This window comes from Arachis hypogaea, chromosome 1 (genome assembly GCF_003086295.3).
Source record: "Arachis hypogaea cultivar Tifrunner chromosome 1, arahy.Tifrunner.gnm2.J5K5, whole genome shotgun sequence".
NCBI lineage: Eukaryota > Viridiplantae > Streptophyta > Magnoliopsida > Fabales > Fabaceae > Arachis > Arachis hypogaea.
Genome location: NC_092036.1, coordinates 2,841,833 through 2,893,771, shown reverse-complemented (window position 1 = coordinate 2,893,771; position 51,939 = coordinate 2,841,833). Strand labels below are relative to the sequence as shown.

Genomic DNA, 51,939 nt, shown 5'->3' with positions numbered 1-51,939 from the left:
AAATAAATTTGTACTCTATATAAAAGACGTTGAAAATTGTCGAAATTATCGGTAAAAATGTAAACAAAAAAAGTCCGACCATAATTTTATTATTGTTGAATTTATTTGTAGATAAACGTTAATTGTATAAATATTGCTGGTAATTATTTATCAGTGGATTTTTATTTCGAACATTATTTTTATCGGTGAATTGTTTGCAGAATACTAATCTAAAATGATGTTATTATTGAATTTTTTCTGACAGTAATGAACTGATGATGGCTCTCTTTTTTATTTTATTTTTTTCGTCTTAATTACTGGTAAAAATTTATCTCAGACAATAATATCATTGAATTACATAATATTTTAAATCTGTGAAATTAACACATAAATCTGTGACTTATCTAATGATTTATATAGATGATATAATTATAACAAGCAGTGATGAATAAGAGACTCAAAACTTTATCATCTAATGACCTATGTGAATAATATAATTGTAACAAGTAGTGATTAACAAGAGACTCAGTCTCATCATCAGTAAATCTAAAAAAAAATTATAATTATATGTCCCAATAGAAATTAAATGTCAAATATAACTGTCCTAAGTACTTATTAGAGTCCTTGGTTTTCTTTGGCATGAGTGATAATTAAGGGCATTCGCGATGCAGTTTAGATCAGTTTTGGGTAAAAAATTTATCTAATTCGAACATTAGTTTTATTTGCGATACATTTTGACTTGGATGATTTAAAAAAAAATTCGATCCGATCTTATCCAATTTTAAGCGGTTTGGATTGGATTGGATTTATGGTTTATAAATTAAAAAAATTAAATACATATAACAAGTATCAACATCAAATTTTAAATAATTAACAATGACACAACAAGTCTCAATAATTACTTAAAAAGCCAACGAAAACATAACGATAGAAATAAAATTATAGGTTAGTTAAAATAAATAAATAAATAACATTTTGAATATAAAATATTTATTAAATAATAATATTACACGAATAATATAAAAATCTATAAAAAATTGAACATGTTATAAATATAAATGTAAATATAAAGGGTAAGTATTATTTTGGTCCCTAACGTTGAGAGTGAAAATCGAAACCGTCCCTCATCTAATTTTCGATTTAGAATCGTCCTCAACTTTTTTTCGTATTAAAATCGTCCTTTTTAATAAATTTTTTTATATTATTCCTAAATTACTTCTATTTTAATAAAAAAGTTATAAAATAAAAAAAAACATGTTGTTGGGGGAGGGGGAGGAGAAAACGCGTCAGGGAGGGGGATGGAAAAGGGTATGCGAAGGGGGAGGGGAGGGAAAGGGGAAGGGAAGAGGGGGAGGGGGACGGCCGCAGGAAGAAGAAAGGAAGGGGAAAAGAGGGAGGCGGTGTGATAGGTGTCATTGCCGCTGTCGCCGCCCCTGTTGACAGGAGAAGAGACGGAGATTTGAGAGAGCTGAACGGAAAGAAAACGCAAGAAACCTCGCCGCCGCGCCCAGCCCGCTGCGTGTCCCGTCGCATCGCCACCGAGACCGCATCCAACTCTCACTGCCAGTTTCGCCTCACCGCTGTCCAACTTGCCCTCGCGCTATCCACCCACACCAGAGGAGAGAGATCGGACAGAGAGAGAGAGACGCGAAGAGGGAGAATGACTCGCGCTGCTGCTTCTTGCCGCCTCGCTGCTGAGGGAAGCCAGTGCCACCGTCGCCGCTGCTCTTCGCCGCCTCGCCACTACTCCTCGCTGCTTCTGCTTCTTGCTTCTATCTATGTTTCTGCTTCGTCTTCTGCTTCTTCTGGGTTTGCTTGAGTTTGAGTTTTGGGTTTATTTTTCTGAATTTTTGGTTCTTATTTTTTGAGTTTGAGTTTTGGATTTGTTTTTTTTAGTTTGAATTCTGGATTCTGAGTTATGGGTTTTGATGATGATGATGATGATTTTCTGAGTTGAGTTGTTTTTTTAGTTTGAGTTCTGGGATTATTTTTCTAAGTTTGAGTTCTAGATCTGAGTTCTGATGAGGATGACGATGATGATGTTGATTTTTTGAGTTTTGATTGGTGTGATGCAGATGGTGATGGAGTAGCAGTAGGTGGAGGTGGTGGTGGTGGGTTTTGGTTCTGAGTTCTTATGATTTCATTATCCATGGTGTTGGTGTTAGTGTTGGTGTTGGTGGGTGGAGGAGGTAATTGTGCTGATAGTGGTGAGGGTATTTTTGTTCGAAAAAAATTAAAAGGACTATTTTAATACAAAAGAAACGTTAAGGACGTTTCTAAATCGAAAATTAGATGAAGGACGGTTTCGATTTTCACTCTCAACGTTAGGGACCAAAACAATATTTATCTCTAAATATAATAATAAAATAATAATATTATAGCACATTATGCGGTTTGAATTGGATTGGTTATGAAAAGTAGATTCGAAATCCGATTCCATCTAACAGTTTGTAAAAAATAGAATCTAATCAAATCCGAATTAGTGCGATTTTAATTGATTTTCAATTTAAATTGGATTGAATGAACAGTTTAATTTGGATCGATTTAGATATGAACACCCTAGTAATAACCATAATAACCAACATTTCATTCGTTAGTTGTGCTACGTGCCTTCAAGGTGTTTATCCAAACCTGGTTCAATAACTTCACCTAACGACTTCCATCGCTGACACATTCAATTTGGCATGTAGTTTCTTCAAATGTCATTCAGCTTTTTTTTTGGTGACTAAATGTCATTCAGCTTCAATAATTGATTTAGCTTGCTTTTGAAAATAATAATATATTTTTATTTAAAAAAAATTGAATTGACAAAAATTAGTTTATATTTAAATAAATTTTTAAAAAGAAATTTAAATATTAAAATATTTTTATTTTTATTTTCTAATAAAAATATTTTTTTAAATATTCATTCGTATTTAAAGCTTAATAAAAATATTTTATTTTTGACAAAAAAAAAATTTAATCAAATAAACCCATCGAAATCAAGACTAAATATATTTACCTTTCTTTTGGAAAACACTTTTTGCCTAAAATTTATTTTCACCGTAAGAAGCATGCACTTCATTAATGTTTTTTCAACATCAACATCCTTTTTTATATTTTCTTTTCTTACTTATAGAAAAAAATTTATTTTCAATATAACAAAAGTTCCCAAAGTATTTATTTTTTTGGCAAAAAAGCATAAATACTTACTCTTATTGAATATTTTTCTATAAACTCATCTTCAACTATTTCTTCTTCTTTTATTTTTTAAATTTGTCAAACTCATTCACCAACTTGCCCGCCAATGGTGTGATGGATTCATGGATTTGTATGAAGCATTGCACTATTATTATTTGCCTCAATCACCGCGATACCACAAATTGTGTTGTGTAGAGAAAAACCACACCAGAACCAGCTGGCGACGGAACTGTTCACATGGGTCGGATAGATCAGAGGGGAACCACTTTTATACAAAAATATTACATCTAACTATGTAAGCAAAATTCTAGGTTATTATATATGATAACAATGATAACCAAAATCAATTTGAATTTATCTAGTGGATTAGATTAGTAATTTGTTAAAACAAGTTTTTTCAAGTGATTAAATTTAATCCTTTTGACACTATCAAAAATCAACCACATAAAATATAAAATTCAAAAAATATTAAACCAAAGAAAATATAAATATAAATGTTACATTAATTAAATAACTGTTCAAACATAATATGTTGTTTCTGAGTTTTTTTTTTCGTACTCTTCTTTCTTTACCACCTAGATTCTCTTAATTTATTTAAATAAATGTCAGTTTAAATTTTATTTTATACAAATAATAATTTATTATTTAATAGCAATTTTTTAAATAAAATTTTAATTCGCAACAAATTAATTTTTAACCTATTATTGGGTTAGAAAATACTATAAAAAATTAAACTAAAATAATAATAAGCAAATAAATTTTTATTTTACATTTTTTATTTGTTTTAGTATTATAATATATATATATATATATATATATATATATATATATATATATGGTTCGGGTGGGGCCTAGATTTGACAGGTAGGGTGTGGCCTGGGACCAGGTCGCGAGGGTGAAGTTGGAGTAGCCGACGTTCCGAGTTCTGGATGTGAAGGGCGGTGTCACCTGCAAAGACATTCTGACGCTCTTGTCAGTTTAATGTGCAAGCGAAAAAGAGATAAAGTGGTAGATATCATACCTTGGGGGAGGAGTAGGATCCTCCCCATATATACTGTGTCAGAAGTGGGTCCCACTAGAGAAGATTCACCTTCCTCAAAGCTTTCTCATACAGCTGTAGTGAGGAGCTGTCAAGAACGCGTGTTCGAGTCGGAAATTAAGCAGCTTGCACCCGACCATTCGGGTCAGGTGGTCTATGTGTTGAGTTGGCCCGAAATTTATTTAGGCTAGGCCGCAACAATATATTTCTGTTTTTTAGATTTTTTGGTAGCTAAAACCGAAACTTTTCAATTTTTAGAACCAAATAAGAATAATAATGACAACACATAAATCCCCTGGCTTTTGCAGATTGATTCCTTTCTCCTTGTTTGTTTATGGAAACCATGAAGTCACAAAGCAATAAATAAAATCCAGTGAACCGAAACTTGGCTTAACCTCATTTGCAAGATTTGCTTCTTTTGGAGCCATTCCTTCAATGATTATTATTTATTAATACAAATGATTAAGTAGCAATGGTGCCACGTAAGAATCGTTTTCCGGTTGTCAACACAGCTGGTTCCAAAGTGGTTGTGCTGACCAACCACAGATTATTATTGTCTGCTAGCAGGATTAATTACTACATCATAATATCATATCATATGCTTTAGATTCAATCCTGTCTTTAATTAACTTATAATTCTTAGTTAGGAAATAGGTACATGGAAGTTCAATTCATCTTGACAATAATCTACTACTCCAAACAAAGCTAATTATATAATAAATATTAGATAAACTTATTTTTAGAGTGATACTTTAAATTAGTTCTATCTTGACAGTTCTTAATCTTTTAAAATATTAGATAAATTAGTGTTTAATAAAATAAAGAGATAAATAAATTAGTATTTTATCTTTTAAATTTTCAAATAATTTAATCTAATTCCTTAATTATATTTTTTTTAGAAAAAATTAAATATCAAATTATTAATGATTAGTTTGTCATTTTTTATAAAATATTAGAGATTCATTTGTCATTTTATTTTATTAAAAGTTAATTTATTTAAAATTCTAAAAGATCAGACACTAATTTATTAATTTATTTTATTAGACTAATTTGTTCTGGGGCATCACTCATAATTTTGATACATTGTTTATCATCTAGCTAATGAAAGTATTTTTTTACCATGATTTAAAAAGGTAAATGTAAAAAATAAAAATATTGTGCTAATATGATAATATATAATTAAATATTTATATAAAATATTTTTATACTACTAATAATAATACTTTAAATTTTATGTTGGGATTTAATAACTCACCTCGAGTTACACCACATGTTACGGTAGCGTTTGTTTTGACTTTTGAGGTATTGAAGTAGAGATTGGGAGACTGAGACGCAGTATCATGTTTGTTGGTTCAAAGATTGGTACTAAAATTTTTGTTTCTGTCCTCAAAATTTTAGTATTTTAGTACCTTCAAAAAGTAAAGACACATAGGACTGAAATTTTTAGAGACGGAGACTAAAATTTTAATAATATTTTATATCTAAAATACTCTCATTTCAATTAATTAATTTCAATTTTATCTTTTGTGCAAATTAAATTAGAGTTTTATTCTTGTTTCAATTTCTGTCTCTCACTTTGCACCAAACAAAATACTAAAATTTATTTCAATCTCAGTCTTTCAATCTCTGTCTCTCTACCAAATACTACCGTATAGTTTTGTTTTTGCGTCATGTTGGTAGATTATGAAAGGAAGGATATAATGTTATGTAACTATATTTCATTTTTTTTTATCAATACAATTAGGTAGTAACGAATGAAACAAGTTTTTTTTCAGTATTATTTTTTTATTAAAACTCAGCTAAATAATTGAAACAAACACATCCTCAGATTTAATGTTTCTACATTTTTATACTGCATTTAAATTACAGATACAATAAACCTAAAAATTAAAAAATTTAAGTTAAAATCTGATCCGTACCTTAATAACTCGAATATACGTTATACCTTAAAATCAATTTAGGAAATATTTAAACCTAATTTCATGATGTAACCGTTTGGCACCTCAATAGTTTCTGTGCGAATTTCGGCCAAGGTATATACAGGTCGGATAACACTTGGCAATAATAAATAGGAGACGATTAGAGTTATCAAGGACAGACGAGAATTACACAGACTACCAAAACTAAATAGCTTTAATTAAGATATTATGAGAATTGATATTGATTTGAGTATTAGAGTTCTTTTTGCAGGTTCTACACACAGATTAGACTTCTAAGTAATTCACATCATCTCCCAGGTGGAAGAATACGGAAGCACTTTTCGGTGCCAACAAGTTATACTTCGAAGAGCACAATTTTTGACTGGAATATTTGACGCCAACTGTGGGACCAAATACTACGTATAACCCTACGATTACCACTTATCTTTCTTTTGTAGGAAGACAATCATGGCTAAAGAAGATGCCGTGCCACCACCTCCTCCAACTCCGACTCATGCTGGGTTGGTGGCCATGAACACCGTTAGGCGGAAGTGAAAAAGATGACCGACCTTTTAGCCAGCAATGCAAGTGGGAGTAAAGAAGATGGAGAGAAAAAGAATGCTGACAAGGAGAGTTCTAAATGCGAACACCATTCCAAGACAAACACGGCCCTGGAGATCATCCCACCAAAGTGTATAAAAAGAAGGACGAACCCTTTCTCGCCAGAGATAATGAGTTTTCAAATGCCAAAGAATTTCACATTGCCAACAACACTAAAATCATACGAGGGAATTGGCGACCCCAAGATACACTACAACAAATCTGGCATATAACTACGGTTGATTTTTCAGATAACGGTGACTTTCTGATCGCCGCCAAACATATAGCAACAGTTGATAAAACGCTTTAAGATAGGTCGCGGCTAAATCCTTATCGGCGGTTTTGTGCAACTGCTGGTATAACTGCCATTAAACGGTATTTTGCGGCAGAAATATTTTGCGGCGGTTAATGGCCGTTGCTAGCTTTAGAACCTGATTGATGCCCATGTCGCGGTGGTTAACTAACCGCCGCCGCTATATCGTTTGTAAAACTAATTATTTTTGCAGTAGTTAATAATAACCACCGCTAAATTTCTTATTTTTTATTTTTTATTTCTCTTTATTATATAAATTTTTATTTTAAGTTACTATCACCGTCTTTTTATCTTTTTATTCGAGAAGTTAAATATTAATTTAACTGATTTATTTCTTAATAAAAACATAATTCAAGTAAAAAATAATGTTAGAATCATCCAAATTATATATATAATTGCAAAAATATAAATGGTTAATAGCAATTTGTCTTCGAAGTGCACTACTTATAAAGAAAAAAAACATTAAATTGTTAAAAAATCTCTATCTATTTCGTTGCGTTCTCCAAAGATTTCATCTTTGTAGCAATGTTAAGTGGCAAAGTATTTTTCTACTGTTGGATTATGTATCTCAATGGATTCTTCATGGTCTATCTCTTTATCTTTTTTTCTACTATCTTTGTCTTTAATTTTGCTGTCTTCAATTTTGTAATCTGATGCTATTAGATTATGTATTTCAACAGATTTTTTATATATGGTCTGTTTTTTTATCTTTTCTTTTACTGCTTTTGCCTTTAGTTCTGTTGTCGTTATTTTAATTCTGTAATCTCATTCTGATATTCTTTAATTTGCATTCCAAAATTCAATTGTTATGTAGCATTACGAATAATTTGAATTGAATATAGTCCAAAACCTACCCCGAACTCTTCTTAAATACTCCTTTTTAAGGACACGTGCAAACAAATCAATTTTAGACATGAATGAGTGACATGGTAGTTAGTTAGGTTTCAGAGAATAAAACGTAATAGGAGAGGTGAGGGAAAGGTTAGAGAAGAGTGAGCTAAGGAAAATGTAGAGTCTATTTTCCAGGACTTTGAAGGAAGGGAAAAGTGGTTCCATGTACAATTCTAATTCATCTTTTTTTTTCATATCTTGCTTTATATTTCAGTTGACTAAACTCAGTTCGATTCTATCCGCCTTAAACTTATTGAATCATATTGGATTAAATATCTATATTTGTTATGCTTGCATCCGATTTGATTTACACATTGCGGATCGTATATATTTTTAAAATAAAAAATACATTAATAATAAAACTTATTGCTATAAAGAAAAAGTCAAGAAAATCTTATTTTTTAGTCTAACAAATTTTTTTTACTCTTTTAAATATATTTATTTTTAGAATATTATTAAAACTTACGTTAAATAATAAAATTAAAATAATACAACATATATAAATAATAATTATTATTAAAATAAAATTCAAATACAACATATATTATTTATTTGTTTATTATTTAATTGGATTTATGAATATAAATGTGATATTAATAATTCGATTTGACTATTATAATTGAATATCACCATCTTATAAATCAGATTATATCCACAAATTATAAATTAAATACAGATAAATAACACAAATGTATAAATATGATTTGATCTATGAACATTTTTATCCTGTTTCCTCTGCTCACGCTCCTCAACCCGTCTGCCAGGTAGATAGATAGAAAAATATTTTCATTATCATTTCTCTTTTTATCATTAACTCTATTTCTTTACCTAATAATAGGGTAGTTTGAGAATTCTTTTTCTCTTAGGGTCTAACTTAGAAGCTTCTATGGTTTTAAAATGTGTAATAATAAAAATATTATTTATACATTAAAATCAACTACTAAAATTAGTCATTATATATTTATCTATAAATATATATATTGTTTACCTGATTTTTAATTGGTATGAGTAGATTTTTAAGAATATCTTATCACCCACTTCAAATTCGATTTCTCAATCTGCTCATTGTCTTTAACTAACATCTAAATTCTAATTTCTCTTCTCATCAAAGAACTTGGATTGTTTATTGGTAGTTTGGTCTTATCAGGGATGGCTATGAAAAAGGGTTTCAATTGGGAGTTGAAGAAAGGGTGGTCTTGGATTCAGTGGCAGCCATGGATGCGAATACCCTTTATTTTAGATACCATGCGAAGAAGTTAACAAACCCAAAACAGAGTAGAGTAGGGAAAATAAAAGCTATTTTCACAATCAACACTATCTCACTTAGGAAACAAATATATATGAATATAGAGTAAACTATAAAATATGTATTCTAATTATTTTCGTCTTGATAAAAATGCTCCTAAATTTTGTTATCGATAAAAATATTTTTAAATAATTTAAAAACATGCAAAAAATATTTAGTTGTAATTAGAAATTTATTTCGTTAACAAAAAAATATGACATAACTCACTTGAATTTTACTAACCATATAAAAAGTTTCATCTGCTACATTACTTTTTTCTGTTAATATAAAATGTATCAAATATAAATGTGCATTTTTGTTATATTTTAAAATAATTTGATAATATTTTTATTAATAACAAATTTTAAAAATATTTTTGTTAACAATAAAATAATTCAAATGTATTTTTAGTAGTTTAGCCCAGAACATATATGTTTGGAGACCAATTCTTGTGTATCTAGTTCTCTATCACTAGCAGAATCAGTGATAGTATTACTAATCACTTTAACTAAATTTAGTAATTTACATATTTTGGCTTCTCACCATGGTTACTTCCCAAAATTTGAAATGAGCATTTCAACTATTACAGTAGAATCATACATGTTTTATTTGCTAATTGTACTTTTTAAAATCTATATATTTATTATATTTAATGTTGTATTATTTTATGAGATAATTATTTTTCTTGAAATTAAAAATAAGATTAAAAAATTATTTTATTTGTCCACTTGCTAGCTATTGATTTTCGCATCAAAATATATTAGAATTAATATTATTTTCATTCAAATTTTATTTGTTATTTATACTTTTTTTATTAATCTAACAAGTTATTATGTTTTTCCTTTGGGAGAGGCACACATATGATCTTCAAGCTAGAACAATAAACTAAAGGAAAAGTATAGGTGAACAATAAAAATATTAAACAATGTAAATAATAGATATATTGAATTTTTATTTTACTAATGTACAGATAGTTATTTTAATATTAAAATTTAAAAAGTTAATTTAGAGTTGTAGTATGTTTTTATTTGATTGATGACTGTTCATATTATTTAATAAAATCAATGTCTCCCTAGCATTCTCCTAAACTAAATAAATCAAAGTAAGCTAGAAGTTCATATGCATTTGATTTATTCAACAATCCATTACTGAAATTTACATTTTGCTTCACATTTGCTTACTCAATTATCTTACAGTTGCAAACAATCATATAATATATATCATGATTCATGAGCCATGATTAACCACTTCAATTTATATGTTACAGTTACACTTTAATTTGCCCATTAATATTTTTCAACCACTAGACATATAGCAACTAATGTTTTCATTATTTTTTCCCCAAACCTTGAAACTTTACCTATTTTGTTTTTTATTTCCCCTTTCATTTCTACCTATCATCATTGTTATAATAATAGCAATCATAAAAAATGCCTTGAGCAATTGGGGTTCCTTTCCTTTCTCCCTTACTTGCCCGTAGCTAAACTATAACATCATATCATTGATATAAGAAAAGTTCTTGCATTGCTTAGACACATGTTTAACAAACTTTTTTCGGACATACTCAAATAAAAGTTTATGGACTCCATAAATCAGTATATTTTGCATAAAACTTATGGAACCATTTAAGAAAATTATTTGCAGGTATTTCAAAAATATAATCGTTAATCTTAATTATAAGATCAATTGCTTGTATTTTTGAAATATCTGAAATTCTTATCGATTTTATTATGAGTATGCCCAAAAGTGATATGTTAAACTTGTGGTAAAAAATCAGATGAAGTCGACTTTAGGTGAAGTTGATATCTGAGAGTCGTTAGATGATTTGATTGATTTGACTAAATTTTCATCTAACGACTCTCAGATATCAACTTCACGCGAAGTCGACTGTACCTGAGTTTTCACCTAAACTTGTACTTATGCAAGAATCTCTCCTTATATGATGTAAAATCACTTGCATCCACCGGCTCCAAACCCTACCTTACCACCATTAACATCATACACTACTTGTAGTGTCTTTTGTTGCACATTTCCAAATATTGTAACATCACTATCATCCCCATTGGGTGCAAAACCCAAGCACACTTGTTTCACACTAGCAACATAAAATGTCCCGGCCGCCGCGAGATCCACTGTGGCACCCCCGGCGAATTCAAATACTATTTTTGGGAAAATTACCGTTTTGTATGCACTCAAGTCATAGCATGTGTCCAATATGGACAAACTGCTCGCCATGGGGTACCTTGCCATACCTTGTCGGAATGCTGATCTTAAGGCGGTATAGGCCGTTGGTGGAAGCCGGGTGATCACGGTTCCGGAGTCTATAATCGCGCCGCCGGTAGAGAATGTGGAGGAAGAAACAGGGAGCTTGGTGTCCCCAACAGTTATTCCGGTGATGTCTAGGCCGTAAAAGGAAGCGCCGGCCGAGTTGGTCGAAAAGGGAGTGTATTTGACATAACTAGAAGCTCTAGAAGCACCAAAGGCAAGGTAACCTACATTGCTTGCGGTGGAAGGAAGACAATAGGAGAATATTTTGTGATATTTTGCGGCGGTTTGTTGGACAAAGGAAATAGGGTGGCGGCCGAGGCCTAATAAGCCGGCCGAGCCGCCGAAGAGGCCTTGGTTGTTTTGGCCACAACCAAAAAGGAAGCCGTCCACATAGTCGGTGTCGGTCACCGTCAGCCGCTCATGGCTGAAAAAGCCAACAGAGAAGGATGAGTCACCGTACTGGATGCCATATACACAAGCCTTTGATGTTGAAGCACATCCTGGGTCATTTCCTAATTTATAGCAAACCAAAATTATGTTAAAAAAAATAAGATGGCCTAAAGTATGTATTATATTTTGTTGTGGGTTTTTACAAAATTTCAGTGATGTTTTGTCTTTTTATAAGGTTTAATTATTTTGCTGGTCTCTATAGTTTTTGCGAAATTTTTAATTAGGTCCTTATATTTTTTTTCTTTTTAATTAGGTCTCTGTATTATTTTTTTTTCAATTAGATCATTTTTAGCAGTAATTGTCTTAATTTTATAAGGACCTAACTAAAAAAAAAAATTGGTATAGAGACCCAAATAAAATAAAAAAAATGTAGGGACCTAATTAAAAAAAATTGATATAAAAACTCAATTAAAAGAAAAAAGTACAAAGACCTAATTATAAAATTCGTAAAATTTTAGAAATGAACAAAATAATTAAACTTTTTTATAATTAGGATAATATTTTTAATATAAAATATCATTAACGTTTTGTACTACTGTCATAATAATATAAAATACCAAAATATCAAATATTCTTGTGTTTCACGCTAAAATTACCTATATGTACAAATTTTAGCCACAACATGGATGATTGATGTTGAGATTAAGAAAAAGAAAATGTAAAAATATTTTTTACCTGTGGCTGTAGAAAGCTGAGTACAAAGTGAAGAAGTGCAAGTAATATTGGAATATGTTGAAGACTTTGATGGATCAAAAATGTCATCTTGTTGCTTGTAACATGATTTAGCACAAGGCTCACACTGAGTCCAAGTGAGATCACTTCCAGTGTCAAATAAAAGAGACAAGTCCTTTTTTGGTGTCCCAAGACCCACTACAACAAAGTAGTTTCCTGACCCAATAAGGCTTCCAGATTTGGCAGGTAAAGTGGCAGAATCTAACTGCTTCAATCCAAGTTCATCATCATGGCCCAACTTGTTCTTGGATATCTTGGAGTTAATGTATTTGACCCTTTCTTCGTCTACATTCAGAATCTCACTGTGTGATGTTGGGCCCTTCTTTGCTTTGTTTAGTTTGGAGCATGGCCCATGTTTGTGTACCACATCCAATGTTGTCTTCATTTTGTTAGAACCTGGATTATTTATTCAATTAATTTTGTCAAAATAAAACCTATAATAATAAATAATAAAAATTAATGGTGTCAAATAATTGAGATTGGCTTAAAATATTTTTTTATATTGTCATTCAATAAAAAATTGCTATATCATTTGTTATAACTTTATCATTCTAAAATTAGTTATCTCTGTTTAGTTATACATAGTTATTAAGAAAATTATTAATTTTTATTTGAAAATCTAAAAATTTGAAGAAAAATGGAGAACATAATTTATTAATTACAACATATTTTCTCTCTCAATAATGATGATCTCTGTTAATATTTTTCTTTCAATAAATACTTAAATATGCTATAATAAGTATAAATTAATTAATGAGTTATTGAAATATGAAAATGATAGTTAATTTGATAAAAATTAAATAAAACTAAAAAGAGACATTTATTTTGAAAGGAACGGATTATATACTTAAACAAGTAGTACTATTTAAATGGTTGTGCAAATATAAAAATCTGATTAGAGAATAGTATAGAATTTTTTATATTATTAATATATCATAATTAAATCCGATCATCTATGGTTAAATATTTATTTTAAGACGAATAATAAAACGAACTTCATTGTAATGTCGTATATATTTTCTTCCTCTTTAATTTGAGAATGACATACAAAAGGTTAACTCATAATTTAGATGGAATTATCTAATAATAATAATAATAATAATAATAATAATATAATATAATATAAAAAATATAATGATAATTTAAGATAGCAAAGTTTCACCTAATTTTCTTTGAATGATAAAAAAAAAAAATCATCCTTGTCAAGACATGTACAAAATACAATGAGATTGTGTGTTGTTTATTTTGTAGTGTACACGATATTTTTGTTGAACATATATATCCAACAACGTTTTAATCGACACGTTGCTCACAAAAAATACTAAAAAAAATAGTGACCAAACATTTTAGTTTTCTTCTTTCTTTGATGTTGGACAAACTTGTCTTGATAATATTCCACCTTTCATTTCAAGATCTTTTCCTCTAAAATTTGTCCTATATATATTTTTTTCTAATGAAAGTATGAACGAGTATGTCTATCTTCGACTTTATATATGTAGAAAAGTTTCATACAAGAAATGATTGGGTACGAAAGTGTCCTCTTCAAAATAAGCCACTTGTTTTTTAACATTTTTTTAATTGTTTTTTTAGCTTATTTTGGTTTGGTTAGGCGAAACGCCAAACGTGAATGAATAATGTTTTCTTCGAAGATTACTAATTTGTAAAAATACAAAATAAAACGCGTCAACTAGTTGAACATACAGTCATGATTTTCAAAGCTCTTTGATTATTGGTAAAAAATAAAATAAAAAATAAGAAAAGGTTAATAGAGTCTCACACAGTCATAAGTCCAAATACTAGCCGTCGTCGCTGACCCATGTTAATAAATTAAATTCAACAATATAATTATATCCCTAACATAAATTTATAAGGAATTAGTCACCAAAAAAATTTATAAGGAAAGAAAAATTATTTAATCCAATTTACGTGCAATAGATAATGATGAAGTCTAATTCTCATTAATAACGTTAGGAATTAGTTATATACATTAATTATAATGTTTAGAATTTGTGAGCCCAATTATACCGTCAAACATTTTATAAAGAAAAAGTATAAGATACTAATATATTATGTCAATTTATTATCAATAATAATTAATTATTATATTTTAAACTATAAAAAATACATCTAAAAAATATATTTATAAAGACATTTTTATTAGACATCGTCATAATAAAAATAGTTTTATTAGACATATCTATAAAAGACACTTCCATAAAATATTCTTATAAACAAGAGTTGGCAGAAGTAATGTTAGTAATGCAACGAAATTGTTTTATAAATTATATGATAAAACATAATTAAATAACATATATATATATAACATTTATAATTATATATTTATTACATTTAAAATTATATAATTATTTTAAAAATAATTAATAAATATTAAATAAAATATTTTTGAACTGTTTGGACTAATTTTTATTATTTTTTAAATATTATTGTTAAATAATAATACGTGAATCTTTTTAGTGTGTAAATTATCATTGAATCATAATTGGGGTCAATTATTAAGAAACAACTTTTTTTTCCCTCTTTTTCTAATGTTGTTTAATGTTTAGTTGCAGGATATATGCAAATATAGAGGCTACAGCCAGGTCCGTTTGTTTGAGCATTTTTGAAGAAAAATAAATTATGTAATTTAAAACATACAGTTAAAAAAATATTTAAAAAAGGCCTCCAAAAAATATTTATTTTATTTTTTTTATTGAAAAGAATAATTTTATAAAATAAAATAGCCCTTATATAAATTTTCCCCGATATATTGTTTGCACCCTACTGTAATATTTTTTTTGGATGATCTTCCTACTTTAATTTATTCGGTGAGAAAAAAAAAATACGATTCGGATACTTAATTGATCTTATATTTTAATATTTTATACCATTTTTTAAAATAATTATTAAATAAGTGATTAAATTAGGAAATATAAATGAGTGATTGTTTCCTTTTTCACATGTGATCGTGGGCTCCATATGAATATTCATTGGGATAATGATGATGGGAACCCACATAAAAAAAAGAGAGCACTACAATAACTTGATTGATTTATTTGCTCCTTCGTCTCTCTATCTTTTCCGAATTTCCGGATAATTATTTTCATAAAGGATTCAATTCAGGTTCTCTGTTGTGGCAAACGGTTTTTTTTTTAAATATCTAGACAATTAAAAAATTTCCAATAATTTTACATATTTGTATAAATTATTAGTTCAAAATAGTTGAATATAGACATGCAACGCAATATTTTGTGATATCTATAATTTAGAGTTTAAAATTTATTATTAATATTTTATTTTATTTATGAAAAAAGTGTGTCATATATATATATATATATATATATATATATATATAAACCCTGTTTCTCTAACCCCTATCCTTTTCTGGCCTTTTATCCAACAAAAAAGGTTCCCAAATACTAGAGCTAAAAACAACTATTAAGTGTATCTTTTTTTATAGTATAAAAGATATTTTTTTATTTTCTTCTACTTCTTATTAATTATTTAATACTTAAAATAATATATATAAAGTGACATATATAAAAAATACCTATTTAATTTAGGCTCATTGATTAATTTATTTCTGCACCATGCATCTCATCCTTATTAAGTGATGCTAAGTTTAGAGGGAGGCTAGCTTTTTTTTCTTTTTCTTTATTTAAAGAAAAAAAAATACGTCACAGAATTATTTTTATTTAGATAGATATATAAAGAATAAATGATCATTTGTATTTATAAAAAATAAAAACGCTGACATATATATAAACACTAAATTAAAATTAAATTTGTATTACGCAAGATGTACTTTGTATGACAAAAGTACACTGTCTTTAGAGTGTCACGCACACAAAAAATATCTTATGTAAATATAAATTTAATTTTGATTTAATATGAATTTTTCATCTTTTATAGATACAAATAGTTATTTATTCGATATATAAACATACATTAAATATGCAAGAATGCATATCAAGTATATTAAAGTTGAATACTCCAATAATAATGATATGATGATAATCAATATGCTTATAATAATTAAATATGGAAGAATATTAATTATTGGGGTTTTGACCTTTGACAGAAGAGGAGCTGCAAGTAGGTGATGGCAGAAGAGAGCTGAGACGAACATGGTGGTGACTATGATCATCATCAATGTCCTTGTTACTTCTTTGGAGAGCGAAACCCTTTTCCAAGGAGCACAAGAAAAATAAGAGAACACATAGAAGAGAAGAAGTAGCTAAGGATAAATAAGACATTTCCTTTTCCTTTTTTTTTTTTAAATAAGCCTGTGTGCCAATTTTGGTGTTCTAAGGAAGCAAGCTAAAATGCACACTTCGATAATGTGTCTGGTTCGTTGGCTTTTATAGGCTTTTCATTTCCATAGGTGGGGATCCAATTCATTTATCGATTCTTACACGTCATCATTATATATAACTAACGATAGTATAATACTATTGAAGCTTTTTTTTGGATTGTTATGTATAACTAACATTAAATTAATAATGAAGAAAGATATTCAATCAAAAAAAAGTTAATGAAGGAAGAGAGTACTTATTAGTTGAATATTTTTAACTGAATTTATTGATTATTAAGAATATAATTAATAAGTCAATAACAAATAGCATATAATATTGTATCATTTTTTACGGTCATCTATGGTTAGATACATGTTTGATTCTGTTAGAAGTGAGAAAGATAAAGTTCTTTCTTATGGCATGTTTCTAACTTGTATTTTTTAGTATTTTGGTGTTGACTTGTCTAATGAGAATTATAAAAATAGACATTCATATTTAAAGGGAGGTGGTTCAGTGAAACAGCAAAAATGACCAACTCGTTCTGAGAAAGTGGTTCTAGATGATGAGTTCATTCCTGAGGAATCTCCTCTACCTTTTACCGAAGGCACTTCCATCTCTACTGGATAAAAATCTGCTCTGTTTAATGTTGTTAGGGATGTGGTCTAAGAGTTTGTCTCCCAATCCAATCACATTATTGCCATGAGTAAGGAACAAAGGAAGCTAGCAAGCAAGCATGAGAATTTCCTCCGAAAATCAAGGAATAGAGTGGCTGTATTTATGAAGTTCATTGATAATCTTCAACAAGATGAAGATCATGCCACTGATGCTGAAGAGGAAGCTGATTCGGAGGGAACTGGTTCAGATGTCTAGATTTGTCTCACGAACCTGCTGTTGTCTGCTCACTTTTGTCTCATGAAAACTGTTTTTCTTGTTGCTTTTGAACTACTTTTATTATTTTGGATGTCTGTAACACTTTAACTACTGCTGCATTTACTTAAAATTAATTTGGTAATTTAAACTGTACATTAACTCTTTCTTGCAAATTTCAAGGTGCTGTTTTTACTTGAATTTGCCTATTTTTCACCTTTGATGACAAAAGGGGAAGTAATAGCACATGAATAACAGGATTGTGAATTCTTTTATTATTTTTTTTGGAATATTGATTGCTGCTACTGCAATGGACAATCTTTGCTATGGGCAATTTTTTATTTTTTATTTTTGGCATGAAAATTGGATTTTGCTTTATATGATATGTTGCTGGTTTGTCCTTATTAGACTTAATACTCTGCTTTGATGCTGACATAATATGTTATACTGGGCGGGATGTGTGTTGCTGGTTATACAATATCCCTTAGTCAAATTGAATTGTGTGTAGCTCTTTTTGTATTCTCTGTAAGAATAATAAACAGGAAGGAAGAAAAGAACATAAATCTAGAGGGAGCTACTCTTAAAAAAGAAAAGGGAAGCAATATAAAAGCAAATGACAAAAATTAAAAGGAATTCCTAAACCTTACTCAAATTCATTTCTTTTTGATCATTGTTTCAATTGTGTTTGTCATCAAGGGGGAGATTGTTGAGTTAAGAAATTAACTAAATTAATTAATGATAACAAATATTATTTTATTAGACAAATTAAATAATTAGTGTTGATTATTTATGATTAAATGTTGCAGGCTAAAACTCATTGTTGCAACAGCCCAATTGGATGGAAAATAAAAACAAGGTTGGCAGGCTACAAATCAACAACAGTCAACAGTCCAACACAAAGCAAGTTAAATCTACTTTAGTGGGCCACAAATCAATAGAAGCCTAAAGTTGATGAATAGGATGCAAAGGGGTTGAACTTGAAAAGAACCAACCCAAGCCCGATTTGATATCACTCAAGCAAATTCCTCCGATTTGCTTTCACCAAAAACAACTTTCACTTTTTTTCTCTTGGTCAGAAATTAGAAAAGTGAGAGAGAGCTTCTTCCCTAAACTATTCACCAAAAAAGCAAGAAAGAGAAAGTTAAGCAAAAGGTAGAAGTCTTATCACCCACATCAAACTGTATCAAGAAGTCAGAAGTCAAAAGGTAATTTCATTTCCTTATACATGCATCATATCTTATTCTCTTCATCTTCAACATTCTGCCAATTCATTCTGGGTTACATAGGAAAGATGATCTCTGCTCTTTACTGCTGTACATCTACGGCCACATGTGTGTCTTGGGGACCAAGTTGTTTTTCAATGGCCAAGATATGGGTTTACCATTGAAATTACTTGTTTCTGTTGTCTTGTGGCTTTCGGTCAACAAGAGAAAGTCAGAACTAAAGTTCCTATTTGAAGATTAATGAAAAAAAAGTGAGATGGTGGGTTGGTGAAGCACAAAGTTCGAGGGTTGATCTAGGAGAAAGCAACTCAACAACATGCAAGGAGATACAAAAGAAGTTGGTTCACCATTCTGAAGTCAAGGAGAGATAACTAGTGTTTTGAGGTTTATGTTCTGAGAAGAGCTCTATGAAGAAGTTCATCTACTTGGACAGTACTTCCTAGTCAAAGGAGCATTCTGCCAGAATGAAGAACTGAATCAGAAGCTAGCAAATCTGGTTTATCACATAGCAAAGAGGCTGTTGAAGCATCAATCTCCTTTATGTTTTACAGATTGTAATTTACTTTTCAATGTTTATCTTTCTGCAATTTTTTGAGGTAAAAGGATGAATGAGAGAGTCATTGAAAAAGCCTAAGAGTGGAAAGAGGCAGAGAGATACACATGAGTGAAAAGTTTAGAGTTATTTCATATTTCTTTAGGTATTAGCATAACCAAGTCAAGTTAGGTTAGAACTTGAGAGTGAAAGGATTGTGTCGATCCTGTGGAATTGGTGTATGTAATACCTTAACTATAGTGAAAATTCCACCACCGTTGTGGTGGAGACTGGATGTAGGTTGCATTGCACAAGGCAATTGAACCATGATACATGATGGTGTCAGCTTCTCTCTTCCCTACTCTGTTCTGTTTTCTGATATTTATGAGACAAAAATAAATTGTCTCATAAATTTTTTATTGCTGAATTTAAACAGAATCAGAATTAAAAGTTTGTTTTAAAAAGTTATTTCAGTAACATAAAAGAAGTTCATAGATTCAACCCCTCCTTCTCTAAGCCTTCTACAACCTTCAACCTCTTTCATCCAAAATTCGCTTTTTGAGAGTTTAGCATATAACTTCTGTTTTGTCAAAATGATTAGCACAACTCTCAAATGTTCCTCGTGATCTTTGTCACTTGCGAAATATACTAAAATATCATCTATAAAAACTACCACAAAATTATTTAGGTAAAGTCTAAAGATATGGTTTATATAATCCATAACTACTGCGCGATCATTAGTCAAACCAAAAATATTACGGTGTACTTATAATATCCATAACACGTTCTAATGACAATTTTAGATATATATTCATCCTTTATCCTGATCTGATAGTACTCTAATGTAAGATCAATTTTAAAAAACATCTTAATCTCTCTTAATTATTCTATAAAATAATTAATCCCTGGAAGAGGGTACTTATTCTTAATTATTATCTTATTTAACTTATGATAGTCTACACACAGTTACATACTTTAATTTTTTTTCTTAACTAATAATATTGTATTTTCTAAGATAAAAGAGTAAGACCGATAAAGAAATAAAGAGAGTCGCATTTACATGACATACTAAGAAGAGGGAAAACAACACATGTATAAAAAGAGAAAAAAACATTCTGCGTCACAATATTAGTTGATCTTTTAAAATGTTTTATAACTGACTAATTGAAGTTATTTTATAAAAATTTCAATAATAATCTTATATAAACTTGTACCTTTTAACAACAAACAAACCCATTATATATTTTCTTACACACCCCATTATATTTATATGGATATGATTTTGTGGTATTTTCATTGTACCCCAACGTTTATACTCACCTTCCGTCAATAATTGTTACTACATAAAAAGGTTAAGAACCTAACGGGAAAAGACAGGATAAGCCAACAGACTGGAATAAAGGACATTCACATAATTTAAACTTTGATTATAAAGAAGTGGCTTTCAAGAAACCTGCTGAGCGTTGTCATTTGATTTACAACTCCTATATTTTTTTTAATTAAGAACATATCATAACATGCATTTTTTTTCCCTCTACTACTTATTACCATTCTCAATAGAGGTGGAAATATACCAGATTGTTTATTTCCCCCTACTTGACATATGTTAGATTGCATTGGACACAGACATACAAAATTATGTTTGACAGAGAAGATATAGATAGAGATAATATGTCTAGAGATATTGAATTAGTATATTTTGTGTCTATCCTGATAAGAAGGACACATGAACACTAACAAGAGACACAACTTTTTTTTATTTTTTTCATTAGTTTTGTTAATTTTTCATAATTATATATTTTTATTATTATATTTTTCATCTCAAATTTTTTGAATGAAAAAAAAATAAGAATAAATTAGATTTTCATAATTTGTTCTAGTTTATCACCAAACAGAATACAAGAATACAAAATTTTGTGTCTCTGTCCATCAGTGTTTTGTCTTGTCATGTTCTCAGAAACAAACGCAGCCTTAGATATGTTTAAATCTATTAAGATATAAATAAATATATAAATACTTTTTTATAGCTAAAAAAATTATTAAACTTTATATATTATTTATATTTTATTATAAATGGTTCTATATATTTTAAATACTTTAAGTTCAAAATTTTGATATAAATAATTTTTAAGTATATTTTTTGTCTTTAATGTTTGTGATTTTTTTAAATACTTTTAACATTTAGTTTCATTCAATTTTGTCTTTAACATTTTTGATTTGTATCAAAATTACTCCTAAACGTTAATTTCATATAAAATTTTAGGGACAAAATTAAAAAATTTTTTAAGACAATTTTGACACAAATTAAAAAATGTTAGAAACAAAATTCAATGAATCGAAAATATTGGAGACAAAACCAACAAAATTAATTAGAAAATATTTAAAAAAATATAAACACTAAAGATAAAATATATACTTTATTTTTTAATATTTAAAAAAATCTGTCAATTCTTTAAACAAACTTTAAACTAGATCAGACTCAATAAAAAATCAAACTCAAAAATATTTTATGACCAATTAATTACATTTTCATCCCTCCTTTCTCACTCAATTTTTTTCTTGGCCGAAAAAAAATTATTCCTTAAATTCTTGAAGTGTATTTATGAACTGATGTTTATATTTTTATCTATTTATATAATGAATAAAGTATCATTTTTGTTTATGCATAAGATAAATATCAAAATGTGTCCATGAGTTATAATTCAAATGACATAGTTTTTTATACTCACCTAAAAAATTACAGGTTCAAATTTTTTTATTTTTAATTTTTTTTAAAAAAGAATAAATATCAAAATGTGATGCTGAAGATATAGTTATATAACTAGTAGGTTGGCTATAGAGATAAGGAATAGTAGAAGAATTAGATTTTTAAGAAGACACATAGTTACAATGTGAAAAGTTGAAAGATTTTTATTTTGGACTTTTATCAGATTCAAACAAAAAAGAATTTGTAATACGAAATTGTGAATTTTGGAATAAATTTTAATGAGTAAAATTTTTTATGGAGGTGAGAACTCCACCAATAGAAATTGGAGCTCTTAAACTAATTTTTTAGTGTCTTGCACTTGACTACCTTATTAGAAGGACCGCATGATAAAGAAGTGTAGAAATTTAATAAAGATGGTATATATTTTACTAATAACTTTTTTGTGCAAGTATTGCAGTAAATAGAAATTTTGACAAAGATATAACCAATTACAGTTTTATCAAAAGAATTTGAAAAGGATTAATTTTTTTTTTAATATTGAACTGTTTATCTGGTTTATTTTAATTAAATAAGTTAATACTAAAAATTAATTCAGTATATTAAAAATTATTGAAGAAACTGATATTGTATATATACTTCGTAAAAAATATATTAAAATAGTACAACATTTATTTTTTATTTATAAATTTACTTGATAGATATAATATGTTCAGATAGATGATATTAGATAATTAAAAAATACACCAAGCACATAAAACAATATTTTAAAAATTGAATAAGGGTGTCAATGAAAAAAAAAAAAAAGCACACAAAAAATGGTTGGTTAATTGTTTTTTTTGTTGTTGTTATTTTGAAATATCTGGTTAAGCAAAAATAATAGCATATTTCGTTTATTCAACTTGAATTAAATTTAAATATATAATGACTGAAGTGGGACTTGAACTCACCCACTCTGAAGAGGACAGACGGCTCAACTATCCTAATTATTTTAGTTTTATAACTAACGACTTGACTAGTGCGAGGTTTGTCAAGTTGCATATTTTTTGAGTAAAAATAGATATTATTATTATTATTATTCATTATAATATTATATATGTATTTTTGCAAATATGTATATTAAATATAAAATTGAAAGCCATTTTAATTTTACCACTAATAAAGTAGTTGAAGTAAAAGAAACTACCTTTTTAGTTACTGTGTTAATTCCAAAATATCATTAATTATTTATAATTAAATGTTTGAATTTCAAATAAAAATGTACACGAATTGAAGTTATAAAAAATATTTAATAAAGAGTACATTTTTTTTACTGTTATTATTGAATTATGCTAGGTAAGAGTGTCTTTTAATTCTTAATTTAATAAAAAGAATATACAACGGGTATAGTTAGGAGAAAAATTCATTATCTCTTGTCTTTTGGAAATAATGGCAAGTGCACTACTGAGTGTGAGTTGTAGAAAACACACATATGCGGTTCTAGTGGGTAAGTGGATTATTTTTTTTTCCCCTTTTCTGAAATATTTTTTTTTAGGGCATGTTCGTGAGTTGCGAAGAAAAAGAAAGAGAAGACTTAAAAAAGAAAAAAGAAAAAGAAAGAGAGGACTTAAGAGTTTTAATTCTCTATTGTTCACGAGTTTAAACAAAAATGTTTGAAAGATTATAGAAAATTAGCTCACATTAATTTAAGGTTATTTTATTTTATATTATTTAATTACTACTAAAATAATTAAATAACATTAAATGTAATAAATATGTAATTAAAGATGTTAAGTTAAATAAGATAATTTTAAGTTATTATAATTTTATTTTTTAATTTAATAACATATTAAATTTAATATTTTCGTGACACAAATAATTACGGATAAAATAATAAATTCTCAAATAAATCTTCTCAATTTGAAAGGACTTGAAAATTGAAGTTATTAAGGAATTTGAAAAGAGAGCTCACAAAAACCTCAAAAACCTTTAATTTGTTCTCTAAATAATAAAACTCATAAATGGAATTTAATCCTCCAAAATCTTCAAAACTCAATAATTAAAACTAAACTCGTGATTACATCCTAGAGTGATCGAGCAGAAATTAAATAGTTTTTTTTTCTTAACCAAATATTTTATTTATTGAGATTAGTAGCTTTAACTTAATTCCAAAAATTAATTTATAAGGTGAATGATGTCACACTTATATATTTAGAAAATCACTATTTTTTATTGAAAGAAATACTAAAGAAAACAACTAAAGATGCTCAATTACTCATACATCAAAAGTTCAGAAATACAGTCAAGAATGATGCCAAGATTACAAATTTTGAGGTCCTGAAAATACAGAATTTTTGACTATTTAGTTTATTGCTGAGGACTTCCAACATGCCACATTAGAAGATGATGAGCCTTTAGTGATAACAACTCATTACGAAATGGAATTGTAAAGCGAATCTTGGTTGACATAGGGGCATATTCGAATTTGTTGTTCAAAAACATGTTTGGTGCTTTAGGCCTTAAAGATCAACATCTCAAACTACATTTGCCTAGGGTAATGGGTTTGGAAGATCACTATATCAAGCCCGACGGGGTTATCGACCTCTTCTTCACAATGGGGGAGGGTCTGGAAGCTTTAGTTGGGTAAGCAGAGTTTGTCATTCTAAAGGATTCGACAGCTTCTAATGTCATTCTCAGATGAAAAATGCTTAATGATTTTTGTGCATGAAGTATCTGACGACTGAAGGTCGGGTAGCAACAATCCGAGAAGATCAAGTAGCAGCTATCAAATGCAACAATGCAAGTTTAACCCTAAGGGACAAGGCAAAGGAGTAGACATGTGTACTTTTAGTAGATTTGGATTTCCAAATTCAGGAGAAACCAAGACCTGAGCCCAACGAGAACTTGGAAAAATTTCAAATTGGAAATGATGCAGAAAAGTACACATTGATCAATAAAGACTTACCCTATTCCTTGAAGTCAGAACTCCAAATTTTCTTAAGAGGTAATATCGATTTGTTTGCATGGAAGCCATCCGATATGTCTGGAATTGATCCCACGTTCATATCCCATCAGCTTGCCATTGATCCCTTGTACAAACCGGTCATACAATGACATTACAAAATATCACAAGACTGAGTTGACGAGGTCAAAAGACAAGTGCAAGGACTGTTGAATGCTGGTTTTATTAGAGAACTCACATATTTAACATGGTTGTTGACAATATGATTGATTCTTCATCTGGTTATCGGACACTAAGTTTTTTAGATATGTACAGTGGTTATAACCAGATTCTAATGTATCAACCAGATGAAGATAAAATTGCATTTATCACTCCATGAGGAATTTATTGTTATACCGTAATGCCATTTGGTTTAAAAAAATGCAGAGACCACTTATCAGAGATTGATGGCTAAAGTATTTACAAAGCAGATCGGGAGGAATTTAGAGGTTTACATCAATGACATGTTGATAAAGACCAAAGCAGATGCCAACTTGATTATTGATTTGCGAGAAACCTTCCATTGCCTCTGACTCCATAAGATGAGATTGAACCTAACTAAGTGTGCATTTGGCGTTTGAGGAGGAAAGTTTATCGAGTTCATGGTAACCCAAAGAAGTACTGAAGCTAACCCTGAAAAATGTCAAACTATTTTAGATATGTCAAGTCCTCAGAGCCTCAAAGAGGTGCAAAAGCTCACAGATCGTTTAGCTGCTTTGTCGAGGTTTCTAGGCACCTCTATTGAAAAAGCAAAGCCTTTCTTTAAATTAATGAAGAAACGGGTCACTTTTGAATTGATAGAAGAGTGTGAGGATGCCTTCAAATGCTTTAAAACTTTGTTATCTTCTCCTCCTATTCTAGCAAAACCAGAACCCAGAAAGCCGTTATATTTATACTTATCTATAACCGATGAGTCTGTAGCTTCAGTCTTAGTGTTGGAAGGTGAAAGCAAACAATAACGACCTGTGTATTTTATTAGTAGGGTCCTTCAAGGTCTCAAATTAAGATACTCAAAATTAAAAAAAAAAAACTCACTTTTGCACTATTAACATCGGCATGTTGGTTAAGACAATATTTTCAAAGTTACCTAATAATTGTACGAACCGACCAACCGATTAAAAAAGTTTTGCAAGAACCAGATTTGGCAGGTCAGATGATGAGTTGGTCGATAGAATTATCACAATTTGATATACAATACGAACCACGCTTTGTTATAAAGGCACAAGTGATGGTAGATTTTTTGGCTAAAATGACCTACTCAACTCCCGAACAACCAACTTGGTAGCTCCATGTTGATGGAGCTTCGAATATGAGATCTGGGGGTGCAGGAATCATCCCGAGTAAAGGCGAAGATTTGGCCATTATTGAAGCTCCATCAAGTTTGATTTTCCAATCTCAAACAATCAACTTGAATATAAAGCTCTAATTGCAGGATTGGCGTTAGCATATGAGGTCGGAGTAACGAAGCTTACAGTATTCAATGACTCCTAAATTGTAATCTTCCAAGTTAATAGTGAGTATCAAGCACGGGACCTACTATTACAATTATATCTAAAGAAAGTACAAAGCAAAATTTTAAACTTTAAATCATTTTGTATTAAGCATGTGCCTCGAGAACAAATCACACAAGCTGACGTCTTATCAAAGTTAGCGAGTACCAAATCAGGAAGGGGTAACCGAAGCCTAATTCAAGAAGTACTTTCGGAGCCATCTATAGGTATTTTCGATATTACTGTGTCACAAAGTGGAAATGTCACTACCTAGTTAGATCCATATGGTATTCTTCCTAGCGACCCGAAGGAAGCCAGGAAGTTACGCCTAAAATCAGCCAAATATACCATGATTAATGAGCAATTATATAAAAGAGGCATCTAGCAGCCCCTACTTAAATGTCTAAAATCTCAACAAATAAATTATGTGTTGCAAGAGATATATGAAGGGTGTTGTGGACATTATATGGGAGGCAAGTCGTTGGCATAGAAGGTCATAAGAGCCGGGTATTATTGGTCCACAATAATAAAAGATGCAATAGAGTATGTAAAGAGATGTCAAAAGTGTCAGATCCATGGCAATCTCCACCAAACCCCACCTCAGGAGCTCGTTTTCGTGATTCTGACAAGACCTTTTGCAAAATGGGGAGTAGATTTATTAGGACCTTTTTCCTATAGACCTAGCCAAGTTAAATTTTTTATAGTGGCAATTGATTATTTCATTAAGTGGATCGAAGCTATGTCACTGTAAAAAATAACAGCGTCTCAATATCGGAAGTTTGTTTGGAGAGACATCTTCACGAGTTTCGAGATTCTTGAGACAATAGTGATAAATAATGGGACTCAATTTGCAGATTTTCAATTTCAAGAATTCTTAAGGGGAACATCCACAAGTCAATGGCCAAGTAGAAGGCGCAAATAAAATAACCCTCAAAGGTTTGAAAAAGAGATTAGACAACTTCCTAGGATTGTGGGTTAACGAGGTATGGTTGGTACTATGGTCTTATTTCACTAAACCCCAATCCTCTACAGGAAAAACGCCATTTCGAGTTACTTACAGGGAGGAAGCAGTGATACCGGTGAAAATTGGTGAACCTATCCGGCTAGCCCACAGTTACTCCTCAAAAATACAGAAATCACTTTGATCGAAATCTCATTGATAAAGTAAGATCCGCAGCCAACTTATCCGAGCAGGCCTTAAAGCAGAAAATTGCAAAAAGGTATAACACCATGGTTAAACCTAGGAGTTCCAGATTGGCGACCTCGTGCTAAGACAAGCTGATGCTGGAGTCTCGGGTACTCAGAAAAAGTTGGCTCCCACATGGAAAGGACCCTTCATAATCAAGAAAAGTCTAGGCAAAGGGGCTTATAAATTAGAAAGCTTGGATGGTTCCGAGATCCCGAGGACGTGGAATGCTATTCACTTAAAGAAGTATCATCCTTAGGAGTCTCGATATTGGAGTAAGTGTTGTCATTAAATATTTTTGACATTAGAATAAAAGGCACTCTTTTCCTATTAATTTAGGTTTTTAATGAGGCCTTACTTTAAAAATTTTGTATTGAATTCATCATATGATTTGATAAAATAATTGTCAAAAAATAATTGCATAGTTTAAATTTGATCACATGAATAAACGCCAAGAAACCTAAACAACGGAAGGGTTCATCCAAAAATAACGTATTTTCAAATTCAAAGCCAGGAAAATGGTAAAATATAATTAAAGCACTTAAAGTGTAAATAATGATCTAAATAAAATGTCTGTTATAGCCAAATAAATTCTGAAAAAATGGAAAAGAAGTTTTGTTCATAAGATGCAAAATAAAACTTAGAAAACCTTACAAAGGAAAGTTAAGTTATATTAATTATCTTTTCATCAATTACTTTCTTAAAAGTACCGACTCTGGAGATGTCCAAGTCGAGAGCTAAAAGTTTAATATGCTCAAGCATGTTCTTTTCGACATTAAACACTCCATCCACGGCAGCTTGCTTGGCTTTCTTGACCGAGGTGGAGAGTTCGTCAATATGTTACATAAACTCAAAAATTTGTTTCTTATATTTATCTTTGGAAGTACTTTTTGCTTCCTCCTTGAAGGCTCTGTTTCTCCTCCTTAAGGGTTGTCAAAGATTCATTCAAATTTTGAGCCTCTGACTTAGCCTCATTCAACTCCTTCTCATGCTTCGAAATCTCATATCGAAAAATAGCAAACTCCTTCTCGGTATCTCTCAATAAGTGACCGATCGAAGTAGTATTCTCTGAACCCAAGGTAAAGTTTCCTCAATAGGAAGTTTGGCTAAGCCTGACTTAGTCATCTTAGTCAACAAATACTCATCAACAAATTCAGGAAATTAAAACTTCGTTTCCAAAATGCAACCAAAGGAGGTCGAAGGAGAAACTTTTGCTACTTTAACTTGATCTTTACCTTTCTTTTGCTTCTTCTTTTTAGGAGAGTTAATAGGAGAAAGGTCGTCAACATCTTGAACCTCGGGACCAATTCCCGAATTAAATTTTGGGGGAGAGGTATGTCGCTTAAAGTGGCAGAAGAAGAAACTTTGTTCCCACTACCCGGATTCACATTTTGGGTAGGATCAGAAGAAGCCAACCTCCTCTTCATTGTTATAATAGTTTCTAAGCCGCTAGCCATGTCAACTACAAAGAGAGGGCGTAAGGTTGTTAAGCAAAAAACAAAAGAGGCAAACATTTACCAACAGCATTTCGAGCAGCATGCTCGTCTGCCAAGATAGTCAAAAGATTCAGAGGTTGGTTATTCCAGAGTTCCAAAAATATCTAAATACTTGTGAACTCAGAAGCATTAACACCTTGTAATTGAATCTTGGGAGAAAAATCATTAAAGTTCCAATACAAATTAAATGTTTTTTCATCTTTCAAAGTCATGAAAAAGGTGTAGTTCCCTCTACTCTCTCTATCTTAAAAAATCTCTTTAAAATCTTGATAAGATTTTTCAAAGATGTTAAAGATCCTCCTATTCGAGTTACCACGGAAGGAGATGAACCCGTGACCTTGAGAACTAAAAGGCATTGTTAAGTTGAAAAAGTAGAAAAAGAACATAGAAGCTCAAAGCTTCAGATGATGGCCCAAGTATTTGGATGCAACTGTGAGGGAGCGCATCCAGTATATCTTAAGATATCCTACTGAAAGTCGGTGAAGGAAAGACGAACTCCGAAGTGGATAAAGAGAGTCTCGTACATCCATAGCCAATCAGGCCGAGAGCCTGCATAGTGGTTATAGTGACAGAGACAATCATTTCTATGAGGAACAAAAAGGACATATAAATTCTTCAAGTTAGAATTAAAGATAACCCCGACTTTTTGCAAGGCATCTAAATCTTCTTGAGCAACCGTGGAAGGAGTGAACTTCACATCCTCAGAAACCCAAGAATAGGGATCCACCCACTGAGTTGGGGCAGGACACGGAGGTGGTCCTGAAGATGACGTCCCAACTCATTTACGAGAAGCTATTATTTTCTTTCTCGGCATTTCGGATATACCTAAGGGACATCACTACTATGTCACAGAGAAAAATTTTCTATGTTTTTTCTAGAGAATAAAAACTCTAAAATTTTCAAAAAAGAAGAAGAAAAACCTAAAATCACTTGTGCATTAAGTAGAGAAAAATTAAACAGTGGTACCCTTACTAAAAAGTTCGATTACTTAAACATTCAAAATTAGAAGTGAAGAATGAAACAAATTCAAATGAAGTTATGCATATGCAAGAGTAATGAGAAGAAGAAAAATTTCATCTACGAGTCATTTTTGAATTCATAAGCAGCAGAACAAGAAAAGAAAAACAAAAAAAAGATAAATTTTCCTACCTGAATACAATTAACAGCTACTAAGATAAGAAGAAGAGAAAGCTCCGAACGCCCAAGAACTCGAAGAAAATGAGAGGGAGGAGAGATTTTCTTTGAAGGAGAAGAATGATTTTTAAAGTGAATTTAAGAATGGAAGAAGGAGTAGAAGTTTTTTTTAGTAGAATTAAATGTGATATTGATTGATGGAAAGAGAGAAAGATGTGAATTAAAGTTGACAGTTCGAAAATTGATGAAAAGTTAAAACCGCTCGAAGAAATTGAAAGGACTTTCCAAGTTTTTTGGCGCTCAAAAAAACCAAAAAATCCAATTGGGCTTGATCCACTAAAACTCGGATATACTTGATAAGGTCGTAAATAAAAAAACTTGAGTTGAGATACTATTTTGGATAAAAACAGATAATAAAAAATCCAATTATACAAGTTCGAACGTTACACAAATAACGTAACAATAAAAGACAACCTTAATCGATAAAATAAAAAATCCAAGAAAATGAAACACATATCTAGGATAATAAATATCTAATGGATACTCAAAAAAAGATATAAAACAGAATAAAAAAACTCGTAAAAAATAACATAAAGCTATCATTATTACCTATAAACACTATTAACTTAAATATCAGAATGTCTTCGCAACCTATTCTTCCAATTTGGTGTGAACAGAGTATAAATCGAAATCTCTAAAATATTTTACCTTGTGCAAATCAAAAGTTACGAATAATATCTCAAAAAGATAGAGAGATATTTACAGTATCTCAACCAACATATGTTGCTTCTTTTATAGGATGATATAAATAACTAACTAATAAGAGACAGCACTTAACTTTGATATGTATACATAAATTACATTATTCTGTTATATGAAAGTGTGAAGGGGACCTAGCATGCATGTTTCTAGAGACTAAGATGATGTTGGATGTGTCATTATCCAAATGAAAATTTGTGTGACCGGCCATCAACTAATTGCTTGGTAGTATTTGTAGTGGACCTCACAAACAATTAAGCTGCTTATTCTTCCATTCATTCATACTTCATACTTCATACTTATTAGCTTCTTAATTAATGTGATTGGAATCTTGATTCATTGTGGACCACAATATGTATAGTTAATGGATGGTTTTGGTTGGTTTGATGGATTGGTGCAAATTAGCCGGAATCTTTCTTAGATAAGAACATTATTATAATAATAATTTGATTGTGATCTTTTTTGGCTGCTGGCCACTATTGATCTTCAAGTAGTAGTGGAAGAAAGCTGGAATCTACACTAACACACATACAAGATTTAAAAAGAAACAAGGGATATTCATAGCTTTTTATTGTATTTTTATTTTGGTATATGAGAATTTAAGTGGGTTGATACCTCATAAGAATTAAGATTCAAATCCTACATTTAATTTTCAGCAAATAACAGTGTGAAAAAAAGTTTATTTCTATTTTATTTAATTTATAGCTAGACTCTACTTGTAATTTTTATGTGAGTGTGACCATGTCTTGTGTTTATATAGGAATTGTTGATATATCACTATCAAAACATTAATTATGCTTCTAAGTTCATCAAAAACTTTTAAATATATGCCTTTTTTTTTTAATAAATTTTTATGTATAAATTTGAATTTTTATATTTTTTGTCTTTTATTTGCTTCATTATAATATTACTAATGATTTTGTTTTCAACATAATTTCATTTCATTTTAAATTTATTTCAATATAACTAAATTTTATATTTGTTTTAATCATTTTTCTTAAAAAATAAGATATGATATTAATAGAGACATTATGTTCAGAAATACTGAATTAGTGTATTTTGTGTCCATTTTGATATAAAAAATACAGAGACACTAACAAGAGACACAGCTTATTTTTTATTTTTTCTTTTATTGTTCTTGTTAATTTTTTATAATTATATTTTTCTTTCCAAATTTTTTGAATGAAAAAAAAGAGAATAAATTAGACTTTTTATAATTTATTTTATTTTATCACTAAACTAAATATAAGAATACTAATTTTTGTGTATCTATCATTTGTATCTTATTTTCAATATCTTATCTTATCCTATTTTCAGAACCAAACACAGTCTTATTGTCAAAGAGTTCATATTTTACTTTCATCATATATGAGGGATCCATTTTCCCATTCGATTGGGTCATTTTAGAGAGTTTTTTACTAAAAAAGATTAAAAGAAATTAAGTAAGAAAACTTAAGATGAGAAGATATTATATTTAATTCAAAATTTTAAGATGTCAAGTTAATATGTTTTTTATTTTAGAATAAACACCCAATTTGATCGGTCTCTAGCTATTTTTTCAAAAGACAAGGCAATCTCTGTTTAAAAAAAAGACATTTCAGCCCCTAACTAAATTATTTTGGGATAATACAATTTCTTCATTAAAAAAGCCGTTAAATAATAACAAAAATTAGTATTGCAAGATTTTTATTTGTAATTTTTGGCTGTTTTAAACCTTTACAAAAAAAATTCTACAACAAAATCAATTACTATCATCACTATTACTGTTTTTGTCACAATTATTTTTATAATTTTTATCTCTGCTATTTCAATTATGTAATCATATCTTGCATCATCATTATCTCCTTTACCACCATTAATATAAGTAATATTATCAACATTATCACTCTCTTCTCTCATTTTTTATGCAACACTATTTTTTTTTGAAAATTTTTTTTATTATAATTACTTTTTCTTCTTTTGACATCACCGTCTACAATAGTTCTTCTCCACTTAACTATCATTAGAAAAAAAATTTTAAAAATAAATTTATTAATAGTTTAAACTCTCATAAATTATAAATAAAATTTCTATAAAATTATTTTTTTATTATTTAATAAATTTTTTAAAAAAGATCATATTGTCCTAAAATAAGTTTATTAGAGACGCAGCATCCCTTTTTTTTATAGGATCATTTTATCTTTTAAAAAAATAGACAAAAAATTTTTACTCTTTCTTATTTTAATGTGAGACTAATTTTATGTAGTGTTTACACTTACAATATTAACATATTCTTTATCTAGTACACAGTTACACACCACATCACGTTTTTCAACATGTAATCCCAAATCCAAAATGAACCTCAGGTAGTGTGAAAGTAAGAATTAATAAGTAGGCATGCCCCAAAATTGTATGCAATCAAATACTCTTGATTAGGAGTAGAAAAGCATTATAGTGATTGGATTTAAAAACAAGAGATGAAATAAAGCAACAAATTGCTTATGATGAATATAACAATATTTTGGCGAGAAGATATTCTTGATTAGGAGTTCACAAAAAAGAAGGATTATTGGTCGTTTAAGAAACAAATGAAAAAGAAATCTTATGCCTAATCTGTTGAGCAATATAACTTCGTGCACTAAACAAGCTAATATCGAAATTAAAAAATAAAAAAAAGGAAAAAGAAGAAGTGCACTTAATCATCTTATTATGTATTATTCTTCAAGGATAATATAATATTATTATTAAATTATACATTAATTACATTATCTCCTTGTTAGATGATATGACAAACATAAATGATAATATATTCTCCTTAGTTATTTTTCCGTCTCTATTAATCTCCACAAATGGAAGGTTAGCATGCATAATACAAAAGTGTCAAGCGTTATATAATTTAAATTTAAAAATAAAAAGTTACCATATATTTTTATAAATAATAGGACATGACTGCAATATGTCTTTCTAATTTTGTTGAATAGAATTTAACATTCATTCTTAAAATAAATTTAAAAATAATATATTATTATTTATTAAAATAAAAAACTATTTTAAATATTTTATATAATTAAAAAATATTAAAATATTATTACTATTTATTCAAAATACTTGCTATGTTCTCATATCTTATAAGAATTTAAAATTCATATGTACGTAAATTTCGTATCATATTATATCGTGTTTCATGTTTGAATTTAGGTATCATAGGCTACGTTTGTTTCTGAAAAGGAGATAAGACAAAGACACTAAAAATAAAAACATAAAGTACAGAGATACAATTTTATATTTTTGTATTCTGTTTGGTAATAGTGATAAATTAGAACAAATTATGAAAATTCAATTTATTCTCATTTAAAAAATTTAAAAAAAAATATAATAATAAAAAAATATAATTATAAAAAATTAACAAAAATAATAAAAAAATTAAAAAAATTATATCCCTTGTTAGAATGGACACAAAATATACTAATTCAGTGTTCTTTGATATATCTTTATCTTTGTCTCATGTATCAAACATGATTTTATATCTTCATATTTCTATTTCAGTGTCCTATTTTTAAAAACAAACGCAGCCATAGATCCCGACTCGCTTGGCAGAGGAGAATCGAGGATCAAATCGTGATAAGTTCCAACAGGTGTTGGGCCTAAGTCAAATTCGTCTGCGTAGAGGCCATATTAAGCCAAAAAATATTGGGTGCAATGGCTTATTGGCTTTAGACCATTATCGTAACATGTACTATACCGTAGCCTCACATTTATGCTTCTACGAAGTTACAAATATAGCACTGGATAAAATTTCACAAAATGAATGTGACATCTCACAATAATGATATGCAAGCCTAAAACGGGACGACATTATTAAAATATAAATTAACTTGCATTTAGTGAAGGAGAAAGCGACAGCAATATAATGGTTGAAGAGTACTACTTAATTAATATTTGCATCATTCGTCCAAGACAATAAAGTTGCTGTCATTGCAACGTGAATCTCCAATTATTTAGTTCCCTTCATTACTATTATTTCACAAATCATGTGTCTCACGCACCTAATGAACTTTAAAGAGATTTTTCACTTCACATTCATACACAACTGTGTAGAATAATATAACCTACAAGTTCTTAGGAAAACGCCTTGTCCATGTTATTTGGGACAAACTGCATATATACTAAGATTAAGGTTAACCAACAGAGATGCTCAGATCTATTAATCCGTGGTTTTTGGTCGAATCCTCACTCTTTTGAGTATTTAAAAATTAATATTATTTGGAGAGTCATACTGTTAAACACTGGAATAAGATTATCTCAAGATAACGAGTTTAATTTTAATCCATTAACAATGTAATTTACACAGTAGTTCAATCACAGTTTTTTGTATGATCATTCACATAATTAACTTAAAAGTGATTATTTTTGCTAACTTAGTATTAAATAATTGAATGTAAATAGTGCATTAAAATTAAATTCTAAAATAAATACCTATACAAAAAACAATAAAAGCTTAAACGAGATTAACAACTCTTGGACATGGTTGTCCGTGGGTCACTTCATGGTTGCGTGTATTTGCAAGTTCTTGTTACCTGTTTCCTTTGCCAACAATCAACATGCAAAGAAGATTACGCAATAATTTGTTGCCATGATTGTTCATAGCTAGAGTTATATCACATCACAAACGAACATGACGTTCCCAACCAAAGATGTTGATATTTAATCAGAAACCTAGCTAAATTATCACTTGTGACTAAACAACATTAATTTGACCCCACTCCACTAATATGTTTATGCTGAAAGGGGGAAAATATCTGAATGATGTTAGGATCCAATCCAAAACTTGCACTTCTAAAGGATAATCAGCTCTCGCATCCAGGTATCTTTGGTTCCAAAGATTAGATGAACTTGAATAGTAAAACTCAACTTGCAAAATCATAACTCAATAAAATCATGAACTCGACTAGGAACCTAACTTTGTAAACACTAAACGACCTTACAAGTGAACAAGAGAGTTTAATAAACTTGTCCCCAGTGCGTTTTAACCAACCCTCCCATCGTCTTAAACGTGGCAATTGAGAACTAACAAAAAGAGCAGCACAATCTACCGCATCAGTCAAAAGTGCATGCACCGTTCAATAGAAGGATCACATATCACATAACATGTACATACAACATCTATATCAATTCACCAATATCTTAATTATATTATATCATGCAGCTACTTATACTACTGAACCATAAGTCCTAACTAAAACTTAAGCCATCTCTTCTCTTTTTCTTTGCTAACAACTGCATTCGATGCAGAGGCATGCGTGGCTTCAGCTTCGGCTAATGCCTTACGTGTCTCTGCTAATTTTCTCATAGCAGCCTCATAAACAGCCTTCTCTTTTCTGTTGATATTCACTATTGCTTCCAGCTTCTCAACCCTCAACTTCAAATCCTTCACCTCATCCTCATACGCAATCAATGTTCGCCTATCCACCTTTTTACCTTCTGCGGAATCTTTGCTCTGCTTTTTCCCTGATCCACCATTTAAAGCTTGGCCGTGCACTGCAAGTTGATTATTTATTAGTGTAAAGACGTCTACGTTCGATTCTTCTTCTTTTGCTGCTCGAATTGCTTCCATGAATTTCTTATCGCGCTTTCTTTTACCACCTCGGCTCCGTTTCTTGCTTTGTTTCTCTGTGTCCTCTTCTCCTTTTTGAGACTCAAGTGCATGATCTAAGGATTGCTTTGCCGGTAGGACTTTCACTGTTATGGGATCTAGCATTCCCTGACCAGTTACGCCTAAACCCATTCCTTCTCGGTAACCCATATTAGCCATCATTTTCGATGCTACGCCTCTAGTGTGGTTCTCCCACTTGGCAAATATAGCAGTTTCAGTCTGAACACCCCTTTGTAGGTTGGTGCTCTCAAGAAATCCTAAACCTTGCAATTCCTCTTCCTCATAGTCACTAGAGTCGGAGTGTTCTAAGCTGGAATCACTCTCTGTGTCACTCACTTCCGCATACTCAGACAATACCATTTCTTCAGCCCCAAGCTTTGCTGAACTTCCATCATCTCGGAAAACAACTTGTCCAGCTCCGACATCCTCGTCCCAAGACTCAAGCTCAGCTCGCTTCCAAATGCCCCCATGAGCATTTGAGACTGCCCATATACTCGACCCCGCCAAGGATGGCTTCCATATTGTTGGGACATATTTCTTCAGTGAGGACAATTGAACATCAACTCCTGCAAACACAGATAGCGTGGGCTGTGATATGCTGAACAGATATATGAGCACTATGACCCCAAAAAAAAGAAAATGAAATTAAGCAACCACAACATAAAAAATATAAATACATAAAGGAAAAAAAAAAGGGAAACCCAGAAAACAGATTATATAAAAATAGCCTCATGGCCTCATCCTGGAAAAAGGCAAACGAACAATAAAAAGTTGGGTTTAGAAGGAAGGAGTGGAGAGTCTAGCCTAGGGATTATAAGGTTTCAAGCCCTTCATTTCCTGAACTACAAAAATTAAGAGATAACTGAATAAGATTAACAGCACTAAGCCAATGATTTCTTTTCCCGGCTTTTTTGGCGGCTTCCTTATTATTTTCTTGTGTATCCTAATTCTTAAAGCATCCAGTAAAAATCCGTATATGGAATTCATTCAACAAATGAAGCTCGAAAGAACTCTTAAGATGCCATAAACATCAAATCATAAAGGAATTGCCAAGCACCAGCCCAGAATAAATCTAATGAAATTTATTCATAGACAGAATAACTAAACATATTTCAAGATGTTATCCAAATAGTATATCTTAATGGAAATACACAATGAATAAACAGTTAAAGCTAAAAAAGATTTTCCCTTTATACGCTGATTGCTGAAGTTCCAGTGATTAACGTACGATCACCTTGCTATTCACATAGTAGTGAAGAATATCTTTGATGAAATGCCCATCAGATATCCAAACTTATGGAAAATATTATGGGAGTTAATTGCAAAGATAGAGACACTTTTGATTTCAACTCTATCCAATTTTCTTCAATGTGCTTAATAATGGCAGCTTACCATGTGACAGGCGACAGTTAGTACCAAATCGACATCGTTGTTGTAAAAAGAACTTGCAGATCTGCACTTGGGTGTTCTAGTATTAGTAAATGACATGGAAAGCAACCTTGACTTTATTGAATACTCTGAACCCAAATTTTGGGGACAACAATGCAAGAAAAAATTCAAATAAGTAGCAATTGCACATTACTTCACATATAAGCATACATTATGCATTACTAGGGAAGTCTTTTTACACAAGGCATTAATTGCGGTTGAGTAAGAGATGTCAAATGGACCAGCTGACCCATTTATCGCTGCAAGTTAAATGTGTGAGCCAACCCTGTGGTAAGCATTAACTAGCCAAGGAAACAATCTAACCTACAAACCACCTATTGCATTGGCTGTTGGTTTCGAAAGACACTGTAGTTGTTTATGGACCATAAAAGCTACAAGCCTAGAAACAGCTCCCCACTTGTGGGATAAGACTGTATACATGTACCCTGCTCAAATCTCTTGCACTATGCTGCCCTTGTTCAATATACAATGGTGATATATATAATATCATTAATATTAACTATTAATATCTAATAATATGTCAAAATATCACTTGCAATACATGTTTGGTCAATTAAATGATATCATCAGAGTAAAACTTTGATAGCTGAAAACAACACAAGACACAAACTGGAAATTGAGTCACAAGATGTGCAAATGATTTTACTCAAAATCTCAAACCCTCATAGTTTGATACTACTACTACCATACATATATATATATATATATATATATATATATATATATATATATATATATATATATATATATATAAACTACAGAATTTGAAGTCCGTGCAAAGTTCCCTCAAAAAGGCCTAAACCTTCACTCTGTACCTACCCCCTCCCAAGCCTGAGTTGCCTAATTACCTAATTTATTGATGAAATTTGATCCAAATTTTCGCATGTCAATTCTGTAAGAACTTGCATAATTTATGAGCACTGTTGTTATCAGAAATCCTTTGTTTTCATATATTAGTTATGGTAACCAAAATAATATATGTTGTCACCAAAATAATAGAAATAGGTAACCAATCTTGAGGACATACCAGCATGTTCTCAGATGTAGGAGTAAGGAATGAAAGCTTCGCTGCTGACTTATCCAACTGTACCACTTGACCATTGTACCATCTCCCATCTTTGTGACGGAATCTGCATTTAGATCCAACAGAATAACAACTTTCCTCCAGTGGCTCTGGTTCAACATCTGTGGGATCAAGAGCCTCTACTTTCTCTTCTTCAGCAAAAAGATTAGTGCTGTGCAACACCAAATCTGCTTCCTGTAATAATCTGGCCCGTTTTAGGTGAAGAAGTCCTTCCTCTGCATCCTTAATTGCCTGAACAAGCTCCCCATGAACCTGAGAGCATAAGTAAATAAATAAGATAATTAGCCTCAGAAACTTTAGAGCTCAGATTGGTTATCATAATTCTCTGGACACTATCTCAGAACAATGATCCACTGCCAACAATCGATATTTCATTATTATTTTTATCATAATATTTTTTCAATTTGCTAATGAAGCTCAGCATATTCAAAGTAAATTATGAAATTTAAATGACTTGCCCATGTACATGATATATGGTTGGATTTAATGAAATAACTTGAGCATTTTACCCAACTCCACCTAGGTCGAAAAAGTTTGGTTATTATTTTCATCAATTGGTCAAACCAAGAGGTTTTACACTTAACATGCTCAAAACACTAATCATCTTGCTGCTAAGAGTCCAAAAGACCAATAGCTAATTATTGTCTTTTAGCATCACAAACAGGAGCTCATCCTTTTTGCATTGTCCGATGGCAAGATCTCTGTGAATTTCACTTTCTGTATCTTTGAGAAATTGTGGGTTATATTATCTCCTCATAAGTTTTTGGCTCACATAAACCAGTGAAGATACTATGGCAATCTGCAATCTTTTCAGTGCTCGGTGCATATAGTTAGAGTGGAATTTCAGAATTTTACTTTATTCCTTTTCAAATATTGATTTGATTTGCGACAGGATTATTTTTTTTAGCTCCAGTTTGGTGCACAGAACATGAGATGTTTAACAGGGTTTCTTTAGCTGACATTGAAAGGGATTGGCATGCTTCATTACATAGCTAAGCCTATGTCTTACTTATACCTTACATAGTGAGGATGGCTTATCCTCTTCTGTACACTCTCTTCCATTCCAATAAAATTTCTATATAAAATAATTACAACTACTTAGATGATTGAGACCTTCATGTTTTGGATGAATATTTAGATTCACTTTCGGAACTCCAAAACATTTGTTTAGAGCTTTCAAAAGGGGAATCCAAACATGCTAGTACTCATCAACAAGGCACTAAAATATGCCTACCCAATACCAGAAATGCATCCACTTCATTGAAAGGTCTGGAGAGTGCTTCATCCAATAACAAGGACGGCCCTTTATCAGTTCTAACGACTTACGACTACACTATTCAAATTGTTAAGTCTAAACACTACGAACAAATGAACAATTAGAAGACATTATGCAACAAAGCATTCAATTCAGCAGCACTGACAACCATGGAACACTCAACTACAACTACTTGTTTAGTCGTTTATATTGCCAAAGAACAGCCAATAACTAGGTGAATTCCTCATTCTAAACCATTACAAGTTTGAAAGCACAACTTCTGTCTACAGAAGCAAAAAGGGAAACGAGTCCCCAATAATCACAGAGAAAAATGAAATGGAATGCATTCCGAAGCTCTCTGTAGTCTAACTTCAATCCAATCAAATCAGCACGATTCTCCTATTGTCCAACCAGAAAACACGAGTATTCGGTACACCAAGAGATTCAAAACTAACATATTAAATATACATTATAACAAGGAATTGAAATGCTACACTTGCCAATCTTCAGTATTTCTGTTTCTTAGAACAGAGACCATTATTAAACCTCGAACATCTAGAAACTAATTAAAGTAAAAAAGGATCCGAAATTTTAGGTCACATTTCATTCCCAAATCGTGAAAGAATATTAAGAATCCAATAAGAAAAGATGCGGAAAGTTGAAGGTGATTACCGCGAGAAGCTCGGTGTTGGATGGATCAGCGAGAAGAGCGTCGTCGATAGCAGAGAGAGAATCCCTTTGCTCTTGCAATTGATGCTCAAGTTGTTTCTCTAGAACCTTCTCTTCTTCGCTACCCATTGCCAATGCACAACAAACACAAAGGCCTTACTCTCTGCTTCAATTTTTTTTAACCCAACGACTTGGCTGAATGAGTTTTTGTGTTTCTTATCTGTTTTCTCTGTTTTCTTCATTCTATATATTTGATCGCCACTAGTAAAATATTCATCGTTAATCTACCATTTTACATTAGCTTTAAAAATAAGAATTAAGAACCGACAATCAATTATGCTAATGTATTATTGGATTGGTTCAACTAATAAGTTAAATTAGTTGACTCGATTATAATTATAATTTAATTTAATTTTTACAATAAATACTTTTTTATTTTATTTTATTTTATATTAAATTAATTATTATTTTAAAATTTTAATAATTTATTAATTAGTTTATATTTATTATATATTTTTAAGTATTTATAAAAAAATAAAAATTATAATTATAAAAACAAAAAAATATATTATAATTGATATTTTTTAATTTGTAAATATAATTTAATTTTATTATATAATATATTTAATAAAAAATATTATGTATAGTAAATAGCAACTTTGTTTAATTTAACTAAGTTTGATCGGATTAATTTATCTAATTTTAACTAATGAAACATTAGATTTGATTAAATTTGATCAGCTTAATTATTCAGCTAATCAGTTCAATTGATAACCTAATCCGAATTAATAATCGAATGATCGAATGACTGAATTTTTATTCGATCTATCAGAATAAATCAGATTTAAAATTATGCTTATACAAATTTTATTTTTTGTAATTTATTTACAATTAATAATAGTTCTTTTTCATAAAAAATTAATTTATTTAGAATTAATAGTAGTTCTTTTATACAAAGATATGAATAAAAAATTAATTAATTAAAAAATATTAATTATGAAAAAATAAAATTGACAGAAGTATATATAAAAATTTATACCGTGAATAAAATAATATAAAAATTATTTAATGAATCAAGTATATACCCATTTTGGTTCTTAAAGAATTTTAGACTAGACATTTTATTCTCCAACTAAAATTAATTATTCAATTGGTCCCTAACAATTAATTCTGTCAGTCACTTAGGTTCTTTATTCCGTTAACTCTAACGGAGAATAAAATAGTCTCTGACAATTCTAACAGGGGACAAAATGGTCCCTGACAACTCTAATAAGGGACAAAATGATCACTGACCCCTTTATTCGAAAACGACACTATTCTTCCTCAATTTTTATCATATCTCGCATAACCCTAACATTCATACTCTTCTTCTTCACCTTCACAGTCTTCTTTTCCATCTTTTCCTTCCTCGTCTTTAGCTCCAAGATTAAGCCATGGTGTAATTGACACACGTGTCGCACCTACCTCAACATGTCATGGACCATACACTTACTAAATCTTTGTGACTGGTACATCCACCCTTCTACACTTCATCCACCAAAAGCATCTACTTCCACATCTTCGATAACATCACCTCCAACCCCGATACGTCCACGACATCCTCAAGACTAGGTTCTACAACTACTCCAAGAGTACACCTTTCTCCACTCTCCGGTAAGCAATATAGATTATTGGACATTAGGACATCGTGAGAAGATTCTCCTTCAACATCATATGCAAATTCTCATTTGAAATAGACATTGAATGCTTCATTCCTTCTTTTCCAGAGTCCAAGTTGGCAGACAGCTTTGACCTCACATCCAAGCTATCAGTACAACGAGCAATGTCGCCGTTGCCGCTCATATGGAAACTGAAGCGATTACTGAACAATGGTTCAGAGAAGAAGTTGAAAGAAGTGATCGGAGTGGTGGACAATGTAGTCATGGTGATGATAAAGCAGAGGAGGAGTGACGCAGGAGCAAGTAGGGTTAGTAGGTTAATTATATTAGTTAATTGTAATAAGGGAATACAAGTCCCATATTGTTTAGGATAGTGAACTTTGTGTTATGTTTTAGTCCCACATCGTCCAAGTTATGAAGGCTTTTCCTTCTGCTACTAGTATAAATAACTCATGTAACTTTTATTTATAAAATAGAGTTGAATTGATTGAGTATATATTTAAATAAGCTGAGTGCTTATTTTCCTCTAAGCTCTTTGAGAGTAAGAGGTGCATCCTTGGCTTAGCCAACCAAGATGGGTTCTTGGCTACTTTCACCATAGTGGGGTTATTAACCTCGCCAAGATTGGTGGCCCAAGCGGACGTCCCGACGCCAGTTTGGTATCAGAGCAAGGTCGGTTCTCGTGGCCTTCACCTTGCTTTAGTAGAATTTTATTTGATTTGTGGTGCAGGTTTTTGGCGTGGATTCGCTAATGGGATCTTTTGGTGTGGATTCGTCAATGAGATCGTCTGCTGCCACGGATCTTGTAAAATTTTATCCGATTTGTAAGTGCGGGTCTTTGGTGTGGAGTCACCAATAGGATCTTTTGGTGTGGATTCATCAATGAGATCAATCAATCTTTTGGTGTGGATTCATCAATGAGATCAATTATCTGCTGTCACAAGTCTTTTCACGCAGGAGTTCTTTCAACCCAGGGAGAATGATGCAGGAGCAAGTAGGGTTAGTAGGTTAATTATATTAGTTAATTGTAATAAGGGAATACAAGTCCCATATTGTTTAGGATAGTGAACTTTGTGTTATGTTTTAGTCCCACATCGTCCAAGTTATGAAGGCTTTTCCTTCTGCTACTAGTATAAATAACTCATGTACCTTTTATTTATAAAATAGAGTTAAATTGATTGAGTATATATTTAAATAAGCTGTGTGCTTATTTTTCTCTAGCTCTTTGAGAGTAAGAGGTGCATCCTTGACTTAGCCAACCAAGGTGGGTTCTTGGCTACTTTTACCATAGTGGGGTTATTAATCTCGCCAAGATTGGTGGCCCAAGCGGACGTCCCGGCGTCAAGGAGGGAGATGGCAACGACGACGACGGGTCTTAACAAATCAGATTTGTTGTCAAGATTCATGAGATCCATCGAAGACGATAATTAGTTGAGAGACATAGACATTAATTTACTGAATATGAATTGGTTGAGAACAAGTTGAGGATTTTTTTCTTGTGAACATTAAATTTATAAAGTGTGTATTGTGTAGTTTAAAGTTACAGTGTTAGACTGCTAGTGTTATGTGAGATATGATGAAAATTGGGAGAGAACAGTGTTGTTTCTGAACAAAGGAGATCAGGGACCATTTTGTCCCCTGTTAGAGTTGTCAGGGACTATTTTGTTCTCCGTTAGAGTTAACGGAGTAAAGGACCTAAGTGACTGATGAAATTAATTGTTAGGAACTAATCGAGTAATTAATTTTAATTGAGAATTAAAATGTCCAATCTAAAATTCTTTGAGAACAAAAATGGGTATATACACTAAATTTTATACTCCCACAATCACATTTACATTCCTACAATGAGAGGTGTCTCCATTAATAGAACTGTATAGTATCCGTGTAATGATTTTTTCTATCCTAATATTATTTAATAAATAATGAGATTATTTTTTGATTAATTGGATATTTAATTTTAAAATTAATTTTTAAATAAGAGAATTTAACATCTGTTCTTCCGTATTTTAGTTAAGAGAAAGATCAGGAGTTATCAAAATTTATTATTTTTAATTATTATTTAGTTATTAATTTAATTTTTTTAATTTAGTAATTTAATAATATATTTAATTTATTCTATATTTTTAAATATTAATTGTTAACTCATTCTGAAAGATAATAAATTTTAATAATTTTTTAGTATTTTTTTTAGTTAAATAATTTTATATTAGTAGATTTAAAATAAATCTAATTAGCTAATAAAGTTAGAGACAAAAAAATTCACGATTTATAATTTTAGAGATCAACGTGATATTTTTAAAAGTCAATAATAATTGTTTCAACAAGCACTAGAAATTTGAAGGAGTAAAAAATCGAATTTCTTTTATTTAAATTATTTAAATATAATATTTATAGAAATATATAATCTGTAAAGTATTTATTCATTTACATATATCTTATATATTTTGGACACAAAATTATCAAAATAAAAAAATACAATTTGAATATTCTGTATCTAAAATACAAGCAATTTTTTTATAAAGAAAAAAAAAAACGTGAAATGAACTCAAGATATGAACAACGGCTGATTTTTTTAGATATGATGTTAGGGTGTGTGTAATGCGGGAATATGATGATTATAGGTTATTTACACTGGTATGGCGGCGGTGAGTTTTTGGCATTTAGGGGGAAGAAATCGGTGGCACCGATTTGAGGTAGGCGAAATCGGTGGTACCGATTTGTGTGAGAGATGAAGAAAATCGGTGGGACCGATTTGTGGAAGGGGAGGATGTTGGCTATGAAATCGGTGCCACCGATTTGTTTGTGGTCTAAATTTTTTTTTAATCCGGGATCAGAAATCGGTCCCACCGATTTGGGTGTGCAGCGGTCGGTCCCTCCGATTTGCCATTACTCAACACAAAAACGGATGTTGGTATCACAGAAGCCCCATTTCTTCCTCGTTCGCACTCTTCTCCTCTCTTCTCTTCTCTTCTCTTCTCTGATTCTTGTCTTTCATTTGGGTAAAAAAAATATCTGAGGCTGGGAATAGATAGTGATATGGATGATAGAGTTGTATTGAAGATTTATTACTACGGGCAGATCTTATTACAAACATATGAGGGAGTTCAATTCGTGTGTGAAAATCCATTAGATGTTGTTATTCCATTCACATTGTCATTTGAGGAGTTGAAAGGTGTGATTTGTGAGAAGATAGGCACGCAAAGATGTAGGAGAATATCGTGTATTTTGTACAGGTATCCTTTATCTGTGTTTGGCGGGTTTGTTCAATTTCAAACCAAGTATGTGATGGACGAAGCGAGTATGCAGGAAATGTTTTCAATGTACATGGAAAATCGCCACCGAACATCGTGCATCGAGTTATATATTGAGTTTGAGCAATCTGAAGCAGACCGTAACATTGAGTTGGAAGATTATAATAGTGAAAGCGAAGATGAATTTGAAAGTAACTATGAGATCGTCGGTCCAGGCGAGGACGAAGAAGAAGCTGTCGGCGACATGAACGCAGATGTGGCGGAAGTTGCAAATGCACTAGCAAACCCGCATCCGTTTCAAGAGCCTTCTTTCATGCGGTCGTTGGATTTGGGGGCCATGCACGCACCGGAGTTTCCGGAATATATGAATACAGGTGCGTAAACCTAGCTAGCTACGTGAATCTCTGAGTTGTTGTTTATGTAGATGGAATAGAGAAAAATAAGACTATAACGATCTTACCTAGTAAAGTATGTTTATTAATTGAGTTGTAATGAAGGACTTCTTACTGAGTACATAATGAAGCATTTGTTACTTTTGATGTATGTAGCCCCTCCTGTTGTGGCGGATGGTGAGTTCACAGTGGGGATGGAATTCAGCTCAAGGGAGGCAGTAATCAAGGCAATGAAAGATTATACCATCCGGAGAGGTGTGGACTATCGGGTATATGAGTCGGAACCGACGACATTCTATGCCAAATGTATAGAATATGGGAATGGTTGTGACTGGTTGATCCGGGTAACCAAAATGCAGAAGAAGTACTGTTGGGAGATAAGGAGGTACAATGGAAGTCATACTTGTACCAGGTCTACTATTTCTCAAGACCATTCGAAGCTGGATTCCAAGACAGTTGCGGAAGCAATAAAGCCGTTGGTAGAGGTTGACCCGTCTATAAAGGTAAAATCTGTAATTGCTGATATCCAGTCAAAGTTTAACTACACCATCAGTTATCGCAAGGCTTGGTTAGCAAAGCAGCAGGCGGTCGAATCAATTTTCGGAAGTTGGGAAGCATCGTATGAAGCTTTGCCGATATGGTTTGAGGCCATGTGCCACAAAGAGCCATCAGCAGTGGTTCACTTTGAAACAATGCAAGCTTACCAGGGGGATGATTTGGTTCCTGATATACGTGTTCTACATAGAGTCTTCTGGAGTTATTACCCCTGTATAAGGGCCTTCAGACACTGCAAGCCAGTGGTGCAGGTGGACGGGACTCATTTGTATGGAAAATACAAGGGTTGTTTATTGGTTGCAGTGTCACAAGATGGTAATAACAACATCGTGCCTATTGCATTTGCCATAGTGGAGGGAGAGACTTCTGATGCATGACACTTTTTTTTGAGCAACCTGCGTCAACATGTGGTGACCCGTGATGGTGTCGGACTAATCTCCGATCGACACGATTCGATTAGGTCAGCTATTGAACGAAGTAATGGGGCGTGGTCTCCTCCAAGAGCTTTCCATATGTTTTGCATCAGGCATATTGAGTCCAACTTCTTGAGGAAGTTCAAAGCACCTTACCTGCAGAAGCTTATCGTCAACATTGGTAAGTTTGTATACAATGAACTTTTAATTTATTGTAAGCATGATCAAATAGACTGGTGTTCATAGCTGACTGAATGTTTTTCATAGGATATTCAAGGACAACCAGGGAGTACCAGATGCGTTATGAACGATTAAAGGAACGGGGTGAGACATACACCAATTGGCTTGATCGGATCCCTCGTGAGCAGTATGCTTTGGCATTTGATGGTGGTTACCGATGGGGTCACATGACCACCAATCTTGTGGAATGTATCAACTCCGTCCTAAAGGGTGCACGCAATCTCCCAGTCACTGCACTTGTTAAGGCGACATTTTACAGGCTGAATGAGTTGTTCACTAGGAAAAGAGCTGAGGCTGAAGCCCGAATCAGTGCTGGACTTATGTTCTCTGAGATGGTGACAACCAAGCTGAATGCAAATCAACGAGCTTCAGGTAACATACAGGTGAGCTGTTTTGATAGAGAAAATGAAGTCTTCGAAGTACGCGAGATGCCTAGTGGGGTTGAGTATGCAGTTGACCTGCGCCACTATCGGTGTGATTGTGGTGAATTCCAGGTTGACCGAATTCCGTGTAGGCACGTGTTTGCGTGTTGTGCAAATCAGAGGTTGGATTGGAAAGTGTTCGTTAATGACGTTTACAAGATGGACCAAATTCGAAGAGTATACAGGGCTAGGTTTCGACCACTGGGAAATCCGGCAACGTGGCCTGCTTATCATGGACCTAGATTCGTTGGAAACCCGTTCCTAAGACGGGTTGCCAAGGGCCGGCCGAAGATGACCCGCTTCTTGAATGAGATGGACACCCGTATGTTGCGTCGCCCGAGGCGATGCAAGCAATGCGGTGCAGAGGGCCATAGTCGCAGTAGATGTCGTCAAAGTGGTAGACCGAGTGCAGGTGCAACCGACTAGTAGTAGAAGAATAAAAAATAATCATACTTAATTTCTAGTTATCACACTAAGTTAAGCTATATTAAATACAAAAATAATTTTAATTTTGAATTTCTTGTAGAATTATTTCTGACAATTTTATTGAACATTATTATTATTATTATTATTATTATTATTATTATTATTATTATTATTATTATTATTATTATTATTATTATTATCATACCTGCACAACGATTTTAACTTGTTTATGATAAATTATAAATTAAAATCCAATTAGTTCTTTCGAACAAGAAATGAAATGGCTTTAACATAATGAAAGCATTACACATTTAATTTAGAGTTACAAAAAACTCAATACAACTTGCTATGGAAAATAACATATTACTTATTTAATTTTGTTTCTTCTTTTAAAATTAGTTTTAGTTTTTTTCATAATAACTAAACTAATTGAATGAACATTTTTAACTATAAATATCATCGAGAGCTAATTTTATAGAAGCTGAGTTTTAAATTATTGTTTAACAACATATAAAAAAAAAGACATTTTAATTATATAGTCAAGTTTCAAAATATAAAATATAAAAAAAATAATTATTTCTACAAAATAAAATTTAAAATACAATAACAATAACAATGTAGTCCACAAATCCAATACGTAGATACCAATAACCTAATAAACATAGTCAACAATAACAAGCTACTTAACAATATTAACCTAGTTAACATACTCAACGAGTCAATAGTACACATTATCTCCTAAATAGTAGTAAGAACGTAGGTAACATTGTCAATAATTAACTAGTTACAACTTCACTTCCTCGGTGCCCACTTGATATCTTTGTATATCTTTCTGCACTTCTTTGCAATCCTTTTAAAAGCGGATGGTGTATACCGATTTGCACTCCGACGTGGAGGATCAGCTCGAAGGTTGTAACCTTTACCTTTTTCACTTGTGGCCGTACCTATGTAAACACAACAAATACAAATACAAACATAAATATAAATGTAAATATAAGTACAAGTTCACGATGCATACAAATATAAAAACAAATACAAATATGAATACAAAAACAAATACAAATATAAATACAAATACAATTACAAATATAAATACAAATAATGACTAACATTATGTTTTACCTGCACTAGGTGCTGTATCCTCGTCAGCAGGATCGTCATCCTCATCACCACCCTCATCCTCATCCTCATCAGCGTCATTCCCCTCATCCTCAGACTCATCCTCATCATCACCCTCATCCTCAGACTCATCCTCAGACTCATCCTCAACCTCATCCTGATGAACTGCTCTATGACTCTCATGAATCATAGTCATCGGAATACGTCTAGGATATCCACTTTGTATGATCCCTCCCGCGTTTTCATTACTTCTGCTCGAGTCAACAGACATTCTGGCACCAGAATTATCAGATGAAGTGCGACCTAGATATCCCAAATCCAATGACCTCCTAGCTGGAGTAACTCCACCAAAATGTGCTTGATGGTCGGTGGGGATGTCAATATAATTACCTGAATGTGACTGGTGCGACCCCGATGCCATCAAACCAAGTAGCTGACTGAATGAAGGTTGCTCTCCATACTCAGAATGTGGACCACCCCAAAACTGATGGTGTGACGGGACTGACGCTGAGTAATAATCAGACGGATGCGTGTAAGGAACATATGGTGCAAAATACTCAACCCCCTGATGTGGCGGCACCGGTGGCGGTGGTGGTGGAGGTACGGCCACCGGTTCCGGTTCCGGTTCTGGTGCCGGTGGTGGTGGTGGTGGTGGAGGACCTTCTGGATTCTCTTCAAAAACAAGGTTTGACAATTGCAAGTGGTCACCATATGCCTCTCGGTACCACTGCATGTAAATTTCTAACGGATAATGTAAATGCTCCAAGTCTTCAGATAGAATGTGACTATATCGATTGGTCCATTGCATCACCCAACGCGAGTGGGTATTGGCCCAGTCTTGATTCTTAGGCCCTGTTAGAACTTCCCCATGTGATGCACCTAGATCCTGCACTTCACTAGGAACACCCTGTGTCAATCCAAATTGCCTCCTTACTCTATCAGTAGCATGCCACTCGATGCATTCAAAAGATATAAGTGGCACTGTGGCACTCCACACCACAGAATTATGATGGATGGCTAAGGGAATTACGTCTGGCTCGATGTATCCAATGCCATAAGCCTGCCAAAGAAACTAGACACTTCTCCTAGTAAGATCATTACACAACAATTACTTCACTTAAGAATTTACATAAGGTACTTGTATTTTACACAATACCTGTCCTTCTTCTAGATCATCCAACAACCTCCTGTATTGGGCAAGCGTTTTATATCGGTAGGCATAGTTTTGACGGTCCCAGTTATGCCACCTGCAGACGGACAATCCATTTCCTAACTTAAATTACCATAAACAAAATACAATTTAAATCAATTACTTCAACGCATACTTTAATCAAGATTACCTGTTTGCAATTGGAAAAGCTCGGGGATTGCCAGGAATCGGCGCTAGAAATGGTAGCCGGATCCAAGCCCAACTTACCAACAGTGTCAGTGGACCGTCCATCTCCTTGCAGTCGACACGAGTTGCCCTGCACAATGATCTATACAAGTGTGCCAGGCATGCCGAACCCCAACTAAACTGTATGATCTGGCCGAAGTTGCGGAGCAAGGGTAAAAATTTCCAGTGCACCCCTGCACCCGACTTATCTGTAAATATAACTTTCCCAAATAACAACATTATGTGACACTTTACATACATCTGCATGCTAACAACATCATTCAACACTATACGATCTCTCACACCCCTAAACCACGTTAATTTTATAAAGCTCCCTCTACACTCATTTTTCCTGGGTGCAACTCCAAAGTGGTGCAAGCACTCGGCTTCCAATGCCTCAAAGCTACTCATGGTCGGACCTGTAACCGGAAGACCATTTGTTGGCAGACCGAGAATTACCGCCACATCCTCCAAGGTCACTGCACACTCACCAACCGGAAAATGGAATGTATGAGTCTCGGGCCGCCATCTCTCAATCAGAGCAGTAATCATTGCTGACTGGCCTTTAATAACTCCAATTTGGGATACATAATAAAATCCAGTCTCGCGTAACTGTGCCTCAACAATTTGGTTATATGGATCCGGCGGGTGTAAATGATCACACTCCAACATCCTTGAAG

At 31.7% G+C, this 51,939-nt stretch overlaps 3 protein-coding genes across 4 annotated transcripts; 1 reads left to right on the top strand and 2 right to left on the bottom strand.

The window, feature by feature from the left end:
- Positions 1-10,417: 10,417 nt before the first annotated feature.
- Positions 10,418-17,475, bottom strand: LOC112790298 (aspartyl protease family protein At5g10770). 2 transcript variants are annotated; one of them, XR_003196602.3, is made up of 4 exons: positions 16,726-17,475; positions 12,600-13,052; positions 11,100-11,986; positions 10,418-11,012 (listed from the first exon to the last, which is right to left on the bottom strand). XR_003196602.3 is itself a non-coding variant. In XM_025832632.3 (3 exons), exons 1-3 carry the CDS (start codon positions 16,907-16,909, stop codon positions 11,157-11,159), a joined length of 1,467 nt encoding a protein of 488 aa, XP_025688417.1. In that variant the 5' UTR covers positions 16,910-17,475; the 3' UTR covers positions 10,418-11,156. The 2 variants fall into 2 exon arrangements, 1 of the variants encoding a protein (XP_025688417.1); XM_025832632.3 differs by having other exon boundaries at positions 10,418-11,986.
- An 18,920-nt stretch (positions 17,476-36,395) lies between these two features.
- Positions 36,396-41,689, bottom strand: LOC112790290 (zinc finger CCCH domain-containing protein 18). Its single transcript, XM_025832621.3, has 4 exons — positions 41,412-41,689; positions 39,428-39,736; positions 38,344-38,404; positions 36,396-37,517 (listed from the first exon to the last, which is right to left on the bottom strand). The coding sequence occupies exons 1-4, from the start codon at positions 41,535-41,537 to the stop codon at positions 36,535-36,537; spliced, it is 1,479 nt and encodes a 492-aa protein (XP_025688406.1). The 5' UTR covers positions 41,538-41,689; the 3' UTR covers positions 36,396-36,534.
- Positions 41,690-47,776: 6,087 nt separating this feature from the next.
- LOC112711010 (uncharacterized) lies at positions 47,777-48,765 on the top strand. The gene is made up of 2 exons (XM_025763525.1): positions 47,777-47,858; positions 47,945-48,765. The coding sequence occupies exons 1-2, from the start codon at positions 47,777-47,779 to the stop codon at positions 48,763-48,765; spliced, it is 903 nt and encodes a 300-aa protein (XP_025619310.1).
- The last annotated feature ends 3,174 nt before the right edge of the window (positions 48,766-51,939 follow it).

Excerpts from the sequence above, each read along its gene's own strand:
- LOC112790290 (XM_025832621.3), bottom strand. The coding sequence starts at position 41,537 with ATGGGTAGCGAAGAAGAGAAGGTTCTAGAGAAACAACTTGAGCATCAA. Across the intron at positions 38,405-39,427 it reads CTACATCTGAGAACATGCTG|ATCTGCAAGTTCTTTTTACA; the intron begins GTATGTCCTCAA and ends ACCCAAGTGCAG. Across the intron at positions 37,518-38,343 it reads TAACTGTCGCCTGTCACATG|GAGTTGATGTTCAATTGTCC; the intron begins GTAAGCTGCCAT and ends CTGTGTTTGCAG.
- LOC112790298 (XM_025832632.3), bottom strand. The coding sequence starts at position 16,909 with ATGTCTTATTTATCCTTAGCTACTTCTTCTCTTCTATGTGTTCTCTTA. Across the intron at positions 13,053-16,725 it reads CAGCTCCTCTTCTGTCAAAG|GTTCTAACAAAATGAAGACA; the intron begins GTCAAAACCCCA and ends TAAATAATCCAG. Across the intron at positions 11,987-12,599 it reads TCAGCTTTCTACAGCCACAG|GAAATGACCCAGGATGTGCT; the intron begins GTAAAAAATATT and ends GCTATAAATTAG.
- LOC112711010 (XM_025763525.1), top strand. The coding sequence starts at position 47,777 with ATGTTTTGCATCAGGCATATTGAGTCCAACTTCTTGAGGAAGTTCAAA. Across the intron at positions 47,859-47,944 it reads GAAGCTTATCGTCAACATTG|GATATTCAAGGACAACCAGG; the intron begins GTAAGTTTGTAT and ends TGTTTTTCATAG.